This window comes from Misgurnus anguillicaudatus, unplaced genomic scaffold (genome assembly GCF_027580225.2).
Source record: "Misgurnus anguillicaudatus unplaced genomic scaffold, ASM2758022v2 HiC_scaffold_33, whole genome shotgun sequence".
NCBI classification, from domain to species: Eukaryota; Metazoa; Chordata; class Actinopteri; order Cypriniformes; family Cobitidae; genus Misgurnus; species Misgurnus anguillicaudatus.
Genome location: NW_027395283.1, coordinates 6,395,604 through 6,467,692, shown reverse-complemented (window position 1 = coordinate 6,467,692; position 72,089 = coordinate 6,395,604). Strand labels below are relative to the sequence as shown.

At 37.7% G+C, this 72,089-nt stretch overlaps 1 protein-coding gene and 2 long non-coding RNA genes across 3 annotated transcripts; 2 read left to right on the top strand and 1 right to left on the bottom strand.

The window, feature by feature from the left end:
• The first annotated feature begins 16,980 nt into the window (after window positions 1-16,980).
• On the top strand, window positions 16,981-18,795 carry LOC141363169 (uncharacterized). Its single transcript, XR_012368644.1, has 3 exons — window positions 16,981-17,307; window positions 17,776-17,892; window positions 18,566-18,795. It is a non-coding gene; the product is annotated as an uncharacterized lncRNA (long non-coding RNA).
• Window positions 18,796-22,113: 3,318 nt separating this feature from the next.
• LOC141363161 (NLR family CARD domain-containing protein 3-like) lies at window positions 22,114-70,759 on the bottom strand. Its single transcript, XM_073865738.1, has 6 exons — window positions 70,341-70,759; window positions 52,542-54,341; window positions 46,965-47,138; window positions 46,391-46,564; window positions 28,828-29,001; window positions 22,114-22,306 (listed from the first exon to the last, which is right to left on the bottom strand). Exons 1-6 carry the CDS (start codon window positions 70,757-70,759, stop codon window positions 22,114-22,116), a joined length of 2,934 nt encoding a protein of 977 aa, XP_073721839.1.
• Window positions 33,143-33,931, top strand: LOC141363230 (uncharacterized). The gene is made up of 3 exons (XR_012368759.1): window positions 33,143-33,398; window positions 33,509-33,527; window positions 33,615-33,931. It is a non-coding gene; the product is annotated as an uncharacterized lncRNA (long non-coding RNA).
• Window positions 70,760-72,089: the final 1,330 nt, after the last annotated feature.

Sequence of the window (72,089 nt, the reverse complement as noted above, 5' to 3'; positions counted from 1 at the left end):
AAACCATATGGGTACAACATGGGCAAACACAATTATTCCCATATAGGCTCCTTATATGGGCCCGAAGTGGGACCCACATAGGTCACCTGTATATGTATTTGAATAAGAAACACATATGGGACCCTTTTGGCCGAACCATATGGGTACAACATGGGCAAACACAATTATTCCCAAATAGGCTCCTTATATGGGCCCAAAGTGGGACCCACATAGGTCACCTGTATATGTGTTTTGAATAAGGAAACACATATGGGACCCTTTTGGCCAAACCATATGGGTACAACATGGGCAAACACAATTATCCCCATATAGGCTCCTTATATGGGCCCAAAGTGGGACCAACATAGGTCACCTGCATATGTGTTTTGAATAAGGAAACACATATGGGACCCTTTTGGCCAAACCATATGGGTTCAACATGGGCAAACACAATTATTCCCATATAGGCTCTTTATATGGGCTGAAAGTGGGACCCACATAGGTCACCTGTATATGTGTTTTGAATAAGGAAACCCACATGGGACCCTATTTGACAAACCATATGGGTACATCATGGGCAAACACAAATATTCCCATATAGGCTCCTTATATGGGCCAAAAGTGGGACCCACATAGGTCACCTGTATATGTCTTTTGAATAAGGAAACACATATGGGACACTTTTGGCCAAACCATATGGTTACAACATGGGCAAACACAATTATTCCCATACAGGCTCCTTATATGGGCTAAAAGTGGGACCCACATAGGTCACCTGTATATGTCTTTTGAATAAGGAAACACATATGGGACACTTTTGGCCAAACCATATGGTTACAACATGGGCAAACACAATTATTCCCATACAGGCTCCTTATATGGGCTGAAAGTGGGACCCACATAGGTCACCTGTATATGTGTTTTGAATAAGGAAACACATATGGGACCCTTTTAACCAAACCATATGGGTACAACATGGGCAAACACAATTATCCCCATATAGATTCCTTATATGGGTCCAAAGTGGGACCCACATAGGTCACCTGTATATGTGTTTTGAATAAGGAAACACATATGGGACCCTTTTGGCCAAACCATATGTGTCCAACATGGTCAAACACAATTATTCCCATATAGGTTCCTTATATGGGTCCAAAGTGGGACCCACATAGGTCACCTGTATATGTGTTTTGAATAATGAAACACATATGGGACCCTTTTGGCCAAACCATATGTGTCCAACATGGTCAAACACAATTATTCCCATATAGGCTCCTTATATGGGCCGAAAGTGGGACCCACGTAGGTCACATGTCTGTGTTTTGAATAAGGAAACACATATGGGGCCCTTTTGGCCAAACCATATGGGTACAACATGGGCAAACACAATTATTCCCATATAGGCTCCTTATATGGGCTGAAAGTGGGACCCACATAGGTCACCTGTATATGTGTTTTGAATAAGGAAACACATATGGAACCCTATTGGCCAAACCATATGGTTACAACATGGACAAACACAAATATTCCCAAATAGGCTCCTTACATGGGCCGAAAGTGGGACCCACATAGGTCACCTGTATATGTCTTTTGAATAAGGAAACACATATGGGGCCCTTTTGGCCAAACCAAGTGGGTACAACATGGGCAAACAGAAATATTCCCATATAGGCTCCTTATATGGGCTGAAAGTGGGACCCACATAGGTCACCTGTATATGTGTTTTGAATAAGGAAACACATATGGAACCCTATTGGCCAAACCATATGGGTACAACATGGGCAAACACAAATATTCCCATATAGGCTCCTTATATGGGCTGAAAGTGGGACCCACATAGGTCACCTGTATATGTGTTTTGAATAAGGAAACACATATGGAACCCTATTGGCCAAACCATATGGGTACAACATGGGCAAACACAAATATTCCCATATAGGCTCCTTATATGGGCTGAAAGTGGGACCCACATAGGTCACATGTCTGTGTTTTGAATAAGGAAACACATATGGGGCCCTTTTGGCCAAACCATATGGGTACAACATGGGCAAACACAAATATTCCCATATAGGCTCCTTATATGGGCCGAAAGTGGGACCCACATAGGTCACCTGTATATGTCTTTTGAATAAGGAAACACATATGGGGCCCTTTTGGCTAAACCATATGGGTACAACATGGGCAAACACAATAATTCCCATATAGGCTCCTTATATGGGCCGAAAGTGGGACCCACATAGGTCACCTGTATATGTCTTTTGAATAAGGAAACGCATATGGGGCCCTTTTGGCCAAACCATATGGGTACAACATGGGCAAACACAATTATTCCCATATAGGCTCCTTATATGGCCCGAAAGTGGGACCCACATAGGTCACCTGTATATGTCTTTTGAATAAGAAAACGCATATGGGGCCCTTTTGGCCAAACCATATGGGTACAACATGGGCAAACACAATTATTCCCATATAGGCTTCTTATATGGTTTAGAAGTGGGACCCACATAGGTCACCTGTATATGTGTTTTGAATAAGGAAACACATATGGGGCCCTTTTGGCCAAACCATATGGGTACAACATGGGCAAACACAAATATTCCCATATAGGCTCCTTATATGGGCCAAAAGTGGGACCCACATAGGTCACCTGTATATGTCTTTTGAATAAGGAAACACATATGGGGCCCTTTTGGCCAAACCATATGGGTACAACATGGGCAAACACAAATATTCCCATATAGGCTCCTTATATGGGCCGAAAGTGGGACCCACATAGGTCACCTGTATATGTCTTTTGAATAAGGAAACACATATGGGGCCCTTTTGGCTAAACCATATGGGTACAACATGGGCAAACACAATAATTCCCATATAGGCTCCTTATATGGGCCGAAAGTGGGACCCACATAGGTCACCTGTATATGTCTTTTGAATAAGGAAACGCATATGGGGCCCTTTTGGCCAAACCATATGGGTACAACATGGGCAAACACAATTATTCCCATATAGGCTCCTTATATGGGCCGAAAGTGGGACCCACATAGGTCACCTGTATATGTCTTTTGAATAAGAAAACGCACATGGGGCCCTTTTGGCCAAACCATATGGGTACAACATGGGCAAACACAATTATTCCCATATAGGCTTCTTATATGGTTTAGAAGTGGGACCCACATAGGTCACCTGTATATGTGTTTTGAATAAGGAAACACATATGGGACCCTTTGGGCCAAGCCATATGGGTAAAACATGGGCAAACACAATTATTCCCATGTAGGCTTCTTATATGGGTCTGAAGTGGGACCCACATAGGTCATGAGTTTATGGGTTTTGAATGAGGATACACATTTGGGACCCTTTCGGCCAAACCATATGGGTACAACATGGGCAAACACAATAATTCCTATAAAGACTCCTTATATGGGCCCAAAGTGGGACCCACATAGGTCATGAGTATATGGATTCTAAATAAGGAAACACTTATGGGACCCTTTCTGTCAAATCATATTAGACCAAAATGGGCAAACACAATCAGTCCCATACAAGCTCCCGACATGGACCCCCATATGTAATTGTCATTTCATGCCCTGTTTTAAACAGGGATCCTGAAAGGTTTATGCCTATGTTTTCAGACTGTCTTACTTCACAAACCATGGTGACGCTAAAAGCAAGACATGTAGCCTAATAGTTTATGAAGTCCCAAAGGACTGCAGGATAACTTCTAAGTAAAGACGGCTGCATCAATGTAACAGAAGCCTTGCATTTTTTACCCAAAGCTTGCATGGGTATTAGTGCATTTAAAATGTTATTTGTAATATGATGACAAAACATTGCAAAAATTAGTTAGGTTCAGGCTCAGGTTAAAATTTTCCTGCAAGTCTAAAGCGATCTAACATAATTAGCAAAAGTGAGAAAGTGACAGACCATATTCACCGTATTCTGATATCTAGACCAATCAGTTTTCACTGTGGGCAGGCTTACAATCAACCTCTCTCTTCAGCTCAGTAAACCACTGTACAGTAGTTTATTTACAATGTACAGTAAATGACAGAGTGTCCAAAAAAAAAACACTGGAAAATAATACAATATTTACTTTATTTTTCATGTACATAAAAGTGTATCTGTGTGTAAACCCTCTGCTTTTAAACAAAACAAAAACATTTGATCATATCTTTATTTGTTCCTTTTTATCTTATTTTAAATATGTGTAGTTTTTTATAAATATAGGGTCAAAGGAGTTTAAGGTGTCCTTCATAATTGTACATATATTTTATAGCTGTTAAAAGAGCAACCATATTAAAGTAGGCTAATAAACAACATAACACAAAATAATATATAATTTATATTGATGATTTAATTATTTTAAATGTATGTTTTTTTTGCGGGGGCTTGTTGGTGAGCTTCCTTCCCAATCAGTTTTTGTAGGGTGGGATGTCTGAGTGTAATTTTAATAAATTTAACAGTCAAAACTGCACAAAAATCTTTTATTTACATTGTCTCCAATGTTTGCTATACTGAGAGGATTTGTTCATATGTAGAACTGATTTTATGTTTTGATAGATACTAAGTGAATTATCACCATACACCAAAGGCCTCTATCATGCTCTGGCCAGACCTTCAATACTGAAAGTGTTTAGAATGTTTAGCCAACATTGAGACAAGCTGAGTCATGCTGAGTCCATGAGTTTAGGTCCATGAGAAGAGCATTGAGCAACTAGGCTCTCCTGATTTTGCCAAGTGGTTGATGTCCTCAGGGCAACTTTATGTTGACCCGGGGGTAACATTTCAATCAACCAATCAGATTTCAGAAATAAGTTTACAGTTTGTTTCACCAACTATGGTGTGGTGCAGGGGTGGCTGGTGACTTCTCTTGTGAAGGATTCAAAAATTTGTGTTTGGGGTGTCATGTGTGTTGCTCATCATGTCAAAATATGTGTTTGTTGCGTCATGTGAACCATGTGCATCATGCTTCGTGCCTGCTGGACACACATCGAAAGGATTTGTAATTAAAGAGGCGCTCACAAAATACTTGCAAGACACTACACTAAATTCATGCCACACACATGACAGGCTACATGTTGTGATGAGATTTGCATCATGTGCCCTCGATAAAGAAGTCACCACGCGGCCGTCACTGCGTGAATGGCTACTGGATTTTATTTATTTGGGGTCTATGGGCTACAGTTTTCCAAAATATACCCTTATGAAAATTAAATAATTAAATTAAATTAAATGGTTTACTACAGTTTAAACAAAAAAAAAAACATACTCTAGTAAAACCATGGTTTTGCCAATAGTAGGCCTAATCAATACCAAAAAACATTTTACTGTACCACAAAAAAACATGCTTAATTTTCGTTAGCTAGGCTGTCTCTTTTTTCAATGGGCTATTATACTTTCATGTAGAAAATTAACCATGGTTTTACTATAGTTAAAACAAAAACAAAAAACATAGTAGAACCATGGTTTTGCTAGTAACCAATACACCAAAAAAACATGTTTACACTTTTACCACAATAAAACCATGGTAAATTTTCGTAAGGGCTATATGCACATTGTGTTTTGGGGTATTTTTATGCAGATACAGACCCATACAAATTCTAAACCGTAGACATTGTGTGTGTGTGTGTGTGTGTGTGTTTGTGTGTGTGTACGTGTATTGCAATAAACTCGAATTATATGTGTATCCTACAGAAAATGCAGTATTAATGCTAAAAAGTGATTTGTCCTGCATCATCACTATGTTGTATTCGTTTAAAAAAACGGCGCCAAGAAAGAAAGGACATGCGCATTGTTCTCCTGAGCCAGTTAACGTAGAGCTGGTACATTGCTGTCTTCACTGGAGTGCTGCAAGCTCGAAGTGTGGTGAGTAGATCTGTTTTATTACAATATATGACATTAAACTGTTGATAAAAAGTATATTCAAGTAGTCAAACATTAAAATATTCTTGGATGTTATTCTAAATCAGTGGCGAAGCTCGCCGGGATAACGTTTGGTGAATGCGTACGGTCGAGGTTGCGAAAATCAACCTTGTGTTTAAATTGTGTTGGACTTTAAATGTCCTGCATGTTCTTTGAATGAGGAGATCAGACACGTAACTCAAATCAAATTATTTTTAATAAGTATCTCAAATGAAGTATTACAGAGCTCTGGGTCAAAACTGTCCCTGTCCTTACACAACACCAATGCAGAAACAGGTCCCCCGAGGAGCGGTTGATCTGATCTGCCTTTCCCTCTGACCCCAAAAATATATATGTGTAGTTGGGTGGGGGCCTGTTCGATGGAAAGTTGTACTTCTGTCTCAGAAGTTCATGCTGCTATAAACAACATTGACCTTTAGTTCACCCTGTCGCCCCGACATCCTGTTTTTCTCCCCAGGTGTCTCTGCAAAGCAAAAGTTAAAAAACACACATACATACATACCACACAAGACTGCAAGCCTCCAAAATTCTGCAGACATGACCTTTTAGAGTCAAATGCAATGGATTCATATATAAGCTTTGATCATGCACAACAAATAAGACCGATCATAAACATAACTGATTTCAATACTATGTGATAAACTGCTAAATATTAATACTCATAACTGCTTTATAATATTAGAAGCAATGCAATTATTAATAATGAAAGGATATACTGATGTGGGAAATGTTCTCATTTTCCTTCATTCCCCCTTTTGATCTCCTTTACAGGAGATCAACCACTGGTTCATCCTCCTCCTAGCAGTGGCATCTGATACGGTGGAGGATCCTTTCCCTCCACCGTCTTCACGATATACCTGTTACACAAAGATCTGATACATGGCATACAACAACATCCACAGTTTACTATTATTGCTGCCGCCACCGCAATAGACATTATCAATGAGGTTATCAGTGCGCTGTATTGCCCAAACCATTTTGTCATCCAGCTATTACATGGGTTCTTAATCCCTGAATTTTGCCACTTTATTTCTTTGTTTATTTATTTATTTCAACAGGCACTACCACAAATATATAATTTCGTGTAAATCTTATCTCGGCTTGAAAATATTCTAAGAAGATAGGCACAAACCTTAGAATATAGAATATCGTAAAAGAAGTGTGAAAAATTTTAATTTGGTGAACATTTATTATAAACGTCCTGTAAAATATAGCAAAAGAATTTCCTCTACACACTGTCAAATATAACCAAAATATAGTAAATATTCCTCTAAAAACTGTCACGTAATAAAAATGTTATATATCCCAGAAATAAAAGAATTATAAAACATTTATAAAAATATAGATGAAGGCTGTAAAATATAGTGAAACTGGATGTAAAATAATTTCAAAACACACACGTTAAAAGTAAACTGATAAGCCTACAAATCTATACCACAATATATTTTAATTCAAGATAATTGTAAAATGTCTTCAAAATGCCTTTGTAAAATAATCCATAAACATGTAAAACAATATTATTAAAAAATACTCCTGAAAGGATATATGAAAATTGTAGAATTTTATCAAATATTTTCAAAGATGCTCACAAAAGGATATATTAAAATGTAAGTCCTTTGAAAATCATAAAATATTGTAAACTGGAAAACCCTTGAAAATCACAATATGTAGAAAAATGTAAAATCTTTGAAATTCTCAAAAAATAGTCACATGTGAAATACTTGAAACTCATGAAAATGGTAAAATGTAACACCTTTAAAAATCACCAAAAATAGTAAACTGTAAAATACTTGGAAGTTGTAAAATATTCAAATGTAAAATCTTTAAAATCTGAAAATAGAAAAGTGTCAAATATTTGATAATCATGAAATAGAAACTGTAAAATATTTTAAAAATCTCAAAATAAAATGTAAAATATTTGAAAAATAGTAAAATACTTCACAATCACAATCTCCCCTTTTTTCCACTTATTATTCCCTTACATACACAGTAATGGTTATTTCAGTGTTTTTGAACTCTTCTTTGATTAAATCCCTTACTTTTTCCCACTCTAATCTATCCAGACCACACCCAATCCTGGGTATAGCCAACTTTTTTACCCTTTGTTCTTCACAGTGTTTTTTGAGTTATTTTATTGCCTGTCTCAATGTGTCGTATTTTGGCAAATCTTTGGCTTTCTCTTTTGAAAAATTGTTCTTTTTGCCCTTCCTGTGTTACCGCGCACTGTCCCACTATTTTCCGTTGTCAAACTACTTTGTCTACTCCATATCTTTTTCTGAATTCCAATGCTATTCCTTTTCCAAATGCACAATCTTTGCTAATGCAGTGAGCTAATGCTTTATGTTCTGGACTGTTGAATAATCCCCCTTTAGTTCTTTGAGTGTAACTTTTGTGTTCTGTTGGGAAATGTCAACCTGCTGTTGTTCCCCTGTGTTGGATTCCCCCTTTTGGTCCTGCAGTTTCTGCAGGTCCAATCTTACCATATCCCTTAGGAGCACCCAATTCATCTGGATATTCATGAGAGATGGTTTTCTGTTTAGAAAAACTTGAAACAATATCATTTGGTTAATTATGTTCTGTGATCGAGATTTTTATCTGTTCAGGGTGCACTGGGTTGAACGGACCAGGAAATGAGCGACCTGTCAAAAGTTCGAACGGTGTGAATGACGTCATGCGGTTAATGGACGATCGTACAGACAAAAGTGCCAAAGGCAACGCCGTTACCCAGTTCACTTTCATCTGTGTACAGATTTTGGCGATTTTTGTTTTCAGTGTGAGATTCATGCGTTCGACCTTACCCTGTGATTGAGGATGGTATACGGTACCGAAACGGAAGCGTAATCCCAGTGCACTCTCAACCTTTTGCAAATCTGTATTCTTAAAATGTGTACCGTTGTCTGAGCTAATAATTCGTGGAAAACCGTGACGCGGAATATATTGGTTAATCAAACACTTAATCACCGAAATCGAATCTTCCTTCCCCGTGGGCCACGCCTCTGGCCAACCTGAAAACACATCCACGAAAACCAAAAGATACCGTTTACCTTCCACTCTGTCCCCCATGTCTGTGTAATCGATAACCACTTCCTCACCAGGTCCCCGTGGCGGGAAGACACCTGGGGCACATTTCACTCCAGCACGTACATTGTTTATGGAGCATACCCTGCAGTTAGCGATAAATTCTTTAACTGTAGCAGCCAGGTATGGGTGCCACCACTGGTTAAGATTGGACACGGGTTGTTTGATTCCAACATGTGAGGGGGTGTGTGCTTGAGTGAGAAGGGGTTTTACCATGCTGGGCAGAGTTACGGGTCTACCGTCATGCCCTACCCAGCCAGTTTGCGTCCATACAGTTCCTTTTTGGAGCCACATGGATTTTTCTTCATGCTTTATCTTGTTCTACTGCTATGTTTGGATCATGCAAAATGTCGGTGGTACATTCTTGTGTGGCATTCTGCAATACCATCTGTGTTACGTACTCTGCACCTATCTTTACTGCCATGTCCGCTATCCGGTTACCTTGTGCCGCATCTGAGTTACTGTTATCATTACCTTTGCACTTTATGATCGCCACCTAGTTGGGTCTCAAAATAGCTGCTGCTAATGCTATGATGTCTTCCTGATGTTTAATAGGTTTGTTGTTAGCTGCCATAAAACCATATCTTTTCCACTTAGGTAATTCTGTTACTACTGCACCCACTTCATAGGCATAGTCACTAAAAATGTTAATTATTTTTCCCTCTCCCCACTCCAAAGCCTTTGTCATTGCCACAATTTACGCTCTCTGAGCTGACTGATGTCCCTGTAAAGGTTCTGCTCTCAATATTTGAATCTCTTCCTCTTGCAGTGCTGCAATACCTATTCCTGACCTCAGTGTTCCACTCGAATCTCTGAAACAACATCCATCTGAAAACACCATAACTCCCTCCGGAATGATTTGTGTCAACAAATCTGGTCTAATTTTCTCTTCCCTTTCCACGGTCATACAACAGTCATGGGGTTCTCCTTCTGTCCAATATGAGGCCATGTTTATGCCCTCATGTGTGAAAACCAAATTTAGTTGTGCAGACTTTTTTCCAACCGTCTTTGTCTCAGAGTGGAAATTATAAATGATGATTAATTAACATAAGTTACCACAGAGTGTGCGGTGAGTATGGTCAAACAATGTCCCTCACGTGCTCTGCAAGAGGTTAACAGAAGAAAGCATTAGCGAGATCGATGCAAGTATACCATGATTGATTTTAAGTGATTTAATTCAGAGAAGTGTATGGGTTTGGAACAGGTAAAGTTGTAGTTTTAATGATTTGATTGATTGTTCTCAAATCATGTGCCATTCTGAATTTCCCTGTGTTTTGTTTTTCCACAGGCAGAATGGGTGTGTTCCAATTGGAATCATCATACTCTAAAACCCCTGCGGTTAAACAAACCTTCATTGGTATCTTTGATACCTTCCTCTGCCTTTGGTTTGTGCTTGTATTGAGGCCTCCAAAATTGGATCATCACATGTCAGCTCGAACGAAATTTCTGGGTAATTTTTACAAAACCCTACATCTGTGGGACTCTGTGTCCATAATTGATCGGCAAACTTTTCAACATTGTTTCAGCATCTTCATGATCACTTTTCTCCCTACCATGCGATCTTGTGATCCATTCGTGTTCCAACACTACAGTGTCTGTCTTTTGTTTCTTGTGTGATCAAATAATACCCTGAGCTAGGTGAATATTTTACACCAGGAAGTTGGGTTTCCCTCCAATCTCTTAAATTTATTCCCTTCTTTACCATTGGTCCTAGATCTTTAGCTTGGTGTTGGGGATGTACTAATAATGATATATGGGGTGATGCCTCTTCCCTCATTCTATACCATTGTTCCTGTTCGGGGGTAAGTTCTACTATAGCTGCCACTCCCTCTTTGCCTATCATTATTCCTGCCCCACAAATTTCCCATTGTTCTCCTGCGATGTTATCAAATTGTTCTTGGTACCAGTACTCTTGTGTTCTATCATAAAACAAAGTGACATGAAGTGGATCTATTAGCTGAGTGTATGGCGCTAATGATAATTTCCAAGGTTCCTATTGACAGTACAGATCATTCAGGGTGTCCCCTGTGTCCCCCAGAAGCACCCTCCCCCAGTAAATGTCAGCTCCCTGTGGAGAGGTGTTTGCAGAAAGTAACCATTGTCCATGCGTTCTCATTGTGGTCATGATGGAACAGTTCATGGTGATACCATTTTTCATAGTTACTATAATCCCCTCCAGGCTGCATAGGATTTCAGCTCCAAGTTTCACTAGCAAGTCTCTTCCCAACAAATTTGTCGGTGAGGAATATGACAGCAGAAAAGAGTGAGTCAGTGATTGTTTTTTCATGCACTGCACTGTGAGTTCTTTGGAGAATGGCAGTCTAGTTATAGCCCCGGAAAACCCCCTTACTTCAGTGGTTTCGTCTGAAATAAGATTTTTTGGAAGTTCATAGTTCAGTGTGGATTATGTTGCCCCAGTATCCACCAGTAATTCAACAGGACGTGAGTTCACCTCCAAAGTCAGCAAGGGTTCCGCCCTAGCCCTGCTGAGGTCGTTCCGTGGGCTGTCTCAGTACCACTCCCCTTCCCCTCTAATGGACAAAGGGTACTGGGAGTGTGGTCGTGGTGCTTTTTCCACGTTAGAGGCCATGTGTTTGTTATGGCCTCTGCCCCGAGATGGTCTCTGTTGGGCTCCGAGTTCAGGTTGCCGACAATCACGGGTGAAGTGTCCCGGACGACCACAACGGAAACACCCTTCTTGATACTGTACTCTTCCCCTCCCCCTATTGTAATCCCCACCCCTACCTCTATTGGAGTAGTATATTGGTCTTTGGGTGGTTCTTTCCCATTCTACATTTGATGGGTCAGCTTCCTGTTCTTTGTTGTATCTTGGAGGGGTTTTCATTTCCTGAACTACCATTTGTTTATCCTTCTTTTCCCCTTTTTCTTCATTTATTTTAGATCTGGCTTCCTGCAACTGTAATCTTAGCAACTGTTTTTTCAATTCCTCTACTTCCCCTACTTTTTCTTTTTCGTTCGCCCTAGACATGTGATGAAGGAAATGTCGTTCCCAAACCTCACATACAGCACCTGGTAAATCGGGGTTGGCTTTTATTTCATCTTGTACAGATTTAGGAGTCCCTTCCAATACAGCAGCTCTGAAAATGTGTTCCTGTATTTTGTCTGCATGTGGATGAGCCCCAGTGTGCTCTTCCCATTCTCCTTTGCATCGACTCAGTTATGCTGCTGCTGTTTCTTCCCCTTTTGGAGAAAATTTGATATTATAAAGGGTGCCTGCTGGCGCTGGGTACAGCTTTCGCAGGGCCTTTCCCCAAACTGATGCCACTTGACAATATGGGTGGTCATCATATATCCCAACCGTTCCTGCCTCTTGCTCAATTTCCGTGATCTGTCCTACAGTCAGTACCTGTCCCAATAATGCCCTCAGGTCTCCTATCGCCAACGTATGGCCCTGCGTCAAAGTTATTACCTTCCCTATCCATTTACCCCCTCCACTCGTGATATGAGGTAACTTTGCAAGGATAGCTCCCATGTCTGTGAATGACCATGGTTTATATTCTAAGTTTCCATTTGTGTCCACTAGTGGGCACATATTTGGTATCCCTCGAATGAGACCTAGTTCCCTATATTCCTGTTCTTCTCTTTCCTGTTCTTTCTTTGGTGTCTTTATATTGGAGTTATATTTGCTCTCCTCTCTCATCCTCTTACCCATCCTCATTTCTCCTCTGATTTCCACTGGATATGTTCCCTGATTTTCAACCTCTATCTGACTCCCAGTCTCATCCACTGTTATAAATCTGCTGCTCAATGTTTCTCCTGGGGTGCTTTGTGCTCTGGGCTGAAATGTCCTTTCCTGTACTACACTATTCCATTGTTCCCTTATTTCTTTCTCCAGTGTTGCTTTCACCTGTTCTCCCTGCACAGCCAGCTCTTTATGTTGTCTCATCAGCTGAGCTGTCTCTCTCTCTTTCTCCTTAGCTTCGCATCTCTTCATTTCCTCTCATGTTTCTTCTTACACACAAACCCTGCTTCCTGTACATTCTTTCTCAGAAAGTTGCAGTTTGCATCTCCTTCCTGTATTCTAATTTCTTTCAGACTTAACCTTTTTTTCTTCATATCTTTTCGTTTGCTTCCAATCCTCATATATTTCTTTTAATTTCTGAATTTTCTTCTCCCTATCTTTGTTCTCCCATCGTTCCTTAAGAGTTTTCATTTTATTTTCCCACTGAAGTAGTTCTTACCCTGAATGTGTTGTTTATTCTTCCTTTCAATGTTATTTGATGCCAGTCCTTCTGTAAATACACAAAAGACTCTCACAAAATTATTTTCTGTGTTTTCTTAGTCAAATTAATAATAATCACCTCTTTATCAAAATTAAAGTTCACTTTAATAATATTTAATACTTGCCAGACAATAAAATTCAGTAATGTTAACTTCTTTTTGAAATTAAAATATAATAATATTCAACTCTTCAGTCGATGACGGTTAAAGAGGATTCAAGGCGTTGTCAAAACTTAAAGCGAATTCAATCCAGTAATATGTAATTCTTGTCAAAATTCAAACTACATTCATTATATAATACTTGTCAAATTTGAAATTTAAAATCTGTCAAAGCCCAACAAATTTAATGATATTAAACACTTGTTCTCTAATCTCTTTACTGATCTCACTAATATTCTAACGTTTTTCCTAAAAGTTACAATATTCTTATTAGAAGTCAAAACAATTTATACAATATGCGTCTCAATCAATTCACAGGCACTGTACACTTTTATGATAACCATGGCTGAGTTTCAAACAGAGTCGGTTGATTTTTATTAAACCCTGTCCCAATACTGCAATCAAAACTATTAGATATAAGTAACCGTTTGAATCTTTTACATTTCAACACTTTATGTCTCTTGTCTATCTCGGACTGGGTTTATCTCTCTTCCGCACGCCTTTTTACCACGGATACTCTATAATATATAACTACTTCAATTTTATTTTTCCAAAATGAAAGTAAAACTACAGCCCCGTAGCGGACAAACAACAGAATAAGAGCACGACTTCTAAAGTGAAACTAAATTACGCTACGAGCTGAAAAGTTCACAGTTTTCTCTCCCTTATTTTAGAATCTGTTAAATATGAAACAATCTCTTCTGGTAATAAATTCACCGAAATCAATTCTCAATTTCAATTTATTTTAAAATCAACTACAAATAAACCACTCTTTCTTTCCGAGTCACACCCCGGAATGAAATAAGAAAATGAACATCCACACTAAAATACAATAAACATAAAATATACTGCAGAAACGTCTACTCCTTTAAACATGAAATAACACTAGACAACTCCGGAGAATCACACATTCACACTAATAAAACAAAAATAAAATCTGGATCCGTCTACACTTGTACCGTGTAAATGAAATGATACTAAACAAAATCCCCCAAATACACACAATAGTAAAATATAATATACACAGGATATAAAATATGCTTTTCTACAAATTGAGTTAAAATTTGCTGACAGTAAATTGCAACCACAATAAATTGTCTAAAGACGGAATCCGACGGCTTTTAAAACTAGAAATTTTATTCCAATTTCACTTACAGTAAAACGATTAACAACTGAACACATAAAAACTGAATTACGATTTTACTTATAATAATAGACAATACTCAGATTTTAGGATGCTAAATTAAAATGTACTGATCATAAATCTGACTCAAAATAAAATGTCTTCGTAGAAATAGAAAATTGAATAAAAATTTAAGATATACAATTAAGTAAAAATTACTGATAATAAAATTGAATAAGAAAAATAGAGAATTGAATTAAAACCTAAGATATAAGATTAAGTAAAAACTTTGTTAAAAATATTTCGTAAAAAGATAACACTGAATTGCAATTCACTGGCAGCAAAAATCAATAAAAATATTTATCCAAAGAAGAAGTTGAATTAAAATATACTCACAGTAAAGCTGATAATATACCGGTAGCAAGCAGAGGGCACATTTACAAATAAACAGCCATTCCGTACAATCTTCAGTAAGTTTCAAATTCCTATTCTTTAGCACAACTTAACAATATTGCTTACAATAAAACTTTTTCAAATACCAATATTCTCTTAGTCTTTTCAACTTTTTCGTGGCTTTCTTACCACTTTCACTTTCTCTTATGCGGTCCGACCGCTATGTTCCCCGTGGTCCCGGACCACTTTCTCGGGTATGAAACCCACTTCAATCTCTATGTATCGCGGTCCAACCGCTGTGTTCCCGGAACACTAAGTCCTCATGTATTCTATTCTCGCGGTCCAACCGCTCTGTGTTCCCAGAACACTAAATCCTATTCTACTTTATTCTATTCCCGCGGTCCAACCGCAACGTGTTCCCTGAACACTAAATCCTATTCTACTTTATTCTATTCCCGCGGTCCAACCGCAACGTGTTCCCTGAACACTAAATCCTATTCTACTTTATTCTATTCCCGCGGTCCAACCGCAACGTGTTCCCTGAACACTAAATCCTATTCTACTGTATTCTATTCCCGCGGTCCAACCGCAACGTGTTCCCAGAACACTAAATCTTATTCTACTGTATTCTATTCCCGCGGTCCAACCGCAACGTGTTCCCAGAACACTAAATCTTATTCTACTGTATTCTATTCCCGCGGTCCAACCGCAACGTGTTCCCAGAACACTAAATCTTATTCTACTGTATTCTATTCCCGCGGTCCAACCGCAACGTGTTCCCGGAACACGTATCAAATTTGTCCTACGCTAACAACGTGGTACGTGTCCACGTTCGGGTCCCGGACCCTAATTTTGGAATAACCCACAGAACACTCGTCAGTGCCGGGTTTCCAATTCTGCGTTCCAAACGCCTCCTGGTCCCGGACCAGTTATAATAATATTTCCTTTCTTTTGTTTTACTATTTTTATTTTATTTTATTTTATTTTAATCGTATTCTTGTTATTTCCCTTTTTATTTTATTGACACATTTAATAGTTCATTTGAGATATACAATTTAGATAAAAATGACAATAATCATTGTATCATTAATTATTCTTCACGACATTTAAATAAAGCAGAATTTTGATATAACAGGTATCTGCTTACCTTTCCTATTTTGCGCAAGTGGAATGTCGAGAAGAAAAATCAATGATGTCTGATTCTCCTCATCACGTCGACGGGGTCACCAATTGTTGGACTTTAAATGTCCTGCATGTTCTTTGAATGAGGAGATCAGACACGTAACTCAAATCAAATTATTTTTAATAAGTATCTCAAATGAAGTATTACAGAGCTCTGGGTCAAAACTGTCCCTGTCCTTACACAACACCAATGCAGAAACAGGTCCCCCGAGGAGCGGTTGATCTGATCTGCCTTTCCCTCTGACCCCAAAAATATATATGTGTAGTTGGGTGGGGGCCTGTTCGATGGAAAGTTGTACTTCTGTCTCAGAAGTTCATGCTGCTATAAACAACATTGACCTTTAGTTCACCCTGTCGCCCCGACATCCTGTTTTTCTCCCCAGGTGTCTCTGCAAAGCAAAAGTTAAAAAACACACATACATACATACCACACAAGACTGCAAGCCTCCAAAATTCTGCAGACATGACCTTTTAGAGTCAAATGCAATGGATTCATATATAAGCTTTGATCATGCACAACAAATAAGACCGATCATAAACATAACTGATTTCAATACTATGTGATAAACTGCTAAATATTAATACTCATAACTGCTTTATAATATTAGAAGCAATGCAATTATTAATAATGAAAGGATATACTGATGTGGGAAATGTTCTCATTTTCCTTCAATTGTTAGAGTTTTAAAACATTACATTTACTCTGTTAACGTAACATTTACTTAAGAAGCGCTTTAGGATAACAGTTATAGTGGGTATTTTTACTTTTACTCGTAACTCGATGATATTTCTATTGACATGCCCTCAGTTTTGCACGACGCACTTTATTTTAATGCAGTACGAAATGCGAACTTCAGATTATTATTATTATTTCATAATTTGCCGAAGCATTTGATTTGTGAATGAATGACTCTTTTGAACGAGTCGGTTCTTCACAAAATATTGCAAATGAATTACTGTTTTGTACCGGGTCGATTCTAAACTAGCTATTGATTGAACGGTTTGAATCAGTTTGAATGATTTGTTCCGTTTGCTGCAAGATCTGAATCATCTGTACATCTGCAGGCTGCAGCACTTCTCGCTCGTAACGTGAAACTTAAAAACACGCCAAGGAGTGGATGCAAGTGAACTATCAATCTACTGAAACAGAAGCGGGAAATGTATTCGAAGACGAAAATGCTCGCGCGACCTGTGCGTCAGACCCGGATAAACGCACGCGAGCTGACAAAGTAAGTTAACGCGCTTTCAGAAATGTTCACTTGAATCACAGCATGAAGAAAATCCATCGACGATTGGCGTCTGATTCGCTCTAAAAAGTAATGTTTGTTCAGATGTGAGTGCTTTTTGTGACACATTAGTTTGATAATATTAGATAACACGAATTACTGTATTTTTACTCAAGTAAAATATTGACTGCTGTCCCCTCCTATGGAAATCACGTTTTCGTTTGGCTGCATCTAGTAAGAGCACTATTTTGTTTGCTCAGTTTGATCACTGATATCTATTACAAGTTTTAATGTCATTTTGGATGTAGGGAAGCAATTAGGTGCAGCGTTATAACAAGACTGTTGACTTCTATGCCTACCTTTACATGAATTTTTTTTAGCGTACATACTGTATAGTATAGACTTGGTTAGTGAACTTTAACAGTAGCTGTTAACTCATATAATTTTGTCATTTTTATGGATTTTTTTCAGATCCTGAGTAGCTGTTATTCAACATAAACACATTTCCGCACACATGAAGATGGATGACGATAGTTCATCTTAAAATGAAACTTATGTTTATCAGCTTACCCCCAGGCCATCCAAGAGGTAGGTGACTTTGTTTCTTCAGTAGAACACAAATGTAGATTTTTAACTCCAACAGTTTCAGTCTGTCAGTTGTATAAGTGGATGGTAACAAAAACCGAAAGAGAAAAAAAACATGCACAGACAAATCCAAATAAAACCCTGCAGCTCGTGACGACACATCCGTGTCCTACTTAAGACACAAAACCTTCGGTTTGTGCGAGAAACCGAACAGTATTTATATCATTTTTTACCTCTAATACAACATTATCCCCAGAGAAACGGCAGCCCCTACGCCCTCATTCTGTGCACCCGATACAGTAGGTGGCAGTATGCACCTATGAAGTTGTTTTGCAACCCGCTATTAAACATTAGATGAATAAGAAGGTGATGTGTGAATGCGCGTGTTTCATTTTAAGATGAACTATCGCTATAAACAGGCCCATTGGCTGCCTACATATTATAATAAGCTGTTTTAAATTTCAAATGTTCAATGCCTTATTGCACCGAGCCCAACCCGAACATAATTTCTAAATATCTATCCGAACCCGGCCCGTCGGGTACCGTCGGGTCCCGCTGGCTCGGTTCGAGTATCCATCCTTTAATACCTACTGTATGCCAAAGACTGTCATTGTAAAAAGTACAAATGTGCCATTTTTAATATTTCTTTATCTTAAAAATGTATTTGGTTTTGCAGATGCTCTTAAGAACAACGCCCTGATGTCCAAGGTCAACCAGCAAGAAGCTGAGAAGGCACTGCCAAAATGGTTTACTGGGGCAAGGGACAGAGGAGGACAGAGAGCATCAAGAATGCAGAAAAGGATGTCTGTTTGAGAAAGGTTAAAACTACAGTTGTTGATTTGAACTGTTGTAGTTCTTTAATTTTTCTTAAAGGAAAACACAATCATTTTTCAATATTTACCATGTTCTTCCCTCAAAGATGAATTAATACAAACCTCTCTTTTCTCAATGTGTGCACTTAAAGGTGGGGTGCACAATTTCTAAAAAAAACGTTTTGGAAAAGGGAGACAGGCCGACTATCAAAACACACTTGTAGCCAATTAGCAGCATGTCTACTAAATGACATCGTTGCCTGGGTTGCGTATGTGTGGGGCGGGTCTATCAAAAGAAGGTCCAGATTCTATTAGGGTAAGGGTGTGTTTGTTTAGATGATTTCAAATATCAACATTGGCTTTCATGCACCCTGCCTTTATTTGTTGTAAAGTGTGGCGTGAATGTGTTAGCATTTAGCCAAGCACCATTCATTCATTAGGATCCAAACAGGGATGAATTTAATAGCCACCAAACACTTCCATGTTTTCCCTATTCAAAGACTGTTACATGAGTAGTTACACGAGGAAGTATGGTAAAAAATATAACTATATTGTATGGCGGAAGAGCACTTAGTTTGTAGCACTCGACCTTGGGCACAGTAACATCATCACTCCTGACTACTCCCCCTCTTGCTTAAACTACAGTCAACATAACCAACACGCCTGTACTAATGTTAGTACATTGAGCAGACTCTGCAAAATATCAAGTTAAGTTTAAGTGTACGCATTGAGAAAAGAGAGATATGTATTTATTCGGCTAAGTTGATGGAAGAACATAGTAAAATATTGAAAAACTGTGTTTGTAATTATCTTACTTTCATTTACTTTTAAGGGCCCCATTTCAATAATTTTTTAAAGGGGCCATGGCATGAAAATCTGACTTTTTCCATGTTTAAGTACTACAATTGGGTCCCCAGTGCTTCTATCAACCTAGAAAATGTGAAAAAGATCAACCCAGTAACTTCCATTCTCTGCAAGCATGTGAAAAAATAGGTAGTTGAAATTTGGCTCTTCTTATGATGTCAGAAGGAGCTCTTATTATAATAATACCACACCTTAATCTGCACTATCCAACCACAGCACTGCCATTTAGTGCAGAGAGGGAGAGACAGAGAAAAAAATTCACAGCACAATTAAGTTTCAATTTCAACAAACCACCATCATTGTTATCAGTGTTTGAATTTCATCAGCTCATTTGCATTTTAAAGTAGGGATGCACCGAAATGAAAATTCTTGGCCAAAACCGAAAACCGAAAAAAGGAAACCAAGGCCGAAAAACCGAAACACCGAAAGAAATTATTATGCCAATTATAAGTACAATTGCATTTATGGCTATCACTGTGTACTAACTTTACTAGGGGTGTGTGATGGATAAAAAAACCTCACAGTTCGGATCACATTACAGTTTTTGAGGCACAGATCAGATTATTTTTCGGATCAGCAAAAAGCAGGTGGGAAAAAATCTAATAAACAATAAAGAAATTGCAAACATTTACAAAAAAGAACAAAGTTGTACATTAATAAGGTCTGAAATTAGCATTAGGTACAGAAATCAAATTAAATGAATCATAACACAATAAATTAAATGTATTATTATTTTTAGAGCTATTTGTCTCTTTGTCATGGGTTGTTTGATTAACATTAATGACACAGACTTAAGTAGGTTAATCTGACTGTAATCTATACATACACTTAAGACATAAACAAATGTTTTTATTAGAAAAAGAATACTGTGGAGATAATTTTGTTTATATGTGCCCTGTCAATAACAGAGAGATTTTATGTTTGCTTGTTTTTTTTTTTTAAACGCGTTTCTCTCGTATGTGCACTATTAAACGCGCGCACACATAGAGAACGAGGGTGGATCCCAAACAGCGCAACAGTCGCTCCACATAAAAACGTTACGTTGTGTTTCGTTGCTTTATTCGCCGAATGTATGTTAATGGATTACAGTATGAGACATATTAGCGCGACTCTCTCTAAAGTTTACACATCAAGACATGCTTAATCTTTGCAGACGCGTGCAAACAGCTCGACCGTGAGTGAAACCTGCTTGAGCACGAAGGGGAGGGGTGGGAGACGACTGATCACCGTGAGTGAAACCCAAGCGCTAGTGCACGGATGGGAGGGGCGCAGTTAACATTCATTTTCGGTTGACTTTTTCGGCTGGATTTTTTATTTCGGCCCGAAACAGATAATGCCATTTTCGACCGAAAATTTCGGCGACCGAAATTTCGGTGCACCCCTATTTTAAAGGACACACCCAAAACAGCACATTTTTGCACACACCTACAAAGTCGCTATTTTAACATGCTATAATAAATTATTTATATGGTATTTTGAGCTAAAACTTCACATTTGTGCTCTGGGGACACCAAAGATTTATTTGACATCTTAAAAAGGTCTTGTGAAATGGCCCCTTTAAGATGTAAAATAAATCTTTGGTGTCTCCAGAGTACATATATGAAACTCTAGCTCAAAATATCGTATATATAGATAATTTGTTATAGCAAGTTGAAATTGCCACTTTGTAGGTCCAAGCAAAACTGCGTCCTTTAAACGTGTCCTTTAAAATGCAAACACAGATCACAATGATGGTGGTTTGTTGAAATTGAAACTCAGTTGTTCTGTCAATTATTTTTTCTCACTCTCTGCACTAAATGGCAGTGCCATGTTTGGATAGTGCAGATTAAGGAGTGTTATTATTATAATAAGATCCCCTTCTGATATCACAAGGGGAGCCACATTTATATTACCTATTTTTGACATGCTTGCAGCAAACATTTTACCAGGTTTTCATGCTATGGGCCCTTTAAATATAATTTTTTTTCTAATTTTATTCGCAATATACTTATCAAAGTACATACCTCCTTATACTATATATGGTGGCAAGAAAAAGTATGTGAATCTTTTAGATTTTCATACTTTTTTTTATAATTTTTTCATAAAATGTGATCTGATCTCCATCTAACATAATGTGTCTAAAAAAATAACACAACTTCTGATCTTTTATGTCTTTATTGAACACACTTAGTGGCCAACCACATCAAACGTGTTTATGGAAGTTGCAGGCGCCTTTTTTTGAATGATATTTTTTGGGCAGGAAGCGTTTGCGTGCTGTTTATGCGTGCCGAACGGCTTGCGGTTTTTGCTGCCAGTCGCAGCACTCGCTTTTGAAGGAGCGCTGAGAGCGGAAAAGCGCACGACGTCATTCGCGTCTTTCCATTTTCCAATCGAATGAGGGGAGAGGCAGGCCTTACGGTGTGGTGAGGGAAGTTTACAGTGCTTTGAAGAACCGGACTCTCTCACTCTCTCCTGCGTGTTTGTGCACCTCTCACCCTCAAACAAGGTCACAGTAAACGCCCTCTTTTTAAAGTTTCTGCTAATATGACAGTTAACAGCAAAAGAGCGCTCACGCTTCAATATTTGGACGTCTCATGTGTATGCCGTTCTTCAAGTCAATCCATAAAATCTCTATTGTGTTGAGGTCTGGGCTTTGACTTGGCCACTCCAAAAGGCGGATTTTGTTTTTCTGAAGCCATTCTCCTCTGGACTTGCTCCGGTGTTTTGGGTCTTTGTCCTGTTGCATCACCCAGACATTCCTCCTACAGACATTCACACATTATCCTGAAGAATTGTCTGATAAACTTGGGAATTTATCTTCCCCTCAATGATTGCAAGCTGGCCATACCCTGATGCAGCAAAGCAGGCCCAAATCAACAGGTCTTCTCCTTAATACTTTACAGTTGGGATGATGTTTTCATAATGATATTGCGTGCCCTTTCTATGCCAGATGTAGTGCTGTGTGTTTTTCCAAATAGTTCAATCTTCGTTTCATTAGTCCACAAAACATTTTGCCAAATACCACTGTTGGAATGTCAATTTGTTCTTTTGCAAATTTCAGGCGTGCAGCAATGTTCTTTTTAGTACTGTAATTAGTGACTTCCTTTGGTGTCCTGCCGTGAATACACTGCTTGTTCAGTGTTTTACGTGTTGTAGACTCAAATACAGAGAGTTCCAATAATGCCTTCAAATCTTTGCCTGTCATTCTGGGTTGTTTCTATACCTCATTAAAGGAATAGTCTACTCATTTTCAATATTAAACTATGTTATTACTAGGGCTGTCAATAGATTAAAAAAATTAATCTAGATTAATCGCATGATTTCATGAGTTAACTGCGATTAATCGCAAATTAATCGCACATTTTTATCCATTCTAAATTTACCCTAATTTAACACTTTTCAGGTTTTTAATATTCTAATCATATATACATATATAGATGCTTTATGGAAATGTATGTTAACAACAGCCTGTTTACATTTTAACAGAATCACCAGCCATTGTTTTGTATATGAATTTCCCTTTCAGAAGATTTTTCTTTCTCCATTTTTGTTTGCTGCTGCATCATTTGTGACCTGTGCTGGCAAGTTGAGTCGGAATTAGCAAATTTAAAAAAAATAGTTGTTCATATTTGACATTCTCTATTAAAACATAGAACAATGCATGATTTGTTGAAATATAACAAAATATGGCAGAACTACACGTGTTTGAAGTTGAAAGAGTCAAATTACCACAAAAATTTCCACATCCATCCATACATTATATTACCACATCAATACCTTAAAATCACTGGTAAAACTAATAGATTTAGCACACACAAAGCAAAAACATCATCAATGTATGTTCAACTTTTTTTTTCCTTTTGTTTGATTGACATTGAGACAGACTGCTTAAAATCTAAGTGATCTAATATAATGTTATACATCAGATAGTTTTACCCAACAGTTAACCAAACATTTACTTAAAACATAACAGATTATAGAGCCTACCTGCGTGAATTCTTATCAAAACGGATATTTGTAAAACTGTAATTTTGTGTAGATGTCTATATATCCGGGTCGCGCACTCGCGTGTCTGTGTGCACGCGCTTCAGATATCAGTCAGTCAGCGTGAGGGGATCGCTTTTGAGTCTTGTCGCTCTTAATAACTCTTTAACATTAATCAGGTACCGAACTTTATCTCTCTTAATGACTATTTTAACATCAAGCAAGTCCTGCAGTCTATTTTATAAGTCATGCATAAAAGCGAAACCAAAATGAATTGAGACGCATTTTTGTATTAGATTAAGCATTAGGAGGACGGTAACGTTACACCTCTCAGACGTATAAATGATCATATCAGATGTCCAACGAGCATTTAGAGCATTGGATTTGGTAGACGATTTGCTTAATGTTCTTATTTCTATGAAAACCTTTTACTCATTTAGAGAGAGTCACATTTGTCTGCGTCTCTGTTCATTCAACTATGGGCTGGACCAAGGGTCAAACAGAAATTGCGCGTTGCGTTAATCTCCGTTAATAAAATAAGTTGCGTTAAAATGAATTTGCGTTAACGCGTTATTAACGCGTTTATTTTGACAGCCCTAGTTATTACCTTAACTAAGAAGAGTTGATACATCCCTCTATCATCTGTGTGCGTGCACGTAAGCGCTGGAGCGCGCTGCGACACTTCGATAGCATTTAGCTTAGCCCCATTCATTCAATGGTACCATTTAGAGATAAAGTTAGAAGTGACCAAACACATCAACGTTTTTCCTATTTAAGACGAGTAGTTAAACGAGCAAGTTTGGTGGTACAAAATAAAACGTAGCGCTTTTCTAAGCGGATTTATAAGAGGAACTATATTTTATGGCGTAATAGCACTTTTGGGAGTACTTCGACTCGCCTGAAAAGTCCGCTCCCCTTCTCACTCTCATAATGGGAGAGGGAGGGTGTTACTGCGCCGAGTCGAAGTACTCCCAAAAGTGCTATTACGCCATAAAATATAGTTCCTCTTTTAAATCCGCTTAGAAAAGCGCTACGTTTTATTTTGTACCACCAAACTTGCTCGTATAACTACTCGTCTTAAATAGGAAAAAGTTAATGTGTTTGGTCACTTCTAACTTTATCTCTAAATGGTACCATTGAATGAATGGGGCTAAGCTAAATGCTATCGAAGCGTCGCAGCGCGCTCCAGCGCTTACGTGCACGCACACAGATGATAGAGGGATGTATCAACAATTCTTAGTTAAGGTAATAACATATTTTAATATTGAAAATGAGTAGACTATTCCTTTAATGAGTCTTCGTGGTGCTCTTGGTGTCATTTTGACTGGGTGTCCATCTCTTGGTAGAGTAGCAACAGTCCCAAAGCATCTCCATTTGTAGATTGTATGTCTGTAGACTGGTGAATTTCTACAGTCTTTGACATAACTTTTAACCCTTTCGAGCTCCATGTAAAGCAACAATTCTTGATTAAAGCTCTTTTGATAGCTCTTTTTGGTGAGGCATGGCCCATATAAAAAAATGAACTCCAAAAGTAAACTTTAAAGTAGCTGTAGTCCACACCTCCAAATACATTATCTTAAAGAGACTCCAGGTGTGATAAAACCTGACTCCATTTTGCTTTTTCGAGGTCTCGTTCGCTTAAAAGTTCACATACTTTTTTCACAAGCACTATGAGTTTTGAGGTTGTTCTTAAATAATTCTGTTCTTTCATGTCTTTATTGTTTTGTTTTTTTAGAACCATTATGTTTGTCAATACCCTTGACTTGATGAAGACCAGATCACATTTTATGACAAATTTATTTAGAAAGCTATGAAATTCCAAAAGGTTAATATACTTTATCTTGTTACTGTATTTCTTGAAGGACATACTTCTTTTCAAAACACTCAAGACTCTAAAAGGTTCTAAAATAGTTTTGTGCCATTGTAACAAATGTGGCATGATGGTTAGTTAAATAAAAATGGAATTTGAAAGGATTTCAGTGTCACTGTGTGCTTTACTTCTTTCTGCCCTGTTAATACAGGGCGTCATCACACTCCTCTCATTACAATATGTACCTTTTGTTGTGAATTGTGTCTTTTGGGGTATTTTTTGCCTAAATATAGTCAAGGGGGTTGTATGATTCTTTGGTTCACAACTTCCTATTCTGAAAGTTTGATCAATTCTGCAACAAATGTATTTATGGTAACAGACTCAAAAAGTTTTTCTTGTGTAGTTTAATGGAAGTTCAGACTAACATTTTAATTTTTTTGGTTTAACCTCTGCCACAGCTTTTCAAAGCTGAAACTCATGTAGATGTAGCAGAAACGCATACAATCCCACCAGCAACCCAGATTTTAGATCAGGTAGTCTTCGTGTAGCACCCATTTAGAGCTGTAAGATGGGTCCCAGATGGGTTTTGCTTATGTTGTACATTTGGGAACTACCTTAAAACCGAGTAAAATCCTGCATATAACCTACATGGGCAATTGACAAGGGGCAAACATGGAACCCACGGACAATCTCACTTACAACCCATATTTCATGACCATGTTGTCCCTATGTAGTACCCACATAAAACTCAAATCTGGGCCCAACATGGGCATTATGCATATTGCCCAATTGGGGCCCACCAAACACCCAGTGAAATCCTGCAGATAACCTACATGGGTAATTGACAAGGGGCAAACATGGAACCCGCGGACAATCCCACTTACAACCCATATTTCATGACCATGTTGTCCCCATGTAGTACCCACATAAAACTCAAATCTGGGCCCAACATGGGCATTATGCATATTGCCCAATTGGGGCCCACCAAACACCCAGTGGAATCCTACAGATAACCTACATGGGTAATTGACAAGGGGCAAACATGGAACCCGCGGACAATCCCACTTACAACCCATATTTCATGACCATGTTGTCCCTATGTAGTACCCACATAAAACTCAAATCTGGGCCCAACATGGGCATTATGCATATTGCCCAATTGGGGCCCACCAAACACCCAGTGGAATCCTACAGATAACCTACATGGGTAATTGACAAGGGGCAAACATGGAACCCGCGGACAATCCCACTTACAACCCATATTTCATGACCATGTTGTCCCTATGTAGTACCCACATAAAACTCAAATCTGGGCCCAACATGGGCATTATGCATATTGCCCAATTGGGTCCCACCAAACACCCAGTGGAATCCTACAGATAACCTACATGGGTAATTGACAAGGGGCAAATATGGAACCCGTGGACAATCCCACTTACAACCCATATTTCATGACCATGTTGTCCCCATGTAGTACCCACATAAAACTCAAATCTGGGCCCAACATGGGCATTATGCATATTGCCCAATTGGGGCCCACCAAACACCCAGTGGAATCCTACAGATAACCTACATGGGTAATTGACAAGGGGCAAACATGGAACCCGCGGACAATCCCACTTACAACCCATATTTCATGACCATGTTGTCCCTATGTAGTACCCACATAAAACTCAAATCTGGGCCCAACATGGGCATTATGCATATTGCCCAATTGGGGCCCACCAAACACCCAGTGGAATCCTACAGATAACCTACATGGGTAATTGACAAGGGGCAAATATGGAACCCGTGGACAATCCCACTTACAACCCATACTTCATGACCATGTTGTCCCTAGGTAGTACCCATATAAAACTCAAATCTGGGCCCAATATGGGTGTCGTGCATGTTGCCCAGGTGGGGCCCACCTAGTAGCAAGTGCAATCCTGCATGAAATCCATGTGGGCAACTGGCATGAGGCCATTATGGAACCCGCGGACAATCCTATATAGGGCCCATTTTTCAGCCCAGTTCATACCCATATGGGCCCTATATACAAATGTTGGCTGGGGAGTGAAGAATGAAAGCACCATGAGATGTAATGCACATGAGATGAATTGTCCTTAAGAAAATCAAGCATGACTTAACTATAGTTAGCATAGTTTTATGTTTGTTTTATTTGTAGTAGGTCTCAGATCTTTGTTATCAGTGCTCACATCAAAAGCCTTCATCTCTGTTGGTATGGAGGAGGATTAGTGTCTAAATGAGCAGCTTTCACATCTGGAAAGACCTCATCAATACTGAAAGAGCAACATCTGCTTTCATCTGTCTTTGTCTATTTCAGTAAGACATTGATAAACTTCAATAAAAAATAGTCAAAATTCAAAATTTAAATAGTCAGATTTGGATAAAGTCACAGATCAGATCCTGTACTGAATAATCAACTCATATGGTTAAGAGGAAGTGATGTCACTATTGTGTCTTCTTATTCACCATCAGATCATACTGAAGATCAGACAGACATCTTTACAGTCTCTGATTATGAGTCCTAAATAAAAATAAAAGAGAAAGTCAATCAGATATGAGATCATCATCAGTGTCAGATGAAGAGATAGAAAAACAAACTATTAGTGCTGTCAGTCAGTGATAGAAATGAAATCTTCAACAAAATAAACATGTCAACAATCTGTTTATCACATACACATGAGCTACAACAATACAAAAACACAATTCATCTATTTCCTCTGAATATTTGATGTCAATGTAAGAGATGAATGTATTGATATGTATGTAGTATAATATAATGACACACTGACAGTTTTATGAGTTCACACACAAACAGTAATAAAATGAAGGTGATGCTTTATTTTAAAAGTCCTGGAGGTTGACAGTCGTGTAAATAAAGAGAAACAGCATCAATGTCAAAGCTCGACAGAGAGTTGTGTGAAGTGTCCATCAGATTTTAAGAGTTAACTTTCTCTTCTTTTTCCTAATCTTCATCTGTATCATTTATCATCTGTACTTTGTGTTTATCTGTTGTGTATATATTGTGTTTGTGTTGTTATTTCAGTCTGTATTCAGATGATTTGATAAATAATGCTTAAAACATGAAATAAAAACTTGTTATAAAAAGAGTTTAAGATGAACATCTAGTCAAGTGTGCATAACTATAGAGGTGTCGGCCTATCAAACAAACCCCATTAACAAACATCATATATAATGTGTAAGAAGAGTAAGATCACAGTATTAAATCCTGGAGTGAACAAACTCAACATCACAGTTAGTAAACAGACTCAGACATTGGATTGAATTCTTATTGTGTTGATCTGACAAAGCATCAAGTGTTGTTCATGTACACTTCATATTTTCTGTTTGTTGGGTTTAAAGGATACACAGCCTATAACAGCAGCAGATCAATTTACATTTATTTCTAATATTTATATTCTAGGATTTAAATGACACTGCATGAGTTTACTTTAAACATTTATTTAAATGAGCTCTACTCACCATACTGTCTTTAGTTTATAATGTGGATTATCTTTTAGATCAGAGATCAGCTTCACTCCTGAATATGTGAGATTATTAAAAGACAGATCCAGTTCTCTCAGGTGTGATGGGTTTGATCTCAGAGCTGAAGTCAGAGCAACACAACCTTCATCTTTGATATTACACCTCCTCAACCTGTAGAGAACAGAGACTTTATGTGAATGATGCAAAACTACAAAGTTTGTCCACAAATCTCTAACCTCCATCTCTTCATGTAATGTTCCTCTTTCAATCCCTCAGTAATTGAGACACTGTGTGTTTAAATGTCAAATAAATCCATCACACAGCTGACTATTAGTGTTAGATGTCCTAAACCACATGAACATTTCTTCATAAATCTGTATTGAGTTCATGTCTCACACTTGTAATTCTCATCAGGTATTTGATGTAAAAATCTTCCTCTATTACAGGAGGAATATCAGCTGGAGATAACATAACTCTGATCTTACATTTAAAGATGTTACAGTGTTTAAAGATCAATTTCACTCAATCTATAAAAACATTATTAATGTGTGTGTCAGTGTCAATGATGGATCAATAGCTGCGTTTACATGGACAATTGTAATCGGTTTAAATGTTCAAAACGAATAGAAATGCTCCATGTAAACACCACAATCGGAATAAAAAGGGCCAAACCGATTAAAAATCTAAACGGTTTGAGAGGGGTGGTTTATACCTTTTGTAAACCGCTTAAAAGTAAATGTAAACACTTCAATTCAATTCAATTTTATTTATATAGCGCTTTTTACAAAAGTCAATTGTTTCAAAGCAGCTTTACATAAATAGAAGCAGTGAAAAGCACAGAAAAACGACAGATAGCACAACAAAATACATGATAGTGTAAGGGGTTGCTTAAAGGCGCAGTCCACGATGTTTGAAAAACGCGTCGGAAAAGGAGACGGGCCGACTACCAAAACACACTTATAGCCAATCAAATCAAATCAAATGCCGGTTTGCGTATGTGTGGGGCGGGTCTATCAACAGAAGGTCCAGATTCTATTGGGGTAGGGGCGTGTTTGTTTAGGTGATTTCAAATATCAACATTGGCTTTCAAACATCATGGACTCCGCCTTTAAAGAAAGCGATGAAGGTGTGAATCCATGTGCAAAAGGTTTTTATTGTAAAATCCCAAGAAGGGCCAGTAAACAAATTCATACAGGGTAAATCCAACAATCGTAATCCAAATATCAGGCTAGGTTCAGGGCAGGCAGAGTAACAATCAAAATCCAAATACAAGCGCAGGTCAAACACAGGAACAGGTAACAGGATAACAGATAAACAGAATAACAGAATCAGAACACAGGCAGATACAAACAGGATGTGGCGATGTAATAATCAGCAGGTAACAGGTGTACAGGAAGTGACTTATATACAAAACAGACAGGAAGTGTGAACTGAAACATGGCATGATGAGTTTCAAAATAAAAGTCAAACAGAGCAGAGAATCAAAATACAAGTACAAATAACAAAAATACACAGAATACAAGAAAACACAGAACAAAACCTTACAGATAGCATAAGCAGTTAAATTTGCTGCGGCTATGACTCAATATTATAAGCGAGCGTATTACTAAAGTAACGTCTAGAAGAGGAGCTTTTTAGCTGAGGAAGTTAAAAAAAGTCCTAGGATAGGATAAGGAGATTTAGCGGAGATTAAGCGGGTTCTGCCGGTGATCGTTGGTCAGGCATCAGCCGGGCATCACGTTGAATGACGGCCAGTAGATCAGAGGTGTGCCGACTTTCACATCGGATTGATAACAGAAACTGGGACACTCTGCGTGTGTGCAATCTTCTTCTTCATTTCTTTTTTATGGCGGTTGGCAAACCTACTTAAAGGTGCATTTCCGCCAACAACTGGACTGTATGTGCAACGATGTAACCGCAACAACCGCGCTTTTTACGTAAAATTCATGAAGATAAGCCCTTGTTTTCAAATCATACATGTATAATAAAGGCCAAATAAATTGTCAAGAGTTAAAAGAGTAATTGGTTTTTTTTCGTACATTTAATTGAAAATGTAATAATAGGCTATTCATATTTCGTTAAATCATACAGTGTGGAAAATAAGTGAACTGAGATTACATAATTAGCGTTGTCTGCCTCTAAAGCAATTTTAATCTTTAAAACTGCATCTAATCTAACTGATCAACACAAATAAAAAGCACCATAACATTGCTTACCAGCATTAAAACCGCTTTAAATAAAAACATTTATAGTTTTTTTTATTGTGTATTAACAGTCTTCGCTCCGTGGATGAGGGAAAACCACTGATCTATATAAATGACTGGATTGCGCATAGAACGCTTAATGTAACAGCGTGAGGTGAAGCCAGCGTGAGTACGAGCGGCCATCTTGGTATACCCAACCGGCAGAGGGTGTCATTGACTTCCATCCAATATCATGGTATCCAGTCATTTATATAGATCAGTGGGGAAAACCAATGTAACGCCAATGGTTTTATTATAAACTGACTGAACACTTGACTCTCTCCTGGGCATAGATATGCAAGTTTTTCATCAACATATCTGCGTGAAACATAAACATGATGATCATCTACCGACTCGACAGTTTCGGCACATCCTCTACAGAGAGTCTGCATTATTAATGGCTTTTCGTTTGCTCCACGTGAGCTTAACGTTTTTGTTCTGTACTTTTTTAATTGCATATATTTCTGCATATTTTCGACCAATGAACACACAAGATATAATGTAAGTGGTTATGAATAGCAGTTAAGCTTGTTCTGAAATGATGAAAAAATCTAAATGACTACAAACTGATCTCTCCAACTTAATTTAGCCTAAATAATGATTTATTAATTTTCATACTTTATAGACACACGTCAATTTATTTACTAATATATTACTGAAAATGTCCTATATTAATTGTATTTGTATTGCATTCGTTTTGTACATGTAGGCTACATATACACAGTCACTGCTGTGTTCTGTATTGACTGATGCTCTGTAAATTTGCACTTAACAAGCAATGTTCTTCAATTTATTTTTGTTTTTTCAAAAAATATATATTTAGCTGTAGTAGCCTATAGCTTGGTGTTAATCTTTTTCTTAAAATGGAAAAGACATGTAGTACCCTGAGTTCTACCTCAGTGCACCTCATTGTTATGGATTTAAATAATAATTTTATTTTAATAAATAAAGGGTTAGTTATACCGCGCTAGTGAGCCATGCAAAACACAGCACACTCTCAAAAAAAGGTTCCTTGAAGTTCCCCAGGGTTCTATACTTTGCCAATAGAACCTTTTACCAAAAACAGGTTCCATATAGAACCCTTGGAGGGCAAAAAAACATTTTTATTAAAATGGTTCTATAATTCACGTTTTGTGACTGAAGTGTAAACTAAAGATAACACAATAATTACAGACCTACACAACTCATTTACAAACCTACACAACTCATTCACAAACCTTTTTGTGTCAATAGGCTGTGGTCAAATAAAGAGAGAGTCAACAAATAGGCTATTAATATTTAGTGTATGATTTATTTCCTGTGAGCTTTTTTATGCAAGTTTGTACATTAGCATGAAACTTACAGTGCAGTTTGCGTTTTTGGTGAATTACCAGGTGTTTTCTTTATTTTGTACATTCTATATTGTCAATGTTTGTTTAATTTAACCTGAAGGGGCATTAAAAACAAATAATCGCAAAAGTGCCCTCTGGTGGCGTATATATGCGTTGCACCATACGCGAAGATGAGCCTCGAGACGTGACAGTTTTTTTTTTCAAACTGAGGAGTTCGGACTCCGGACCAGCATTTCTGCTTGTTGGTACCCTGAGGTAAATAAACTTTCTACATTTTTGAAACAATATTACTGAAATATTTAGTATAATTAGTTAATATTTATTTTGTTAGAGTAGGTCTTGTGCTAAATAGTGATACTAGAAGCTACATTTATAATATTTACCTCAGTTAAAAATACTGCTGGTAACGTTTAAGCACTGACGGGCTTCCTCAACCGTCAGTTATAAAAGCTCTGTTAAATACATATTGTTCCGGGTTTTAATGAATTACGTTACAGTCTCGCTTTATTTCTTTGTCATTTTAAATTAAATTGCCAAGCACAATAAGACAGCTGTGTTGTTAGGAGACGAAATTTCGAGACAGGAGTGTAATTTCAATGAAGCGCGTGGTCAAAGGAACCGGGTGGAAGACGGTGGAAGGGGAATGATATGTAAATGTTTGTCGCAGTTTTACACATATTCCGTGAGTATTTTTCGCTTGTTCACGAGTGTTTTATCAGGGTTGGAGCTAAACTCTGAAGCAGGGGCGGAGCGGGGGGGTGGCTTTTGGGGCTCGAGCCCCGAATGTTTTGTCAAAAGCCCCGAATCTTTTCAGATCTGTAAAATGAATTCATCCAGGACGCTAGGTGGTGGCACTCAGCTTTAACTCTCCGCTCCCCCACTCAACTGAAAATGAATAAGAGATGCGTGTTGAAGGCAAAATAACATTCTGAATCTCCCCACAGTAAACGCATTTTCAAAGTGTCTTTATTATTACAGTGCCTTCGTTATTACTGTAAGTGTATATTTATACCGTAGTTATGTGATGTAAATACTGTTAAATAGCGTCAACTGATATATTATCTGCATGACTAACGTCTAACTTACTGTGGTGCTCTGGTCTAGTCTGCCTCATTGGTCATTGGTAACGTTGTATTTAAAGTACATTTAATAACAGTGAATTAAAACTTTGAAAAAACTTGCTCATTGTTGCATATATACTTTTTTATAGATGGATATACGATTTATATTTTTAAAGACGTCAGAAGTAAGAAGGTGAGAAAGTATATAGTTAGTTAGGTATGTTTTGTCCATATGCATTTGAAATTCGCAATGATTTTACCTCAGAAATACATTGATAGACAGTTATAAAATGTGAATCCCCAATCTCTTACATTAAAATATCCTTATGTGTGATAACTGTCAGTGCAAATAGGAAGAGAGGAGGGTGGAGAGAGATCACAGACAGACAGATAGACAGAAAGAGAGAAAGAAAGAGAGAGAAACGCTTCCATAAGCAGGTGAGAAATTGTTCTGTCAATGAAGTCAAAAATTTTTATTCTTATGTAGCTTTATAGTTACTGGATTAGCCTTCAGCAAACATGCTTGCCTATTTTTGGATAAGAGAAGTTCATTGTCAAAATTTGTTATGTTGCAGTTTCAAAATGACAATACCAGTGTTGGGTAAGTTACTCAAAAAAGTAATTAATTACTAGTTACTAATTACATCATCAATCATGTAATTAAATTACTTTACATATTACTCCAAAAAGTATTTAATTATTACTAATTACTTTCTAAATCCTATTTAGTACATGATACAAAGATAGGCTTGAAATGGCTCGAAGAAACAATATATAAAAGTACATCAATTATTCTGGTCCCACTTTAGGGTTCATTTCTCTCTATTAATTAACTATTAACTACCTTTGCCTCAATATATTCCAACTACTGCTTATTAATACTAAAGTAGTTGTTTATTTTAAGTATTTGTAGAAATGGGGAGGGTTAAGGGTGTAGAATAAGGTTTTGCAGAATCAGGCATTAATATGTGCTATTTAAGTAGGCCTACTAAAAAACAGTGAACATCTCAGTAATATTAATGCTAATAATCAACCAGTTAATAGTGAGAATTGTAAACTAAAACCATGTTAAATCCACTATTTATTATAGTATACATAATTGTTCTACAGTCCATAGACAGTATTTAGTTACATCAGAAGTAACTGTAATTCGATTACAAGAAAAATAAGAGTAATCCCTTACATTACTTTTTCAAGTAATTAAATTACAGTAACAAATTACTTAGTAACTAGTTACACCCAACACTGGACAATACAGAGAACACTTAGATTGAAAAATAGTTTATAAAGCTGCCGTAAATGGAGAAAAAATATCAACAGGGGACCAAGCTTTGAAACCCCTAGATTTGGGCTAAGCCCCCAATGTCTACAATGTCTGGCTCCGCCCCTGCTCTGAAGGAAAGTGGAAACTGCTGGCCACAGTTGAGAATTTTCAGCGGGTCTGTATTATAAATGCACGATTGCAGTGCAGCGTTCCTATCCGCAACAAGTCTAGACATGCATGTTTTCTGTGATGCACACAATTAATTAATGTGATGGAAGCTGTTAAGACACTTACATTTAACATTTAAATGTTTTAAAAACCAAACGTGTTTAGGTTTTTATGCGTATTTGGTTTGTGAAGTGTAATTTATGCTTTTTTCCATCCCCGCACATAACCATGGTTAATAAATGGTCAGACACGTCACTGGCTTTAAAATATAAACCCCATTGATGCAAAAAGGTAAGGTGCTTAAAGGGACCTCGTAATTCTGACTTCTGTCACTAATGTTCATCAAAGACACATAGAGACTTTTTTAACAGAGTACCAACACATCTCGACTGTGTCTGTTCCTCGAACAAATAAATACAGAGCACCGTTTACCTCGTCTCGTACAAATCTTATTAACATAAAATTAGAACACAATACATTAACAGATGAAACTCAAATGTTAAAATTCGGCCTTCTTAACATTAGATCACTTACCAACAAAGAACCAATTATCAATGAAATAATTACTGACCAAAACTTAGATGCACTCTGTTTAACAGAAACCTGGCTTAAAGCAGACGATTACACCAGTTTAAACGAATCCACCCCACAAGACTATTATTATAAACATGTTCCTCGTCTAAAAGGGAGAGGGGGTGGTGTAGCTACAATATACAATAAAATATTCAAAGTAAACCATAAATCCAACCTAAAATTTAATTCGTTTGAAATAATACTGTTAAATATGGAAATAACTGATCGCAACAACAAACGGCTTTCGTTCATTTTAGCTACCATATATAGGCCTCTGGGCCACCACACAGATTTTCTTAAAGAAATAGCAGACTTCCTATCTGAGCTTACAGTCACTGTAGATAAAGCTCTTATCGTTGGTGATTTTAATATCCATGTGGATAATCCAAAAGATGCATTAGGACGTGCGTTTATGGATGTTCTAAATTCCCTCGGCATTAAACAAAACGTGTCAGGGCCCACGCATACTCGTAATCACACACTAGACTTAATTCTGTCACTCGGACTCAATATTAATGACATCGAAATATCACCCCAGAGCGATGCCGTTTCAGACCATTGCCTTGTGTCATACACAATACTTCTAGATAGGACCGCTCAGTCTACAACATGCTACAGATTAGCCAGAACAATAATTTCCACCACTAAAGATAGCTTTATTAGCACTCTTCCAGACCTGTCTCAAATGAAACATGTAGCAGATAACCGTGAAGATCTAGATATTATAATAGAAAACCTGAAAAACGTCTGCTCTAGCACGTTGGATGCCGTTGCTCCCATTCGAAAAAAGAGAATCAAAGAAAAACCGCCAGCTCCATGGTATGATCATCATACTGCAGCCCTTAAAAAAGTAGCTAGAAAAATGGAAAGAAACTACCGAAGCACAAAGTTAGAGGTATGGCGTTCAGCATGGAAAGAGAGTGTTCAACACTACAGACAGGCTATTAAAACCGCCAGATCTACCTATCTCAGTACGCTTATTAAAGAAAATCATAACAACCCTCGTTTTCTATTTAGCACAGTTGCGAAACTGACTAGAAACAAAGAACAAACAGAAACCAATAGTAAACTCCAACACAATAGTGATGACTTCATGAACTTCTTTACTAACAAAATTATGTTTATTAGGGAAAACATAGAAACTACGCAAGCAGCCACCACTCTACCCAATAGTACATTTTCCACTAGATTACCAAACGAACATCTTGAGTCATTTAATCCTACTACAATAGAAGAGCTCTCTAAACTAGTAACGTCATCCAAATCATCGTCCTGTATACTAGACCCCGTTCCCACAAAATTACTAAAAGAGGTATTTCATGTAGTGTCAGACACGGTACTTAATATCTTTAACTCATCTCTAGAATTAGGATACGTTCCAACAGCTTTCAAACTAGCAGTTATTAGACCGCTCATTAAAAAACCAAACCTTGACCAGGGAGATCTTAATAACTTTAGACCAATCTCAAATCTACCTTTTCTTTCTAAAATATTAGAAAAAGTAGTGGCAAGCCAGCTACGCACATTCGTAGAAAATAATAATACATATGAAAAGTTCCAATCAGGATTCAGGCCCCACCATAGCACAGAGACAGCGCTGCTTAGAGTTACAAATGACCTCCTATTAACATCCGATCGTGGTGAAATCTAGAAAACTATGTTGGCATCAGTGGTCAGGCGTTAGCCTGGTTCAGATCGTATCTAACTAATCGATATCACTTTGTTTATGTAAATGAGGAAGAGTCATATCACTCCCCCGTTAAATACGGCGTACCTCAGGGATCAGTTCTAGGCCCTATCCTATTCTCGTTATATATGTTACCTCTAGGAGACATTATCAGGAAACATAACATAAGTTTTCACTGCTATGCCGATGATACCCAGCTTTACATCTCGTCGCGTCCTAGCGAAACCCACCAGTTTTCTAAGCTAACAGACTGCATCAGTGATATTAGGGACTGGATGGCACAAAACTTTCTTATGCTAAACTCCAATAAGACAGAGATACTCATTATTGAACCGAATCGCTACAAACATAATATGTCAGATTACAAGTTGTCCATAGATGGCTGCACGGTGGTGCCATCTTCCACGGTTAAGAATTTAGGCGTAATGTTCGACAGCAATCTATCTTTCGATAGTCATATGGCCAACATCTGCCGCACAGCATTCTTCCATCTTAGAAATATCTAAAAAATACGCCATATGCTGTCTGCATCAGACGCAGAAAAGCTTATCCATGCTTTTATGACCTCTAGAATAGACTATTGTAACTCGTTACTCGGGGGATGCCATGCAAATCAGGTAAACAAGCTACAGCTGGTTCAAAACGCCGCCGCAAGAGTGCTTACTCGATCTAAAAAGTATGACCACATCAGTCCAATTCTGGCATCTTTACACTGGCTACCAGTTAAATATCGCATACAATTTAAAATATTACTAATCACCTACAAAGCCTTAAATGGCCTAGCGCCCTCGTATATTAAAGAACTACTATCAGAATACAATCCATCACGTAAACTGCGCTCACAAAATTCTGGTCACTTAATTATCCCTAGAATATCAAAAGTGTCTAAAGGTGGTAGATCCTTTTCCTACTTAGCCCCTAAGCTCTGGAATGATTTACCAAATAATGTTCGCGTATCAGACACAGTCGATCAATTTACCAAATAATGTTCGAGTATCAGACACAGTCGATCAATTTAAATCTAAACTTAAGACATTCTTCTTTAACAAAGCATAAAATGTCCAGTAAATGTACATTTCCCGCAGTAGTTAGTTTGTCTAGAACAAAGCACTCACATACCTCATATGGGTAATATACTATTGCCGCAATAGTTAGCCTGTCTGGAACCGAGCTGACTTGAACCACTATAATGTTTGACACTTGCATTGCATGCGAACGGCCCCTAAGCTAATAGAATTCTTTTTTTCTCTCCCTGTCTCGTCCTCAACCACGAGGACCATGAGACAAACAGACCCAGTTCCTGTGAAGATCATTGCATCACTGATCCACTGGCTGTCCTTCAACGTGATGACCAGCCGATGCCCGACCAACGACCACCGGCTAAACCAGTTTAATTCGCTTACCCGCCTCCTATCCCTACCGTTTCTATATATATATATATATATAAATATATATTAATTCCTCCCAAGGGTTTTTGTCCTTCTAGGACTTTTTCCCATTGGGTTTTTTCCTAGAGGGTTTTTAGTCCCAGGGAGAGTCAGCCAACTTTGGCTTAACTTAGCACTTAACTGTATACGTTACATTATTAAAATGCTCGCTTGTACGGTTTAACCGCTTTCTCTACTTCTTATATTATCTATTGATTTTCTGTGTTCTCCTCTACATCTTCTCATGTAAAGCTGCTTTGCAACAATTAACACTTGTGAAAAGCGCTATATAAATAAAATTGAATTGAATTGAATTGAAAAGAGCAAAATAAAAGAAATCTGTGTTTTGTAGCTTTAATGATAATTCTTATGCATTTCATTTATAATTTAGCATTAAAGACTGTAAAGTGTTTGAGGACTTAATTTAAATTATTAATATTTCACACTAGTTTTTTATTGAACATTGTGTTTTGAAAAATACATCACTAGGCAATTGCAACCTCAAGTTAATGGAGACTTTATGGAACTTGTTTGTCTGAAAGTGGATATATAAAGATTTGTTTTTTAAGATGCTGCATGGAATGACAATGAGGTTTGGAACACACTTGGTGAAGAACATGGAAACATCTCTAAATAAAATGGCCCCAAACATCATCAGGAGTAGAAGGAAGTAAAAAACATCTCCACGCCAATCTCATTGGAACAGCACAGGAAACCACAGAAGGTAACTACATCATATGGTTGTTCTTTTCCCAGTGTAAAGTAGCCTTATTTGCAATTGTTCTAGCACCTATAAATTGTATAAGTGAAATTATGAAAATAATGTTAGTATAAACTTTTTCCTTGCCATTAAAGAGTTAACTTGTTAATTAAGAGACGCTGGCTGAGAAAGAGATAAAGTTTACCCACAAATGAAAATTGTCGTCACTTTCTTCAGCTGAGCACAACAGAAGATATTTTTTAAAAGTATGGTAATCGAACAACAATGGTGCCCATTGACCTGCATTGGTTTTGTGTCCATTAAATTGCTACCAGCGTTGTTCGGTTACAGACATTCTTCAAAATCTTTTTTGTGTTTGTGTTCTGCTGAAGAAAGAAAGCCGTGAACGTTTGAAATAATGAGTGAGTGAATGAGTTTTCTTTTTTGAGTAAAATGTCCCTGTAATTGATTCCTGTACCTAATGTACAATAATTTGTATCTTTGTAGGTCTGGTGAGGAATGCTGCACTTATGTTATTGCAAGCATTATTTCAAGAAAATCCCAGCTTCCTTTACTGTGTAAATAGTGTAAGTATAGTCTTCTGTAATTTCATTAGCATTTGAGGCACTTCATTTATAGCAACACTATGTAGTTTCCATGTAAAAATGACTTACAGCTCCCCCATGTGGTTGAAAAGTGCAACAGTGCCTGGTATCAGACCCTCTTCTGCAGGCAGGGGGAGGGGCGGGGCTGTGTGCTCTACCCTCCACCGCCACTTTCAGAGTGTGCTTGTAGCAGCTAGGAGGCTGCTCGGGTTGCAGCAACAGTACAATTTGTCCAGTTAAAAGTTGTTCTATCACTGAAATAATTTTAGAGACATTATTTAAAGGTAAAAAAACGACACAATGTTGCTTTAAAGTAACATTCAATGCAAATATAAAAATATTACTCTGTTTACACTTAAATAGCATACAGCTCCACATTAATTATAAGAGTCTTGTTGGTTCTTGATTGTCGCTTGCCTAGTTTTCATACTTAATTTGTGTTATTATGGGGTAATTTTAAGTCTATTTGATGGCTTCTGTTATTTGGTAAAAAGCACTTAAAAGGTGAAATGTTTGTTTTACAGGAACCCAAAGGTCCCACACCAACCACAGTGTTCAACGGCTCTCCTGATCTTCTCAAATCTGAAAGTATCAACTTTACAATGGACAATGTGAACATAATATGTGGAAGACATTGACATCACAGGCTGTGGAATGACTGTTTGCAGTTTTTTTCTCCTCAATGTTCAATACCCTTTGCCATTAAGCACACAGTGACTTTAATTTATAAAATATATGCTTAAATTTAAATACCTGTACAAAACAAATGTACAATCAACTTGTGTAAATTGTCATTCTATTTAATAGATTGCATTTAAAGACAATTCATGAACATTGTGATTTCTTTTCATAATTTCAGACATATGTAAAAGTTACTAAAAAATAGTACTGCATATACTGTACAGTATCTTTGTTTATAAAAACAGAAAATGCGTAAGGGAAATAACTTTTTTAAACAAAATTTTTGAATGTATAGTGTAATTAAGAGTTTTGCTGTTTAACCCCCTGGGGTCCAAAAACGCGGGGCGCGTTTTGACGTGTTTTTTCCTTATCATGGCAGAATCAACTTAAAATACTCCATCATTAATAATCATACACTTACGTGTTTGACATCATTTGAAACGGTAAAGGGTCTTCTTTAATATGTGTTCATTCACAATAACAACAGATCTTTGTGTTTTTGTCAAATAAAGAAAATAAACATGGTGTGCATCCAGACATTTCTGTCTCTGCCAGCTGTCTCTCAAAACACGTTACAAAAATCAATTGAAACTCCGCGATTACTCGTCACACAAGCATGATACACACATCCAAAGAAAGCCTGAAATGTCTACTTTTAAACAAGCTAAATATAATCGAAAACAAATATTGCCAGTTTATGTAATCTGCATTGAAGTTAAGAGAGTACCGTTTTTCCTGGCTGACTTCATTATCTTTAATTTGGTCACGCCCACAGCTGTTGACATGGTAATGAAGACACGAGCTGTTCAACCATAACAAGCAAAGTGTAAAGTTTGATCAGATTTAAAGACTTTTTACCGCATGTTTGGATTATAAACTTTATTCACACACGTGAGGAATATCTTCATTTATGTCTGGACATTGAGGAAGAGAAGCATTTATCTTTAACGTTACCTAAGAAGAACAATGAAGAACGCACTGCTGGATTAGAAGTAAGTAACGTTAACAGTTAATTTATACCATTTATATTTGCTATCATGTAACTTAATATGCTCATGGCTTGTGCAGTTCAGCCTACATACAGTAACGTTAAGCAACCTTAGCAGACTACACGCTTCGGATTGAAAAAGTTTCACGTAATGGCGGATTTCACTGTTGCATGCTGTAACAGTGTTAAACACAGTTATTCACTTATATCCTTCGTGGAAACTTTCAGTAAGCCTGAACTGCTGTATCTTTTAAGTGTGTGCTGTAATATGATTCCATGTTTACATGCTTATTTACGAACGAGTACGCGTGACCTCCCATAATGGCGGATATCTGTTACATGTTGTACAGTGTTAGACACAGTTATTCACTTTCGTATCTGTCATGGCAACTTTGAGTAATGCTGCACTGCGGGATTTGCTGTAAAATGATTCCATATTGTTTACATGCAAGGTAATTCCATACATTGCGCTTCACACGCGACACCGTTTTTATGAGCGCTGCGGAGACGGAGACGCGAGCTCGCGCACATGCGATGTGTTTTTAAAGTTCATACGCGCTTACAGAAACACGTTTAAAACAGAAGCTAGACGATACGGGGATGGGCATCTGAAAACAGTCATCTGAAAACAGCTTTTTATATTAATTGCTGCAGATGTTTATCTGAGATTAAGTTTATGTAGTATATGAATGTAACTTAGTATCAGTGACATCTACCCATCAGTTATGTATGTAAGGGTATTTCTGTGGACAATTTATTCTAACAGCTGTTTATAACTCTCTTAGAGGTCTGCATCTCTTTCATCAGTACAAAACTATGAAGTGGAAAAACACTTTTTGGACAAAGTTATATGGTAACATGAGCCACATGACGTTTACAGCTCTGTTGTGTATCAGTTTCTTAGTTTATACAAAGTTTTAGGAATAGGGTATGTTTCCAAATAAACTTAAAATGTCCTACTAACCATCATTTCTATTTTAATTATATTGTTAACTTAATAAACCTCAAACAAACATGTATACATTTGTCCTCACATTCTTTACTGTAGTTCATTCTCACATTCCTGCCTCATTATGCAGCTCATTATGCGAGCCTTTGTTTGCTTGCTGTCAATCAATCCTTCTCGCATACAGCCCGTCTAAACAAAAAGTGTCTTACAATTTCTAAATGAATACATTGTTTTATGTGAATAAGTAGGCATGGTGATTGTCACATCATTTTAAAGAAAAAACTCTAGACTACTAGATTATGTTTAGGAAAGTCTTGTTAAAACATGTTTAGTATGGGTTTTGTGGACTTATATCAGTGACTTAAAAATTTTGCTTTTTTAAAAACCACGCATAAACATTTTTCTCTCAAAAATACAAACATGTACATACATGTAGCTCATATAATATTTTAGCCCAGTTTGTGCTGAACGCAGTGGTATGAGACACTTCCCATTATTATGTTTTAAAGCAACTGAAAAAAGACCAAATGTAAGAGCATGTCAGAACCTCTGAGAGTGTCCCAAAATGGTCGGACCCCAGAGGGTTAATACAGAGATGCAATATATATAAACGTATGTATGTTCATTAAAAAGTGAAAATGCTTAATGGAAATAATTAAATAACTAAGTGGTTGAATGTAATGAGACATTTTAAAATGTAAACTTAAGTTTTGCTGTCTAATACAGAATAAAGAGATGTGATTTTAAGTAATTTTTATAGATTTGTATTTCTGTATAATACAATTAATAAATAGTAAACTTTTATAATTTTCTGGATCGGTTATAATTTCTTATCAATAATAAATTACTCATTATAATGAAGAACCTTTAATGGTTTTAAATAGAACCATCTAACTTTGATTCAAAGAACCATTTGGGGTTCTTTTTAATGAACCCATTACAGTGGTTCTATATTGAACCATTTGGGGGTTCCATATATGAAGCGGGTGATAGAACCATTTATGGTTCGATATAGAACCTTTTTTTAAGAGTGCAAGAGAAATTCCTTCACCAGGACAATCCTAGCTCCACCTAAACGTACTCCACCTAAATGACAGTTCAGCACATTTTTAATATTAATCATCTTAGAAGAGAAGAAAAATATATCTGAAATATAATAATAAAGCCCTCAAGTTTCACAAGGAAAGCCATAAAAAGCTGAGGGATGCACAGCGATTTTAGGAGGATTTGTATGCTTATCTTGAAACAGCGTGAAACCATATTTGTACAATGTGCGCATGTCAAATGATCAAATCTGATTTAAAACTTGTGCCATATAAACACGGACACTAATCCGAACACATTATTAGAGCTTCATGTAAACGCTATGATAGATTTATCAATCAGAATGATTTCTTTCCGATTGAGGCAAAAGCTGCCCACGTAAACGTAGCTACTGTTTTTAATCATCTTTATAAAAACAACACGACGAGGAGAAAAACTCTTCATACACAATAATATCAGCAAAGATTTCATCAAAGAAACACCAAACTACATTTTCTGACATTTTAAAGGAACACGCCCAGATTTTGGGGATTTATCTTATTCACCCAGAGTTAGATAAGTCCATACATACCTTTCTCATCTCCGTGTGTGCTGTAACTCTGTCTGATGCAGCCCTCGCTAGCTTAGCTTAGCACAAAGACTGGAAGTGAATGGCTCCAGCTAGCAAACTGCTCCCAATAAGTGACAAAATAACGCGAACATTTTCCTATTTATGTGTTGTGATTTGTATAGTCACACCGTGTACAAAGCAATCTTTTAACAGTATACATACTGGGAACTATATTATCAGAAGACGAAGCACTGCTACTTGGGCGGAGTGATTTGCACAACTCTGAGCGAACCCTCTGCTCCTCACCAGGGGCTTCTCGGGTGCTGTGAGCAAATCACTCCGCCTAAGTAGCAGTGCTTCGCCTTCTGAGAATATAGTTACAGTTTAAGAATTAAATCATTTCGACCAGCAGATGCCCATAGAGACCCATTCACTTCACTGGATGTGGCCAACTGCTTACATCACTACTTTAGTGAAACATTAGAAAGGACATTAAAAATATATATTATTTCAAATAGTAGAATTTTTTGTAGTTTTTGATGTTTGTTTTTACAAAATGCCACAGAAATTTGACTGAGTGTGTGTGTGTGTGTGTGTGTGTGAGAGAGAGAGAGAGAGAGAGAGAGAGACAGAGAGAGAGAGAGAGAGAGAGAGAGAGAGAGAGAGAGAGAGAGAGAGGAGAGAGAGAGAGAGAGAGAGAGAATTGAATTTAAAAGTCCATTTAATGACAAAAAAGGTTACTTCTAATACATCTCTTCAAAAAACATACATAATAACATATATACAAATAACATGTTCACAAAAAAATTAACATTTACATACATGTAATACAACCTCTTCCTAATACAATGCAAAACCTTACTGCAAAAAAGATGCAAAGACTAACATTCCTTCACATACAGAAAACAACGCCTAATTACAACACCATTTCATTTCAAAGGACAACAGGTCTTTCATGGCCTTAAAATAATTAAAATCTGTAACTACCCTTGTCTTAATCAAATTGGTAAGAACCATCAGAACATCTTGTCCAGATATGTTTTCAACCTTATTTTGTCTGCTCACATAAATTGCCATTTTTGACTGACCCAGAACAAAATTCAATTGACATTCAAAAGACCTTTTTCTTACATATTTAAAACCACAAATAAACATTTGCATAGAAAAAAAATATGAAAAAACTATGAAAAAAAAGAATAGAGTCGTAACCCACCACTTTACCTGCGCGCTAAACAACATTCTTCTATACTTGTAGGGGACGCTACTTTCACACCATGACGCCTAGTAAGTGACTCTAAATCTACCGCACCTGCACCCGCCATGCTTTCGCGTAAAACGAAAGCGGCACGGCGCCCCGTTCACAAACAGTCCTTAATTACACTCAACAAACTAACTTAACAAAATATAAACAAATAGACAGAATAAAGTAGGAAAAAGTTTGCAAACGCACCTGCACACTCGCTCTCACAACCGCGCTCCACCCACACGCACATACGCAACAGAGAGAGATATAGAGAGAGAGAGAGAGTGCGTGAGAGCATGTGTGTGTGTGAAAGGGTGTACATGTGCGTGCATTAGGTCACAACCCTTTATATCTTTTTTACTGCATTTGTGGCTGTTTTTATTTGCCAAATTCTATAAAAATGCTCTCTGTAGTAGTCATACCTGTGTGTTTGTGTGAGTGTGTGCGTGAGAAGGAGAAAAAGCATATGTGTGTGTGCAAGCAGGCACGTGTCTGTGTGTGTGTGTGTACATGTGTGTGCATTAAGTCAGCCCTTTATATCTTATTTTCTTATAGCATTTCCCATAATTTTTTTCCCATTCAAGGGACAGATTAATAAAAACATTTTACATACCTTTAGAACAACTGAATCAAGCCCAGTTTTTTTTGTGTATGTAAAGATAGATTATTTAAGAAAAGTCACAAAATTTTATATCTCTGAGATGAAGGAAACCTTTTTAACTAATAAAATGTTCTTTGGGGTCATATAGACCCCAATGACCATTTGAGGGTTAAGTCATTCAGGTGTGTAGGGGAAATCTAACAACACAACATCATTCATTTTAATTGGAGGAGATTACATTTTTTAATTTTAAAATTTTAGCTCAGTTTTTATCTTCACAGGTTGTGTTGTGGTGACGTATTGATGTCTCATAATTATTCATGGGACTGCTGATGTATCTGCTTTCTGATCAGATCCTTTACATTTTAGTGTGTGTTTCTCTTTCATACAGTTTATGTTTAACTAAAAATCAGTAAATGTGTGACTATCAGAGAGATGATCTTACCTCATTATCTCCAGTTTACAGTCAGGATTCTTCAGTACATCAGAGATCAGCTTCACTCCTGAATCTCTTAATTTATTCACAGACAGATCCAGATGTGTCAGGTGTGATGGGTTTGATCTCAGAGCTGAAGTCAGAGCAACACAACATTCATCTGTGATATCACAACAACACAACCTGTAGAGAACAGAGACACACAGTTTGTTCACACACAGATCAAATCTATAGTGAGTTAAAATTGTTTCTCTTACTGTCATCATTTAGTGTTTATGAACATTTTCATTTAAGTTTTATTTGTTTGTATTTGTGTTTTACTGAAACACATCAGTGAGATTTTAAAGTAAATGAACTGTTGATTCCTCCAATCACACATTAAAACATTTTCTCTTTAATTTCTCTTATTGTGACTTTCAGTAAGAGTTAAAGTGTTGTGATAAATGTTAAGTGAAATTTTAGTTATCAAATAAAGCGATTGAATTAAAATCCTATAAATCCAAATTACAGATGTTATGATCTCTATATAGTCTCACTATAATCTATATGTAATTTTTGTCTGAACATCAGATCACAATCTTACTTCAGTATCTTCAGTTTGCAGTCAGGATTCTTCAGTACATCAGAGATCAGCTTCACTCCTGAATCTGTGAGATTATTATAAGACAGATTCAGTTCTCTCAGGTGTGATGGGTTTGATCTCAGAGCTGAAGTCAGAGCAACACAACCTTCATCTGTGATATTATACTCACTCAACCTGTAATAATGTAAATGATAAACACGGTCACAAACATGAACTGAAAACTGCAATTAAGAAACAAATAATGAATTTCTCATTGACTCTTTACTAATATAAACATCTCAGTGTAATAACTGTAATCAGAGGTTAAACCACAAAGAAACAATGATTTCAAACTTGTCATGTAGGGCGGTTTCCCAGAGAGGATTTATCTTAGTCCCAGACTAAAATGCATGTTTGAGTTAAAAACACCTTGCCCTGTAATATATTAACATATATCAGTGCCATTGTTTTATCTCAAGATGAACACCAGTACTGTTTTTTGTGAGTTAAAAACTACATATGTCCTAATATAACTAAGGCCTACGGTACATTAAGAAAAATGGTTCTTCAAAAGTTCTTAAATGTTGATAAAGGTTCTATACAGAACCATATATCTTACTGAAGAATCCTTTTGTGCTGAAATGGTTCCTATTTATTTAAAAATTTATTTTTTAATTTAGTCAGTTAATTTAAAGCTGCCTGCTGATCAGTTTAAAAAGCCCTGAACAAACAGTCCTGCTGAACCGCCTGCAGACTAACAACACAAACAGGTAAAAGAGTAAAATAATCATCATTCACCGGTAAAAACATTTTGAAATTGAAGTTTTGTGTGTTCTTGATGTACTTTATTATAACCTGTAAGCTTTATAGAGTTTAAAGGGGACATATCATGAAAATCTGACTCTTTCATGTTTAAGTGCTATAATTGTGTCCCCAGTGCTTTAATCAACCTAGAATATGTGAAGTAACTTTGATAAACCATTCTTTGCAAGCATGTAAAATTTTTTTTTTTTTTTGAAATTTGGCTCTTTTAAAGGACACATCCAAAAATGCCACATTTTTGCTCACACCATGAAAGTGGGAATTTTAACATGTTATAATAAATTATCTATATGATATTTTGAGCTAAACTAACTTCACATACGAACTCTGGGGACACCAAAGATTAAAGGTAGGGTAAAACATTTTGAAAAATGTTAACGGTAGCCGCCTAGCAATGAAATCCCGATCCCACCCTCCAGTCAAATCGCCATCCAAAGTCACGCCTCTTTCAAAACACATGAACACGCACAGATCAGACGGTCGCATCTCATGTCTCATTCACCAGTGAGAAAACTTTGCAGTACAAAGTGAATAACACTTCTAAAATAACCAACATAAACAACTGGTTTACATCAGAATTAGTTTAAGCACACTTTCGGTTGTGTATGTTTATAACTATATCATAAGCAACACAATGTTTCATCAAAGTAGAATATCTGAATCAGTGGCGGATGCAGAACGTGACATATGGGTGGGCATGGATTAAGTCCGGGTGGGCCTGAATCTATGGGTGTCACTTTTGAATAAGAAACTATAAATAGTCTATAAAATTCGTCAAAACTTCAGAACACTAATTTAAACAGCATACACACACACCCGAACTGCACATTTTTGACATTATTGATACTTTAAATTCTAATGCAACGTGACATTTATTAAGCCTTTTTGGTCATAGCCTACAAAAAAGAACCTGCACACAGTGACAGGAAATATAAATGAACCCCAAAAAAACCCTTATACTTTTTTAAATAGCCTATTAAAGTGTTTAAATAAATACGGCTACTAAATGCTTAAAATGAAGCTTCTAACATCATATTCTCTTCATGCAAATCACTAAAAATATATTTTCGTTCTCACATATTTAAGTTAACTTACTAAATAAAAAAAGAAAAAGGGAATTGCTAGAATAATGTTAGACTCTGGGGTTAAACGAAATGACAAATAAATAAACATTTAATATACTTTTTGATAGGGATGTCCCGATCAGGTTTTTTTGCCCTCGAGTCCGAGTCATTTGATTTTGAGTATCTGCCGATACCGAGTCCCGATCCAATACTTCTATAATACATAAAAAAATAAAGAAGAGCGACAAAAAAGATCCAGGATGTTCCTTAAGTCATGCCGCACGCGTTGCTGTTTCTGTGTGGAGTCAAAAGGGTCTAACTCTGTGCCAGCGCATAACTTTAGATGTGTTAAAAAAAATAATGAGAATATATATAGTATATGTACAGGGATTAAATTGGGATTTGTTTTGTGGGGAGGCTCTGTTGGGAGGGAGGGTTCGAGGGGTAACATGTTTAATCCTGATGACAGCAAAGCCACTGGCGTGTTTCAATGCCATTTTGTACCTCTGATATGATTTTAAGTTTCAGTTTTAAAGCTGTGCCACATGTTGACCCAAACTTTAAAACCTGAACTTTAAATTATGCAAATCTATGAGTCTGACATCCTATATGCATTTGTTGCACATGTCATTATGCACAATTGATCAAACTTTGACGGAAGTTATAAGACCTCCTTGACTAATTCTATGCACAAGATAGGCTACCCAAAAAGACTCAATTAACAAGAAAAACAACACACTGATTCAGCAATATGTCTTATAAATTAGCCATAGAGATTCCCTAAGCTGGTCAGCAGTTAGTTAAAAAATACCTATAGTTAGGTCGTAATTAACTTGTATAATCAAAATACGTTATTTTATTAAACTATACAATACGTTGTATCCAGCTAACTAGTGTAATGAGATGAGTGACATGGCTATACATACTTTAATACTTTGTTTCTAGACTTCTATTACGTTTTTTCGACGTGGGCACCATTCTTACCTCTCTCTCTATCTCTCATCTCTCCAGTAATGTCAAATGATCCTGCGCGAATGCGTGTTCTTGAGGTTCTGAGTGAGACGCGGAGCTGCGTCTAAGCACATGATGACAAAAACGATCAACGCGTCGTTTAAATGAGCGGTAAAAACCCGGTTTTGTCGTGGGTTCCCTGCTACACATCCTCATGCCCATGGCGTCAATATTTGACGCACTTGACCATGCGTCAATATGTTACGCGGAGGGTATACCTTTCGCGTCATTTTTTGACGAACTGGGGACTTCAATACTATTACGTCCGTTGCATTCTCTTTCCTATTTTCAAACCATTTTCGCGTCGGTTTAGGGTTAGATTACGCAAATTAAACAGTGTACGCGAAATTAAACAGTTTAAACAGTTGTCACCTGGCGTTGGGGTTAGAGTTAGGTACGACAGTTGTCACCTGGCGTTGGGGTTAGAGTTAGGTTTGGGTAGGGATGTCATTATGTAAATCTAACCCTAAACCGACGCGAAAATGGTAAGAAAATAGGAAAGAGAATGCAACGGACGTAATAGTATTGAAGTCCCCAGTTCGTCAAAAAATGACGCGAAAGGTATACCCTCCGCGTAACATATTGACGCATGGTCAAGTGCGTCAAATATTGACGCCAAGGGCATGAGGATGGGTTGTTCCCTGCACGCACGAGTGTGAAGCCTATGAATGAAAACACGTCAATAGGCTTGTTCGACTTCATGCAGCGCCGCAACAATCGACAGCCGGGTGACGTCAAACTACCGCGAGAGTGACCCGCGAAATCATATGGAGGAGTTTGCTTTTAAATCGCTCTCGCGAAACTCTGACTTCATCCGGCTGCCGGTTCTTGTGGCGCCGCATGAAGTCGAACAAGCCTATTCTCTTCTTGTCAATTCACACGCAGCAGCGCAGGGCGTACACTGGCGCGTAGCAGAGCGAGACCTTGATGCCGGATTTTAAACCCTGCATATGTATCCGAGTCCTGATCGGGAGGTAACGTCCGATTCCGATCGAGTCTGAAACCACGTGATCGGGGCCGATTTCCGATCACGTGATCGGATCGGGACATCCCTACTTTTTGATGAGCACAAGAGCAAGCCTACTCGTGAAGAGCGGAGCCGAGGAGCCCGCATATCAGACGTGAACAAAAGGAATAATGGATTTAATGCTTTCACTTCATTTCCTGACAGTTTCACTTGTTAGTGAGGATAGTAATGGCTAACAAGATGACGCCGAATTACATACAAAATGATTACCTAACTAAATCTGAGACAATGCAAACACATTACAATATTTTTTCCTCCGCCCGACGGCCAAGGCGCAGATAAATTTTTGTAGCCCGACAGGAATTCGCCATAGCCCGTAATGGACGTCGGGCAAGCGATTTTGCGAGGTTTGTTTTGTAGAAAGACTTTCTTTAAAGTGAATTTCGTTTTGTATAAATTGTATCTTAATATTAATCAATGTTTAATCGGACTAAATCTAAAGTTAAAACATCTTAAACTGTGTTCCGAAGATGAATGGAGGTCTTCCGAGTTTAGAACGACATAAGGGTAATGTCATTTTCAGTTTTGGGCGAACTATCCTTATTCAGTAGTCACGTTGTTCCCTTTGGGGGCGAAGGCGAAAACACAAGCTAATACAGTATGTAAATATACACACAGACAATGACGCCCCCTGCTGCACGCTAGAATCTCCGGAAAACAAGCCTATTTTAACCGCAAAATGTACGCTTTAAAATATACATAAACTGCTATCTCAAACATGGAGAGGCTTCTTCGTGATCTCAACTATCAGATTCTGCAATAAAACGAAATTCACAAATTTTGAAAAAAAACAACATTTGTTTCTCATTTTCTCGAAACTTGTGCTGCCGACTTGTGTCCCTGGTTTCCGTGACGGGTCACAAAATAATATGGACTTTTTGGCTAGCTTTTACAAACACGAACACAATCCTATTGGCTTTTATTTTTACAGTTAGTAATGAAATATTAATATCCTTCTTAATTTATGCCATCTAGGGCTGGGATGGTTGTAATTACCACCGCGGTCGGGAAGTGCGCCTGCGGTGGTGTGCATGTCACAAATTATGAAAAATATAAAGTACAATCTTGCCCACTGAGAGGTCTTCAGGTTTGTGTTGACGCAAACAGCCAGCAGACGCGGAGTTAATGTGCTATTTGCAAGGCAACTGATTTCAGTGATGACCCGCTGGCTTGGGGGTGGAACAATGAGGCAAGATATTGGCCGTTTCTCAATCCAAAGACTGTAGCAGCTTACGTCATCAAGACTGTCTTATTTCATAACATTGACCATTATAAAGTTGACTATTACTCTTTGTTAATCATACATTGTTGTAATATGCTTATGACTTGCAAATGTCTAAAAAAATAAACCAGGCTTGATGACATATACAGCCTGCATATGCGACCTCCGGAGGCTGCAGCCTTCGGATCGAGAAACTGCCGTTCTCTCTTGGTCACAAAAAAGTATCTTTTGTTATTGTTAATTTAATTAATATTGAAGCAGTCATTCAACATCCATATCTCATTTGAGTAGTTATCGGTTATATTTGCATAATAATTTATATATTTAAGTATAAAAGTTAAAGGTAAAAGTTATTAAAAGTGAATCAAAAATCTTTTATTGAGTCAAGTTATAAATGACGTTGTAAATGATAAAATAATTAAATTAATATTTTAACTGTTAGTTTTACTTACTTCAGTTTTTTTGTTTCTTTAATCACAGGCTGCAGTCTCACAAGAAGTTCATGTGCTGTATTTTTATCTCCAATAAATTTATTTAGATCAAGTTCATCTAAATGCTGCTCAGACGTCAACAACACAAAAACTAAAGCTGCCCACTGTGAAGAGGAGAGTTTGGTCTTTCCTACTGATTCAGATGTCACATAACGTTGAATCTCCTGCAGCATTGAATCATCACCCAGTTCATTCAGACAGTGAATCAGATTGATGGATTTCTCTGGAGACAGATTCTCATTCATCTTCTGTTTAATGTACTTAACAGTTTTCTCTTTCTTGTAGGAGCATCTTCTTATCTGTGTCAGTAGATCCTGTAAGAGAATCTGATTGGACTCCAGTGAAAGACCCAGAAGAAAACGTAGGAAAAGATCCAGATGTCTATTTGTACTCTGCAAAGATTCATTTACAGCTCGCTGATGTAACTTAGATAAAGAAATCTGATCTGATGATTTATGTTTCACTATTTTTATAAGTTTATAAAACCGACCTGATTTAAACACATTTCTGTTGTTGTTTGTAAAGGAGATGTGAGCATAAAGAGCTGCTAGATGTTCCTGGATGCTGAGATGAACAAAGCAGTAAACTTTCCCCTGATACAAACCAAACTCCTCTCTGAAGATCTGAGTACACAATCCTGAGTACACTGATGCTTCTGCTACATCAATGTCACACTCTCTCAGGTCTTTATCATAGAAGATCAGATTGCCTTTCACAAGCTGCTCAAAAGCCAGTTTCCCCAGTTTGAAGAACATGTTTTCATCTTTCTTCTTATAGTCCTTCAGATGTTTGAAGTTTGTCTGAATGTTCAGGAAGTGTGTGTACATTTGAGTGAGAGTCTTGGGGATCTCTCTTATCTCTGCTTCACTCAACATTCTCTCTAGAACAGTGACTGAAATCCAGCAGAAGACTGGGATGTGACACATGATGTAGAGACTCCTGGAAGACTTCAGGTGTGAGATGATTCTGATGGCCAGCCACTGATCACAGATTCTCTTCCTGAAGTATTCCTCCTTCTGTAGATCAGTGAAGCCTCGTACCTCTGTGACTCGATCAACACACTCAGAGGGGATGAGATCAGCTGCTGCTGGTCTGGAGGTGATCCAGATGAGAGCAGAGGGAAACAGATTCCCCTTGATGAGGTTTGTCAGCATCACGTCCACTGAGGTTGATTCACTAACATCACACAACCTCACACTGCTGTGAAAATCCAGAGACAGACGACACTCATCCAAACCATCAAAGATGAACAACACTTTATATTCATCACTGAAGATTTCCATTTCTTTTGTTTGTGGGAAGAAAAGATGAAGAAGATCTAAAAGACTGAGTGTTTTGTTCTTCATCAAATTGATCTCTCTGAAAGGAAGTGGAAATATGAGGTGGACGTCCTGATTCTCTTTCTCTTCAGCCCAGTCCAGAATGAACTTCTGTACAGAGACTGTTTTTCCAATGCCAGCGACTCCCTTTGTCAGCACACTTCTGATGTGTTTGTCTTGTTCAGGTAAAGGTTTAAAGATGTCATTACATTTGATTGGTGTCTCCTCTGTTGTTGTTCTTCTGGATTGTGTCTCAATCTGTCTCACCTCATGTTCATTACTGATCTCTCCACTTTCACTCTCTGTGATGTAGAGCTCTGTGTAGATCTCATTCAGTAGTGTTGGGTTTCTCTTATTTGATGTTACCTCATACAAACACTCAAACTTCTTCCTCAGATTTGATCTGAGTGTGTTCAGGACTTCGGCAGGATCAGAGTCGTGACTGTAAATTAAAAATGAATATATCAGATAATTACACAAATACCTGTAAGAGTAAAAATGTATAGAGCAAAATGTTTGTATCATAAGACACATTTAAACCCATCTTTCAAGTTGAAGATCACTGTGAATGAACGTGTAGATAAATAGTGTAGGAACTCGACTTGCATGAAGAAATTAATCAAAAATGTGTATTAAAACGTTTTTTAAAAGAAATTGTGAGTAAAATTACTTCCGCTGTGAAAGAAAAAAACGCTCTGATCTGAAGTGACGCAACAGTAAGTAAATATCATCTCTTCGTAATGGAGTCAGACAGTGAAGAGGTTGCAGTAGGGCTAAATGTCAACTCTTACGATGGTCCATTACCGTATAATTACGAGCCCCCTAGGCAAGAGAGGGGTCAGGCAGAGTTAAGGGGAAGGGTAAATGGACAGAGGAGAGAGAGAGAGTTAGTGTCTTGGTGAGTGACCACAGGCTATAGCTAATTGTGGCTAACGTGTCTCCATGTTTATCACATTGTAGTATCTTTAACCCTCTGGGGTCTAAGGGGTTTTTAGGGCCCTGGGGAAGTTTTGACATGCACTGACATTTGTGCTTTTTTCAGTTGCTTAAAAACATATTAATGGCAAAATTCTCATAACACTGCGTTCAGCACAAACTGGGCTACAATATTATATGATCAACATGTATGTACATGTTTGTATTTTTGAGAGAAAAATGTTTATGCGTAGTTTTTAAAAAAGCTAAATTTTTAAGTCACTGATATAAGTCCACAAAATTCATTCTAAACATGTTTTCCCAAGACTTTTCAAAACAGGATCTAGTAGTCTAGAGTTTTTTCTTCAAAATTATGTGAAAATCATTTGGCCTACTCATTCACATAAAGCAATATATTGGTTTACAATTTCTAAGACACTTTTTCCTGGGAAAGGCTGTATGCGTAGAGGCGGCTGAATAATCAGTGATTGACAGCTGAGGAACAAAAGAGTTGAATAATGAGCCACATAATGAGCCTTGTTGGGATGTTCAACAGGAATGTAACTTTCTCTGTAGTAAAACCATGATAAGGTTTACTTGGGAATTTATAACAAAAAATTTAATATATAATATGTGTATATATAGAAATATTTTCTATTAATTTCACAAGTATACCTTTAAAAACCATAGTAATCATAGTAAAGGTACTGTTTTGGGCAGCGTAAAAATGAACACAGGGTTAGTGTTTGGTGCATTCGAATGAAACAACAAGGAATGGAGAGACTGGATTATGAATTGCGTATCCATTGACTGCAGGAGGCACGAGTCATGCATATGGATTTTTCTGTTCGTTCACTTCAATGGCGCGGGGGTGTGGCGATCTCAGATTATTACAGATAAACAGGTAACAAGAGAGAGATGGTACTTCTCCTCCTTCTAATACAGTTTACACCGAATGACAATATATGTTTTCGATCTCACTTAATTCATTTAAAGCAACACTATGTAGTTTTTCAACCTTTAAATAATGTCTCTAAAATTATTTCAGTGATAGAACAACTCTTAACTGGACAAATTCTACTGCTGCTGCAACCTGAGCAGCCTCCTAGCTGCTACAAGCACACTATGAAAGTCGAGGTGGAGGGTAGAGCACACAGCCCCGCCCCTCCCCCTGCCTGCATAAGAGTGTCTGATACCAGGCACTGTTGCACTTTTCAACCTCATGGGGGAGCCATAAGTCAATTTTACATGGAAACTACATAGTGTTGCTTTAAAAGCTGACATTCCAAGCATTATGTAGACATTTATCTTTTGATTCTATGACAAGTATTCGTTAAGTCACTGAGGGAGAGAGAACAAAACACGCATCATGTTTATTTTCTAAATTTTGCGAAAAGCACAACATTCTGTTTTATTGGGAGTGGACAGAAAAAAACTTTAATGTTTTAAATGATGTATAAATCATATCTGTATGTCCAAAATCAGCAGAGTTATCCAAGTTTTCCAATATGGCGGCGCATAGTGCAGCCTTTGGGCAAAACGATAGAATCACGCACATCCAAGTTAAATGCGGGTGCAGGGTCAAATCAATAAATTAGTAACAAAAGAGAAGGATCCGCACACCAAAAAAGCTCCCTTTCATTAATTAATGAAAGGGAGCTTTTTGGTGTGCGGATCCTTCTCTTTTGTTACTTAGTGCAGCCTTTGACACAATAGATCATACAATCTTACTCAATAGACTAGAAAACTATGTTGGTATCAGTGGTCAGGCGCTAGCCTGGTTTAGGTCGTATCTAACCAATCGCTATCACTTTGTTTATGTAAACGGGGAAGAGTCATATCACTCCCTGGTTAAATACGGGGATCAGTTTTAGGTCCTATCCTGTTCTCATTATACATGTTACCCCTAGGAGACATTATCAGGAAACATAACATAAGTTTTCACTGCTATGCGGATGATACCCAGCTTTACATCTCCTCACATCCCAGCGAAACACACACGTTTTCTAAGCTAACAGACTGCATTAGCGATGCTGACCCTGGACAGCACCAGCACTCATCTGTATTGTTTGTTTTATTTGTTCTTTTTATTCCTAAAGTTTTAAGTTTGTCTTCGGAAACTGTTAATGCTTATTGAATCGCTTGATGCTTTCTGATCGCTCACTGATCGTTTGATATGGAGATTCTTAAGCTAGTACTGGTTCTGTGCCTAGCAGTCGGCCTGATAAACTGCGCGCAGCTGACGGGAAGTAAGAGGCTCATCTATACGAGGGAGGACCTGATATCCATGCGGCATCGCGGCATTGTCGAGGATAAACATCTTCGGGAGGCTATCCGTGATATAAGTCGAGATCCTCGTTCCCATGGATCAGTTAAGAAGAATAAGTCTAAGAAAAGAGGATCTAGAGGAGGTGTGATACAACGGGATAAACGGCTGGGAAACAAACCTCCACTGCCGGTAATCACATTGACTAATGTCCGCTCAATTAACAACAAGCTGGATGAACTGGCTGCAAGAGTGGCATTTGACTGTGATTTTAGAATGAGTTATCTTCTCTGTCTAACAGAAACTTGGCTAAAAAACCATCCGGATCCTATGTTAAATGGGTATACTATCATTAGAGCCGACAGAAATGAGGAAAAGTCACGCAAGTCGACCGGAGGTGGTTTATGCATCTTTGTTGACAATAAATGGGCAAAGGACTTTTGCATTTGAGAGAAGATTTGTACCCCGGACTATGAAATTTTAACGGTGTCATTTAGACCTTTTTATTTGCCGAGAGAATTCGGTCAAATAACTATTATCCTGACTTATGTTCCTGGTCCGAATATGGAAATTGCTGCTGAACGATTAGCAGAGAGCTATTATTCCGCTCTGTCTCGGTCTACCGAACAGCCGGTTTTTATTTTAGGAGATTTTAATATGTGTAGTTTGTTTGATTATCTGCCTACTTTGCAGCAATATGTTACTTGCCCAACTCGATCCACTCGCATCCTGGACTGTTGCTATGGAAATGTTAATGACGCATATAAAACCTTGTGTCGGGCGCCTTTGGGTCAATCTGACCACAACGTTATACATCTGTTGCCGAAATATAGAAGCAAACTTAAGCAGCAAGCAGTGGTTACCAAGGACATTCAGGTATGGACAAATAATCAGGGGCGTGTCTAGAGGGGGGGCATGGGGTGGCACTGCCCCCCCTCGGAATATGATTGGCCCCCCTGGTGCACCCCTCCAATCTCATTGGGCCAGCTAGATTTACTGTCAACCTGAAAATGCCCACCGCACCATTGGACCAGAGAGCTGTCAATCACTGTTTGATTTGAGACTCGGCTTCATGTGCTTTTGCAAGCGCTCAGCAGCGCCTCTCTCTCTCTCGCGCGTGCACGCTTTCTCACTGCTGCGTGCGGAACCTCGACAGTGCCTCTCTGACACTGAGTGAAGGAGTTAAAAGTTGGCGGTGTTTTCCACCTTGGTTCCTCCGTTGTCTTCACGTAAAAGTTAACAGTCAACAGATGTTACTGACAGAGAAGACGGTTGATCGAGTATTATGACTTAACGAAAGGTTAGTGTTTTCCCACAAACACAACAGTTCTCTGTGCACGAGATCTCTCTCTCCCTCCCTATGGTGCGGTATGCGCGCGCACGTTTAACAGTATTCTCTGATATTTTTGAATTTGCGCTGAATTGTCTGCGCTATACGCGATCTACAACAAAACTATCACTTGCATTTAAAATTAAAAGCGCTCATAAACACAATCAGAAGAGAAGAGCAACCCTGCATGAGACACACAGGTAATCCGAAATCACCTCGTATCAATGTAAATTGTATCAGACAATGTTGCATTAAAATTAGTATTTTAGCAGTATAAAGTAACAGCTGGTTGGATTAAACACGAGGTGTTATTGGGTCGTGTTTAGTCCCTAGCTTAAACTTGTTGTCTGACAACAGAACAGATAATATGTAAAAAATAGCATTCAGTTGTGTTAAAATACAATATAGGCTAATAAACAATGAAAGTCAGATCAGACAGAGTAGAAAAACAAATTTTTAAGTAGGCTAATATTTTCCCAAAATCCTGATATGTCAGAATGTTAACTAATACCAGCTACACGCAATGTAGATAGCCTACTTAAAGGAACAGTTCACTTAATTTAAATGGTCATATACCTAAACTTGTTTCAAACCTGTATGAGTTTCTTTCTTCTGCTGAACACAAAAAAGAAAATAGTTAAGAATGTCGGTAACCAAATTCAGTTGATGGATCCCATTGACTTCATATGTAGGAACAAAATAACATGCAGTCAATGGGGTTCATCAACTTTCTGGCTACTAAGATTCTTCAAAATATTTTATTTTGTGTTCAGCCGAAGAAAAACTCATACATGTTTGAAATAACTCTAGGATGAGTAAATTATGACAATTTATTTAAAGTGAACTATTCTGGAACAGAACTGTTGTTTAATCCATGCAAAATACAAAAAATGAATACCATCTATATTAGAACATGTGGCATTGCACAAGATTTTGGGAACCATGCTTAATATTTTCTAAACCAGTATTTATTTTCATTTCAATTTTTTGATTGGCCCCCCTGACTGGTTCTTGGTCCCCCCTGTGCCCCCCCCCCCATTTATAAAATCCTGGAATCGCCCCTGCAAATAATTCTGTTGAGCAGTTCCAAGATTGTTGTGATGACACTGTTTGGGATTTGTTTTTTGATACTGGAAATGATATGAATGAAATAACAGACACAATCTCAGCTTATATACAGTTTTGTGAGGAAAACGTAATTGGGACTAAAACGATATGAATTTTCCCTAATAATAAGACGTGGGTGTCTAAAGATTTAAAAAGGTGTCTGAATGATAAAAAGAGAGCTTTTTGTAGTGGTGATTTTATTACTTATAGAGAGTGTAAAAGAGTTGAATCTACCAATTACTATGCCTATCAATGATATTAACAACTTTTTTAACAGATTTGACACTGAGGCGAGTAGTTTGAACTGTAATAGTATTTGTCAGACCATCCCATATAGTGCCCCTATTAATTTGACGGAGTTGAATGTGGTTGCTTCCATCTCCAAGATAAAGCCTGGTAAAGCTAGGGGGCCTGATGGGATTAGTGGTAAAGTGTTAAAGAGCTGCTGTCACCAACTGAAATGTGTTTTGACAAGGCTATTCCAGTCTTTGTTGCAAGCTGGAACTGTACCTCCCTCATGGAAAGAAAGTTTGATAATCCCTGTACCCAAAGGGCCTTTAGTTCATACTGTGAATGATCTTCGCCCTATAGCGTTAACATCTGTGTTATGTAAGACTATGAAAAGAATTCTTGTTAAATATCTTATGTCATCTGTTGGTTCAAGTGTTGATCCCCTGCAGTTTGCATATACACGAAATAGGGGCACTGATGATGCTGTGTTAACTATGATGAATTTTCTAACCTTTCATTTACAAAATTCAAATGCTTATGCAAGAATTCTTTTTTTAGATTTTATATCGGCATTTAATACAATGAGGATCGATATTCTGTTAGAACAGTTAATATACATTGGTGTTAACGGGTATCTGATTTTGTGGATTAAGGACCTTTTGTTGTCCCGTACTCAGAGGGTACAGTATAATGGACAGATGTCAGATGAATGTACTGTTAATACGAGGGCCCCTCAAGGAAGTGTCATATCACCTGTCTTATTTTCATTGTATATTAATAATTTTATGATTAACAACTCAAATTTTAAACTTTTTAAGTATGCAGACGACATGGCCTTAGTGGGACTTTTTAAAAAAGATGATATAAATGAGTCAGCTAAATATTTGAAATATGTTGAGGAACTCTTGGGCTGGTGCAACAATAGTGCACTAGTATTAAATATAAAGAAAACCAAGGAACTAGTTATAAGTCGCACTAGGCAAGATGTTGCAATAGTGCCGGTATTGATAGAAGGTCACCCGGTTGAGATTGTTGATAATTTTAAATATCTTGGCACATGTATAGACAGTAAGTTGAATTTTATGGATAACACTAATATCGTGAAAAAAATGCATGCAACGATTATTTCTAATACGGAGAATCAGTAGGTTTGGAGTAAGTCAAAACATATTGGAGATTGCCTACAAATCGTTGGTGGAAAGTGTTTTGACCTATAATTTAATCGCTTGGTATGGGCATCTAAACTGTAAGCAGAAAAATACTCTAGCAAGAGTTACTACTACAGCTAGTAAAATTATTGGCAGACCACAGAGTAAGCTGGGTGAGGTTTACACCTCAAGATGTGTTTTGAAAGCGGAGAGTATATCTAAAGACCAAACGCACCCTCTGTGTGATCAGTTTGTTTTATTGCCCTCTGGGAGACGATTTTTAATGCCTAGAGCAAAGTCAAATATTTACAAAAGATCCTTTGTACCCTCTGCAATCGGTTTTATGAATCAAATAGGTATGTGATTTTATATAGTGTTATGTCTATGTTTTGTATTATGTGTTTGTATGAGTGTCTGGTTTTGCTGGTCAAAGACAAATTTCAACCACGGTTGACAATAAAGTTGTATTGTATTGTATGTTAGTGACTGGATGGCACATAACTTTCTTAAGCTGAACTCCAATAAGACAGAGATACTTATTATTGAACCGAATCGCTACAAACATAATATGTCAGATTACAAGTTGCACATAGATGGCAGCACTGTGGTGCCATCTTCCACGGTTAGGAACTTAGGTGTGATGTTCGACAGCAACTTATCCTTCGACAGTCATATCGCCAACGTCTGCCGCACAGCATTCTTCCATCTTAGAAATATCTCGAAAAATGCCATATACTGTCTACATCTGACGAAGAGAAGATTATCCATGCTTTTATGACCTCTAGAATAGACTATTGTAACTCGCTACTCGGGGGATGCCATGCAAATCAAGTAAACAAGCTTCAGCTAGTTCAAAACGCTTCTGCAAGAGTGCTTACTCGATCTAAAAAGTATGACCACATAAGCCCAATTCTGGCATCTTTACACTGGTTACCAGTTAAATATCGCATACCATTTAAAATATCACTAATCACCTACAAAGCTTTAAATGGCTTAGCACCCTCATATCTTAGAGAATTACTATCAGAATACAATCCATCACGCACACTACGGTCGCAAAATTCTGGTCTCTTGATTATCCCTAGACTATCAAAAGTCTCTAAAAGTGGAATATCCTTTTCCTACTTAGCCCCTAAGCTCTGGAATGATTTACCAACCGATGTCCGAGAATCAGACACAGTCGATAATTTTAAATCTAGACTTAAAACTTTTCTCTTCAACAAAGCATTCGCATAATTTATCTAGTAAAGGTACTTAACTCGAAATAGTTATTTGTACAGAACAAAGCACTCGCGGTCATAACACAGACCAACCAAATAAATAAATAAAAACCTTATCTTATCGTATGGTCGGGTTGCGATTTTGGAACTTTCGTGTGTCTTGTGAATAGGATGCCATACAAACCCGTTTGCCACTGAACCTGCATTAACGACGACAGTGGGGCCTCCAGCCTTAGTCAAACGGGTTGGCACGTATGTTCGGGTTGCGATTTTGGCGCTTTCATGTGTCTTGTGAATAGTATGCCATACAGACCCGTTTGCCACTGAACCTGCATTAACGACGACAGTGGGGCCTCCAGCCTTCAAGGTTCAAGGTTCAAGTTTATTATAAGCCCAGAGGGCAATTTTTTGTGCAGCATAAACATTTGTAAGCGTCTCACACACACCATCCTACTAAAAGCAATTCATAAACAATACACACAACAATCTCACAGGTTTAAAAATCTAACTGCAATAGGAATAAAAGAAAATCCATACCGGTTACTCTTAATTTTAGGCATACTATAACGTAACCTAGACGGAAGCATTTTGAACTCGTGGAACAGCGGATGAGTTTGATCTTGAAGGATAGTTTTAGCTTTCTTTAAATCAAACCGCTCAAAACTGTCTGATAACCCAGTCTGCTTAAAACCAATAATCTTGCTACCCTGGTTAACAATGCTATTCAATGAGTTCCGATGCTTCACATTAAGATTACCATACCAACAACACATAGAGAAACAAAGTACAGAGCCTTAGTCAAACGGGTTGACACGTATGGTCAGGTTGCGATGTTGGCGTTTTCTCGTGGTCTTGTAAATAGTATGCAATATAGACCCGTTTGCCACTGAACCTGCATTATCGACGACAGTGGGGCCTCCAGCCTTAGTCAAACGGGTCGACAGGTTTCATTTTCTCTTAAAATCGGAAGGTGACCCTTAGTTACCATATATACCGTCGCATTGGGCCCCCAATTTGCAAAATCCTCAACTGTGGATAATATAATTATTCCGCAATAGTTAGTCTGTCTGGAACTAAGCTGATTTAAACCACATCACTGTGTGACACTTCATTACATGTGAACGGCCCCTACGCTAATATGATTTTGTTACTCTCTCCCTGTCTCGTCCTCGACCCCGAGGACAATGAGACAAACAGACCCAGTTCCGGTAGATGTGAAAGTCGGCACACCTCTGATCTACTGGTCGTCCATCAACGTGATGCCCAGCTGATGCCTGACCAACGTTCACCGGCAGAACCCGCTTAATCTCCGCTTAATCTCCTTATCCGTTTATATGTGTGTATATATATATTATATATCCCAAGGGTTTTTCCCTCCTAGGACTTTTTTTTACTTCCTCGGCTAAAAAGCCCGGGGTTTTTTTCTCCTAGGGGTTTTTTTACCCCGGGGAGGCAGCCTTTTTGGGCTTAACTTAGCTTCCTCTTCTAGACGTTACTTTAGTAATACGTTCGCTTATAATGTTGAGGCATAGCCGCAGCAAATTTAACTGCTTATGCTATCGTGTATTTTGTTGTGCTATCTGTTGTTTTCTGTGCTTTTCACTGCTTCTATTAATGTAAAGCTGCTTTGAAACAATTAACTTTTGTGAAAAGCGCTATATAAATAAAATTGAATTGAAAAAAAAACGTATCCAAGCACGAAAATCTTTGTGTTTCTTGTTTGGAAATCAGTGGACCCGATGGCCAGACAAGTTGTTGCATCCAAAACAAACACAAGAATTCACCATTGTAACAACTCAAACTAACGATAACTACAATCTCTATTCTCTGTCTCCACCTCTCAGACTACATAAACCCACACTGAGAACAATGGTGGCAGCGCCTGTGTTTGCCTGTCGTTACGTTATATGACGCGTTTTGCTCGCATATGCAACCTTTTGAAATGCCATTGCGACCCTAATTTTTAATGGGTCTTCAACACATCAAGTTGGCTTCATTTTGCGTGTGAGCACGTCATGTCTCTCCCGGTGAGCGTTCGCATGCTTTCTGTTTCTCAATTAATTGGGTTGGAGCGACGCGAAGCAAGTCACATTGTAACCTTCCATGTGTCTGAACTTGAGCAGAGTTTTACAATTTCACCGTGCGGTTCCAGGTTTATATTTGAATTGGTCTTGCATAAAAAAAGTCTTCATGAAAGATGCAGATTTTTTCCTGTATCACTGCTTGAAGAAAGTGTCTTCTACAAAACAGACAGGCAGGCACAGACAGGTATTATTAAACATGAGCTAGTTGGACCTTTTGGGGTTGAAAATGGAAATAACAAACAACTCTCAGACTTACTGACAATTTTTATAAGACACTTTCTTCAAGCAGTGGTACAGGAAAAAGTTTGCATCTTTCATGAAGACTTTTTTTATGCAAGACAACGCTCCGTCACATGCATCAAAGTACTCCACTGCATGGCTGGCAAGTAAAGGGCTTAGAGTTGAAAAACTAATGACATGGCCCCCTTCTTCACCTGACTTAAACCCTATTGAGAACTTTTGATCCCTTTTTAAGCAAGACATTTACAGTGAAGGTAAACAGTACACCTCTCTGAACAGTGTCTGGGAGGCTGTGGTTGCGTCTGCACAAAATGTTGGTTCAGACCAGATCAAGAAACTGACTGAATCCGTGAATGGAAGGCTTGTGACTGTTATCGAAAAGAAGGGTGCCTATATTGGTCACTGAGTTTATATATTTTTTTATTTTAAATTTTTTTATTACATGTTTATTTGTAAATGTAGAGTTTGTTTATTATTCTCACTTTAACAGGTGAAAAAAAACAAGTGAGATGGTAAAATCTTTGTTTTTCATTTAGTTGACTAATAATTCTGCACACTAATAGTTGCCTAGTAATGATGTACATAGAAATATTCTCTTAAGAAAGCCAAAATTTCACTACTTAAATGTTCAGGTTTGAGGGTTTGTTAACATTTTGAATTGAGCAAGAGCACTGTAGTTGTACAATAACAAAAGTAATTCTCAAAAATACAACTTGCCTAATAATTCTGCACACGGTGTATTAATTAGGGATGCTCATATCAGTTAATTTTCCCGACCGACAACCGTAGCTTCTGAACCGAACATTAACCGTTAACTTATAAGATTTTAATATTAAATTGTCATTGAGTAAAAATACAGTTGACGGTTGTCTGTGAACTAGTAAAAACAAAACATTTAATTTGAACGTGCAAACAGCAGCGACAGATCAACAACAGAACCAGGATTCATATATTATCAGATATTCACCCAACATTACCTTATTAAAAAGCACGCGATCGGTCCAGAGGATTAATATCCAAAGAGGGCAGATTGTCTCCGTTTCATCTACCACAGTGGTCATTTCTAAAGCAGGACGCTTTTCAAAAAGTTTGGCTTTTGCGTCGTCCTTCAGCGAACGTCTGTCCGGATCAGTCTGGGTGTGCGTGAGAAATCATTTGTATGCGTGTTTGGAAGCTGAACGGAGACGCGCGCGTGTCCGCGCAAGATGACGCGGTCCGTCTCGCGCGCGTCTCCGTTCAGGTTCCAAACACGCATACAAATTATTTCTCATACAAATAATTACTTTATCAGACCGTCAGGGCAGCAATAATTTGTGTCATTTACAGGACATTCACAAATTAAAGATAGAAAAGTGGCGAAATGTCTGTCATCTCATGACGACACGCACCATGCATTAACAAATATTTTTTTTCTTTTAACTGATAACGTTAACCGGTCATAAATTCTTACCTACGGTTAACGGTTAAACGGTCAATGTGAACATCCCTAGTATTAATAAACCATATCTTTTCTAAAAAGTTTGCAAAGATATGGTAGCAAAAAAGCAATGCTTATGTCAGGACTATTGCACTGAACTAGCAAAGCTTAAGCTGACCCAAGATATAAAAACGCAAAGCTGTAAGTAAAGTCACCTGTCACCGGGACCGCAAATATACTTTTAAATCTGAAATAATGAGTGGATTAAGCTTTTTTAATCGGTAAGAGAGAAATAGAAAGATAGAGCAGAAGCAGTAAAAGTGCCTATGTAATAGAAATTATAACCATCATAACATCAGTCACATTTATAATCTATAGACCTGCACTGTCTATTAATATATTTATTGATTACTGAATTGATTACTGTTCACTGAATGAAAAGAGCATAATCATTCAGCTAACAAATATTATTTTGTTGACTGGACTTAGATGTATAAGTTTTTGTCCAATTCGTTCACCCAACTTGCCAAACTGAGTAATCTGAACAAGCAATTAAAAAAAACAATGGTCGGAAAGGTTCCCAGCATGCATTGCGACATGTTCACTTCTTTGGTACATTTTTTTCTAAAAAAGATGACTGTTTTAATGTTTGCTGGATTTATTTATGTTCTTACGTTGTTAATGTTAGTTATATGTTGTATTTAGAGTAATTTTTAAAGAATTATGTTTGTTCATTGTTACCATGATTGAGAAGTGTGTGTTCAGTGTAGAGGGCAGCACAACGAGTTAGCGCGCATCATTGTTGCCTCACAGCAAAAAGGTCTCTGGTTTATGTGTACACTCCCATAGTCCAAAACATGTAGATTAGTTAAATTTCGATATACTAAATTACTCTTTACCCAACTTAGTCACTAGTTGAGTAAACATAGAAATTTGCTTATTACCTAATCAGTTTAAGTTGGTTAAACTTTTTGGTGTAAGTTGACATTACTCAGTAATTTGAGTTAGGTGAACTACATCATCCAAGAGTTGAGTAAACTCAAAAAAGCTGTGCAGCAAGTTGCCTTGAAAATTTAAGTTAAAGGGGCAATCAGTAGGATCTACCCCCATCTAGTGGTGGAATTGTATTTTGCATTCAAACGAACAGTGCTTAGTAGCTCCTCCCCTTTCCAAATGCGTGTTTCAACTACGGTAGCCGTTATGTAATCGCTGATCTCCTTGTCTGTTGCAGCTGGTTCACGTGTTCTGAATGAAAACGCGTTGTGGAAACGCGTTGGTAGGCTAGTGCTTTTTGTCCCTCTCTGTTATTATAGTTTATCAATACGGCGGAACGACATGGATGCCTCCTTGGACTTACCCATTCAATGTAAGTGAAGAGAAGAAATTCTAAGCTTACAAATAAAAGTCAGATCACTGGCAGAGGCCATTTGACACCAACGAGGACATATTTATGAATAAAGACATTGATTTTGATTAATAAAACACTTAAAATCCTACTTATTGCCCCTTTAAGTCAACTTTTTTTTACAGTGTAGTTCTTTGTCACATGTATAGTAGACAATTTTTTTGTCGGTGGGTAATGATTGCCCTTTTCACCAGCTACCACCACAAGTAAAGTTCAGATCTGGGGGAAACACTGCAACGTTAAAAAAAAACAAGGCGACGTGTGGTTTAAAAGAGTAAAGTAAAATTAAAAGCACATCTGTATGCAATACAGTTTCATTATTGTTCATTATTATCCATAATATAATATAACTAATTTGTGCGACCAAATAATTTTTTCCGCCAGTAACTGAAAAAGTTAGTAGCGCAAGTGCCACCAGTGAAAAAGGTTAGTGTAGTTCCCTGATTTTGAGTTTATGTCAGGTTGTCTGTTTTTGTCCACCGGCTCGCGTGTTATTTAGATTTGAGAGTTTGAGAGTTTTGTTAGCTTCTTGTTATATAGCCTAATTTATTTTGTTAATGCAAAGCTAAACAAAACAAATGTCTTGTTATAAGGTATCAAGTCTAGTGGTTGACCGATATATTGCTGTTTTTTATTATCGGCCTCATTCAATAAATCTTTCTGTTCTTTCTTTTTTGTTCTAATAATATATTTTTAACTTTAAGAAAGCGAAACAACCTCTTACTAAGTAAAGTAATTTTACTATTTTAGAAACATATTTTACCATGCAGAGATAAAGAAAGAAAGAGAAGCCAGTCAGATGAATTGTGGGGCTGCTCCGTTGAAACTAACTCAAAAAAGTCTGCTGAATGTGCCCCTGTGGCATGCGATTTTTACTTGATTTATTTATTTGCAGCTAAAATACTAGCCGGTAGGCTAAAGATTTCACAGATAAAAAGCATATACATGAAATAGTGATACTATTCGCTGTATAGATGCCTTAGTTTCACCCACTTCTCCACCCAAAATCATTCTCTTTAAATAGTTTCTTTAGCCTGTAGCATTTAATAGTTCACGCAGCTGATGTTCCTTTGGAAAATATACAATACAATACAATACAAGTTTATTTGTATAGCACATTTAAAAACAATTTAAAATTGACCAAAGTGCTTTACAGAGACGAGAACAAAATTAGATAAAACAATTTAAAAATAAAAATAAGGTAAAACACAACAGCTAGTATCAAATAACATTAAATGCCAACGAGAAAAAGTACGTTTTCAGGGCAGATTTAAAAATAGAGAGTGTTTGAGCAGCTTTTATGTGGGCCGGGAGACTGTTCCATAACTTCGGACCAATGACCGCGAAAGCGCGGTCACCCCTGTTTTTAAGCCTAGTTCTAGGGACAAACAATAAATCAGAATGTCCAGATCTAAGAGCTCTAGACTGAGATGGCCGGTGCAGAAGTTCTGATAAGTACTGTGGTGCCTGGTTCCTCAAAGACTTATAAACAAAAATCAAAACTTTAAAATCAATCCTGTACTTGACAGGTAACCAATGAAGCGAAATTAAAACTGGTGTGATGTGTTCGCTTTTACGCTTTCCTTTTAGGAGCCGGGCGGCAGCATTTTGAACAAGCTGTAATCGTGAAATGCAAGACTGAGAGGCACCAATGTACAGAGAGTTGTAATAATCAAGACGGGACGATATAAATGCATGCATAACAGTTTCAAGGTTCTTATCAGTCAGAAAGGGTTTAACTTTTGCTATGAGGCGCAGATGATAGAAACAAGACTTTACCACAGCACCTATCTGCTTATCAAGCTTAAGGCTGTTATCAAGCAAAAAACCCAGATTTCTCACACAGAGTGTCAAGTTCAACATCAGGAGGACTGTGATCATTTGAACCAAACAAAATGATTTCAGACTTGCTCTCATTAAGACATAAGAAATTACTAGCGAGAAAAAGTTTCAGTTCATCTAAACACTCTAGTATAGACTTAAAAGCAAGTTTGTCAGCCTTTTTGAGAAAAGTTGCCCACCTGCATTTTTGTGATTTTAACAAAAGTTTCACAAAATTCCTTGCAGGAAAAATTATCTTCTATAAATATATAAACATACAAATTATATCAAATTAAAGAACACACCCTCTGCTTTCAAACAAACAACAAACAAACAAACAAACAAACAAAATGGGGAAAAAACGTTTCATTATATATTTATTTTTTCCACTTAATTTGACCACTGAAATATGGATATTTCTCTTAAAAAATACAACATTTTGAGCAAAAAGCTTAAAAAAATGCGTTTTTGTAAAGGAATTTATGTTAGAGATCAGACTCAGAATGACTATCAAACATAAAGGCAGTTCAAAATGATTTAAATCTTTTTAACTTCCGTTTTTGATAAATTGGCGGTTTGGCGCCATCCAGTGGATAAAAGCGGTATTACACTTTCACTTTGAAATTCGTCCAGAAAGGCATGTTTATTAGTTAAATATTAACTCATAATTGACGAGATAACTCGTCAATGGCGGTGAATGAGTTAATGTCCAATACAGGTAAACCACGTGATAGGAGTAAGTCCAGAGTATGACCTTGAATATGAGTGGGGCCAGACACCCATTGATCAAAATCGAACGAGTCAATAAGACTTCGAAACTCTTTAGAGAGTAACTTAGAGTCACAGCACACATGGATATTAAAATCTCCCAATATTAAAATTCTATCGTAGCTGGTAACAATATCCCCCAAAAATTCAGCGAACTCAGTGAGAAAATCCTTGTTTGGTTGCGGCGGGCGGTAGATCAAAACAAATAACACAGAAACGTTTAATACAGGCTGAAGCAACAGCAGTTCAAAGGTGCGACGAGGACTAGATGATAAACAGCGACAGGAATATGAGTTTCTAAACACCGCTGCAAGACCCCCACCGCGGCCAGATAGCCTCGGAGAATTAAAAAAATTACAGTCATGAGGAACCAGTTCAGTAAAAGGGCTTAACTCACCAGGTTTAATCCAAGTTTCGGTAATGAATAAAATATCCAGTGTGTGAGATGTGAAGAAATCATTTAATAAAAATGTCTTATTGATCACTGACCGTGCATTGATCAAAGCCACTTTGGGTAGCGAAACAACTGTTTCTGGCTGTGTAGAACGGCTGAGTGACCGGAGGTTGAGGAGATTCACTCCGCGGCGTTGAAAACGGGGGGAAAGATCACAGTGCTGCACGGCCGAAAAGGATGGAACAACGGGTCGTAGCCACCGTCGAGGTGCCCACACAAGACCCCGAAGGGTGCGTTTGGTGGCTGGCATAGGACAGAAACTCGAAGGTGAAATCCGTGCAAGTAGTTTCAGCCGCACAGCGGTGCCACCCCGCTTGCCGCGTTTCCTCCGACGCCGCCGCCTCCCGGGGAGATCACCGGGATGCCAGCACAGGTGAGTAGGGAGATGTGAGAAGGCAGGTAGAGGAAAACGGCCAGGCACAGCAATGTCGCACTTGGCAAAGTCCATAGTCATGCGAATATTTAACAAACTATGGCGGTCATAGGTCAGCAACATATTACAGTCAGTGATTAAGAGAGATAAATAAAACATCATAAAATTAATAAACGAGAGGGCAGTCAGCAGACGGCGTGCCACACACAACGGCGCCATCTTGTGAAAATCCTCTGGGAAGCCTCTGGCTTTTAAAATATAATTAAAAAGCCAACAAACATCAGTGTAAGGATGGCTAATTATGTGAATGTTTATTCTTTAAAATTAAAATAAATGTGCCTTATTGAACACAGAGTGTAGGCTATTGCTTTTTTTACAGATATTTAATTATATAGACTGCTATGCACACAAGCTTTTATCACAGTCATGGCCCCTAGCAGAGTCAGGTGGGATAAGGTAAAGCTAAGAGTGCTCCAGACCAACCTTCCGAACATATGACTTACAACTAAGAACGTCTCGAGGAAACGCGTATTAACGATAAGGTACAACTTAAGAACAACGTAGAGCTAAGAAGGTTTCGGGGAACCCAGCCCTGGTTATTTGTAAAATAATGTTAATTTCATATATTCTTGTTAGAAATGTCTGTTGTTAGGTCTTGCTGAATAAGCACAAAGCAGAGTTTTCCCTGCAGCTGACGTTATTGTACAATGAAGAACTTTCACCGGAGCAGGTAGATTAAATATGATTGTCTTTCTTCACAAAAACAGGTCAATCTAAATAAAGAAGATATTCATATACTGACTGTGCAGTCTGTTATGTTTTTTTCATTCACCCCAGGCTCTTACTTTGTGTTTGAAGTCTTAAATGATGATAGTGTACTTTATGTCAAGTCCTTAAACTTTGAACTTCGCTTGGGGTTTCTGTAAGATCAAACAGAACTGAATTCATACTAACGACTGACTTGAAACACCAAGGATTTAAATCAGCATTCAATTAGTAGGATTTTAACATTATTAAAAACACATATATTCAGAATAAAAGCTTATCTTGTTGTGGATATATCCTAATTATGAAATTGTGAAAATAATGTATAATTACAGGGACACTTTACCGATTTGCATTAAGCTTTGTATCATTAGAACCCCAGTCATGTTTTTAAATGGTCGTGCATCATTCCCTCAGTTTCCCCTGAGACAGGAGAAATACAGATTTCAGTGTTGCACTTCCTTCTTTCAATGATGTAAAAATCGTCATTTTGTGTCATTGAAAGAAGGAACTGCTGTATCTTTGTTGAGGGTGTAGGACTACAAACACTCATTCCTCATTTTTATTAAGGTGGGGGCTATGGGTGGGACCCACTCACACTACAGACCTATTACAGATCAGTGGGTGGGACTTACGAAAATACACA

Coding starts and splice junctions, on each gene's coding strand:
- LOC141363161 (XM_073865738.1), bottom strand. CDS start 70,759: ATGACTATGGACTTTGCCAAGTGCGACATTGCTGTGCCTGGCCGTTTT. Junction 47,139..52,541: donor AAAGAAACAAAAAAACTGAA/GTAAGTAAAACT, acceptor ACATTATTACAG/GTTGAGTGAGTATAATATCA. Junction 29,002..46,390: donor TGTAAACTGGAGATAATGAG/GTAAGATCATCT, acceptor TGTTCTCTACAG/GTTGAGGAGGTGTAATATCA.